This window comes from Chelon labrosus (genome assembly GCF_963514085.1).
Source record: "Chelon labrosus genome assembly, chromosome: 15".
Lineage (NCBI taxonomy): Eukaryota > Metazoa > Chordata > Actinopteri > Mugiliformes > Mugilidae > Chelon > Chelon labrosus.
The window spans coordinates 6430224-6502312 of NC_140348.1; the positions used below are offsets into that span (position 1 = coordinate 6430224).

Genomic DNA, 72089 nt, shown 5'->3' on the forward strand with positions numbered 1-72089 from the left:
TGAACCATGCGAGAAAAAGAGGCAAAGGGGAGAGAGTGAGCGAGACAGAGAGAGAGGGGGAAAGACAGATATGGGTGCAATGAGCGTTAGAAGATTTGATAAAGAAGGAGGTAAAGTAAGGAAGGGAAAGGTGGAGAGAGAAAGACAATTTACAGCTTCATCACACAGTTAACTGAGAGCCAACATGAAAGCATCGCCTCAGTCTGTTTATTATAAAAAAAAACACAGTGTGTGCGTGTGTTTGTGTCTCTGATTGCACTGTTGCATCTCCTGCAAGCTTTTGTTTGTGTGTTTGTGTCTGTCAGTCTGTGTAATTACTCTCATTCCTTTCCACACAACAGCCATAGCTGCAGGTTTTGCCAAGTTGACATTCAAGCGCTTTGTGATAAACAACTCAGTCAGATTTGTTTGGCTTGCTCGGTGCGCCGCGTGCTTCCAGGGAGGGCATTTGAATCCCATGCAGGAAGAAAAAAAACACCAATAAAGAAGAAAAAAACTAGAAAAGGCACAAGGGAGACAGTCCTAGAGCCTGGGCACTAGTTAGCACCGTTTGGCAAGGAGTGATGAGAGGTTGCGTCATCAGAGAGAGAGAGACAGAGAGAGAGAAAGAGAGAGAGAGAGAGGAGATCACCTACTGAAAACATCAAACCATTTTAACCTTGATGCTCTCTGCATCACAGCTGGATGACTAGAAGTCAAAGAATATCACACAGTTTGGTGACCTTGGAAATGAAACCATCTACATTGTAACCTCTTAACACATTTAGCAGACGTTTAAATCCAGAGGGACATGCACCGATCCCAGCAGCACAATGCGGTTCCTAGATAGCTCAAGCGACAATATTTCCGTGCCTGTAGCAAAATGATTAAAAAGAATTAATACATAAATAACAATGCCAGGAAAGCTGAGAGTGGAAGTAACACACAAAAGCATCATGAATACATAAGGAGACCCAGCATATGTTTCAGCTATAGTGTGCATCATGTATTTTAAATAACAAAAACACACGATATATAAATTGTTTTCTCTTTAAATATTAAATGGAATACGGATGTAGAATTCCTCTGAAAAGGCTCCATCTTTAAACCAAAAAGCAGGAGGAATAACAAAAGGATGCGTGCAGAGCATGTTTATTTCTCCCTTTCTGCCTCAGGCACTTCAAACTGAACACATTTTCTGTTGCACTGTGAGTTCATTTGAATTCAGTCATTTGAAAAGATAAAGTCTTTCCCTGTCACTTAAAAAAAAAAGGGAGCTCATTCTTTTCACCTTGTTTGCTGAGCGCTACCCAAAATTCAAACAAGGGAGAATAAAACACATGCCATTTTCACGGTTCCGCATTTTAATGCTGCAGTGTGAGTTGGTTTTCTATTGCCTCATTTCAGAAGTCGAGCATCTCTCCCTTCGCCTGTAAACAAAGTGTTGAGCTGTGCTGCTCGGTGGTGCCACTGTAAGATGTTGCTGGTGTCATGTGAAGGATTCTTAAACAACAGGCTGACAGATTTATTATGAGAAAGCGATCGTCGTCTCACACTCTTAGTATTAAAACCACATTATCAATAAATGCTGTGACAACCTGCTATGGAGGCAATCAGTAAGTTTACATACACAATACCAGTCTACAATTTGGAAAATGACATTGATCAAAATTGATTATTGGGTAAACAGTATATTCTGTTAGGATCCTCTTAAGCAGGCCTTTTAATAATTTTCTGGTTAAGATATCTGGGATAGTGCCTTTGCACTGAAAGGAGCCTGTTGAGGTGGTTTTGGTATTTGGTGAAAGATGCCTCTCGGGCACCTCCCTTCGGGGATGGCCAACTGGGAGGAAACCCTGTGATAGACTTAACACTTTCTGAAGGGATTACATTCCATCTGGCCTGGGAATGCCTCCTGATCCCTCTTGAGGGATGTCTGCAATACCATGCTTTTGCATTTTTGTTGCAGAGCCACTTGCTCTGCAACCTGATTGAAGATAAGTGGATGAAAAAGGATGGATGGAGATTGTGGGATATGCACTAGATCAAGTTGGGAGTAATCAGTTCTTGTCGTTTAACGGCTAACCACTATATCCTCACCCTGCTAGCTACTAGCTAGCTAACAGAAAGGCATAATATACAGTATAACAGTATGCAGAAAATCACAGAGTACCTTTATAATAATGATAAAGGTGGTGTCTCTGAGGTGTCTTGTTAACATTTTTACAGATGTTTCTTTTTATAATGGGGGTCTATAAGGAAAATGGTTGTTTGTCCTGGATGTGACTGTTTGTTGCAGCAGGACAAATCGACAGTAAGGCCAACATTTTCTCCATTAGCCTAAAAGAACAGTTCTCCTCTCTTGTTAGTCATATCTGATTTATTGGCTGTGTTTATGAGTGGGAATCCTGTTAGGGATGGCACCCTAGTACTGTTCTCTCAGTCTTCAACCTTTACATCAACTCATCACTATTTTTGTACACTATGAGCCAATTTACACTTAATTCCAAATGGAATAAATCTGAAGAAAACACGGAGATGCAAAGGAGAGAGACAATGGACAAATTAAGTATAGAAATAAATAAATCCTCCACCTCGAAGCAATAAGGTTCTGGGTTCAAACCCGCTGGCTGGGGCTGGGGTTGAGAGCTTGTGTGTTTCCTCCAGGTGCTTCCTTCCACTGTCCAAAGAAAATGCTTGTTAGGTTAATTGGTGATTCTAGGTTGGTCCTAGGTGTGCATGTGAGTGTGAATGGTTGTTTTTCTTTTTGTGTAAGCCCTGTGTTAGAGTGGACATCTGGAGGACAAGTGGTACTAGATAATGAAACAATGAACAGATAGGGAATGAATTAATAAATAATATAATAACAGCAGTTTTCTAACCTCTTTATTAGCCATCTCAGTGCATGTTGGCATGTATGTGTCAGCTTCAGTATCGCAGGTTTGTCTGTCTGCTTGTATATGATGTGACACGACTGCTTTTAACTGTATCTGCTTCTGTCCATGACTGTGTACATGCTATGTGTGCGCCCCTTTAGTCCTGATATTTTCTCAGTTTTGATGAGAATGAGGAGTGACTGTGTTAAAAGCATTAACATTTTCAAACCCCGAATCACTAATCAGGATGTTGTTGGGGAGGAGAGGCATTCGGCAGACCGCTGCATTATTTAGCATCCACTAGTTAGGATCCTCAAAGAAACACACTCAAACGCCTTCACACACACACATTTGCAAATGTGCTTTTTTTTCTTTTTTCACACTTTTTGATATATGAAATACCGAAATGAGAGCTCAGCAGCACGTTAAACCACACAATCACAAAATCTCTCCATAATGAGGAAGAAACACACACGCACACACACTGATTTCTTCTCACAATGTGCTAAGGTAAACACACATTTTCCTTAACTCAGATCTCAGATATACACACAGAGACACCCTCAGACATCTCGTCATTGATTCAACCTCTGATAGGTTTCGGCCACAGAGCAGAGGGAGTGATGAAAGACAGCAGCAATAAGAGACAGACAGGTGGGAGAGACAAGGAGAGATGGGGGAGTGAAACAAGACGAGGCAGCAGGGAGGAGAGTCTGTTTGGGAGAAATTTGTAGGTCGTTATCTCTGGATTTTAATGGGGGTGCTGCATATAAATTCTTTGTAAGCGTGTGTGCGTTTCCTCCATCCTTCAGCGCCTCCTAACTCGTCTCCCCTCCCCTCCTTCCTCCTTTACCTTTATGTTTTATCTCCAGTGTGGTATGCTGACTGCTTTTAAAAGAACGCTTGAAACAGCATTTACAGTATTTACCTTAACAGAGGACATTATTCACATTTAAGTACTAATTTAAATGTAGTATTTTTAAATGATAAAAAAGAAATTGTGCATCCAAATAAATCCAGCAAATTCTATGACGAATTCTACGGCATGAATAACTTGTACTTTAACCTCTTTTTTTTGGACACTGAACATTGACACATTATCCCCTGATACAACTTACACAGCGAACATGTTAATAAACGGTTGCCCCTTCGCACAGGGAGGAGGCAAGGAGCAACATTATCACTGATTTGGAGTTATGTTTCAGGCCACCCACTGAAAGTCAAATAGTCACTCCTCTATTAGCTGTGGTTTTGGTCTTCAGCGACTCCCGAGGGAAATTATTTCCAGACATTTCCCAGAAATATGTGGGCCTTTATCTTCATCTAACTGCTCCACTATGTTTGCATACATAAAATCATAAAAAGAATCGATCTGAGCAGCTGAGGCGCCCGATGCAACCATGTATCTGTCATTAGTGATTGATTAGGGAAAAATCTAATTGTCTCGTTGTTAGATTGGATGAAGGATTGGAATAGAAATGGGAATATGGGAATATTCATTTTAAACCTTGACAGTAAAATGATCATACTTAAGTAAACATACTTATATATATATATATATATATATATATATATATATAGATAGATAGATATACTGATATACGCCCAAATGTTTTCACTACTGATATCTGTGGCTTGTTGCACCAGAGCGATTCCTGATGAGAACAGAAGCAATGTGAGACAAAAGCTGCAGTCATTTAATCACGGAGGAGGAACACTGAAATATATTGTTACTTACATTATTTGTTTTATACGGCTTCTTTTGTCTCCTCGTCCACCTTTTTTATTACCTCCCTCCCCATTCTGGTTCTCTCTCTATCCGTGTCACCCCGGGGCGGTATTTCACATTACTATGTACATCAGTCACAGGAGCTCTGGATAAATGCGCCTCATACCTCTTTGCAGACACACAAGCATTTATTAGCACATACACACAGGGCATGTAGAGATCAGTCATGCGCTACGACGACAGATCCTAATAGCTGTTACTTGTCTACACACACATGCAGAAAACTCAAATACAGTAGAGGAGCACTTGTGCTTGCACACATACACGCGCATAATTGTGCGCACACACACGGTTTATGGTGGCATGCAGGACTATAAACACACACACACACTGACAAATGCTCACACAGAAACAGAGAGCTCATCCAGAGCCAAGTAATGTTGACAGCGACCCTGCTATTTTTAAAGGGCACACTTCACAAGATATCATCTCCTCGTCATTTGTCCTCAGGGATATATTTAAACAACGCACACACACACAGTAAGCACACACATGTAGGCAAGCATTATACAGTCACACAAAAGCACTCATGCGCACAGCAGGGGTTAATGTCCTAACATACATCTGTCTGGATCCGTGTGTTGTAACAACTCAAGCTGGTGGAAATTGAAACGACGTTCTTTAACTGAGGTCGTCGGAGAGTGAGGCGTTTTTCTTTGTTCGCCATGACTTCATTTTCACAACATTTTCACAGTGCAAATATTCCAAACACGTCTGGCTTTAAATGCAACCTATAGAATATGAAAACTCTTACTGCGGCATAGCAATGGTTTTGATCCAGGTTTTATTTCCAGATCTTGATGCAGCAAAAAAGACCAGATTAATACGAAGAGGCCAAATACTCCACAGTGGAAGATACCTACGCTACAAATAAACAGGTGCTGGATAGAAACAGGAGCAAGAGACTGCAGTTGTTTCTATATTTAAACTGCAATTTGTAAATTCTATAGGCCTATAAATTTCACTCTCTAATCCTCGATTACAGCTTGAAAGAAGAAATCAAGGGCAGGTGCCGAGCTGTAGGGATAGCGCTGACTGACAGCATAAGGGAAAGCTAGATAGTTCTGCTTTTTAGACACAGACACATGATACATCTGCAACTCAGACTGACCTGTTATAAACTGTTTGTTGTGATGAGACAGGACACCCACTGTTTGCCTGAGGCAGCTACACAGAGGCTCCATTTTGGGTTTTGATAGCCTGTACACTACAGATAATTTCTATTTGCGGAAAGCAGATCCTGGGCCATAACACTGTAAAGGCATTTTGTGGATCTTCCACACAGCATCACTGTTGCTGTATGCTGTATTCTGAACAATTTTTGGAAATTGGGAAATCTTCAAAGTTCTTTATGGACTTCACCGTCAAATAGTGATAGACTCACCTGTGGGTTTTGCAAGAAGTCCTCGAAATTAAACCGCAAAATATGTTCCTACACTCCAGAAAAGTCCATACAATAACCTTCCAATATGATGTCCCCATTGCCGAGATGACTTTGTTTGTGTGTGGTTTAAAAAAGCATTACAAACCATGGCTAATAGCTACTGCAGTTCAGTTATGTGACAATGTTATGGTTAGGTTATGGTTTTGGAGCAGATAAGGGAAACATTGCGGTTCAGTTTAGTCGTCTGTCATAGGGGTTTGGGAAACTTTGTGGTTTGGGTGACAATGGCTACTCCTTTGAGTTTTAGGAGAACTTTGATCTCATGGTTGCAATTACAAATGCTTGGTTAAGGCTAGGGAAAGTTTCGTGGTTAAAAGACACCAGCACTGACTGTACAGCATGTTGGAATGGGTAATTAGAGGTTAAAAAGAGTGGCTTGTGGCTCTTTATCTCCTTGAACATAAACATGTTTGTTTTGGGAGCACGTGCCTAAGTGACAGGTCAGACTATAGAATATTGGCATGTAAAAAGCAGCTTGAGAGAGAAGTAGGGACCAAAAAGGAAGTGTCAGATTGATCAGTTTAGCCCTTGTAGTGTATCAGTGCATTGTAGCTTCACGACATTCTGAAAGAAAGAGCACATTGGGAGCCTGCAGTGCTCTTCCGCGAACAAAATGTTTAAGTGAAAGACAGGCTAAATGACAGTCAGCCCATGCTGTCCCCTTTGTGCAACCCATTGCTGTTTACAGCCAGTATCATTGCGATCATGCATGTTGTGAAAGACGACAAGTTATTGGTTGTCGATTAACGTGAAGTCTGCTCTGTTTCTCAGCCAAGCCACGGCAAGAATATGCTTTCTTTACAACCTTTTCAGACAAAAGTTAAAACCGCAAAATATGTTCTTACACAAAAGTTTTCATCACTGACCATTTTTTATCACAACAACAGGACCAAGAAAGAGAACCAGGCAGTGTTATTTAGACTTCTTGGGTATATGTTGAACCAAATGTAACATCTAGTGGGAATCCGTGGTAATTAGTAACAATAGCTTGTTTAATGACATACATAATTCACTGTGTTTGCACAACTGTCCATGTTGCATTTGATACTTAATCCCGGTTTATTTGACCCATTTGCAAGACAGGTAATATAGATGAGGTAAAACTAGAGATATGGAGCTTTTCACCAGGAATGAATGGCACCTCTGATGCAACCACAAATTGAGAAAATCTGTAAAGCCAATGAACCATTTCCATCACTGTGCTGAAATGTACTCACTGCCATTTACATAATGCTTTTCTAACAGCCTTTTTGTGGCGCAGCTGAGGTGATTAACAAATGTGTTGCAGCGTGACTAATGAATCATGACTGAAAATGCACGCTGAATTTATTTAGTGATCAGCTTGTGCAGTAATAAGCTCTGAAACATTGTTCTTCATGGTACAGTACGAGGTGGGTGTATAGCATTCTAAAGTAAAGCTGCCTCTTTCAATTTATGTAAGAGCATAGAATATAGAAAGTCTAATCAACAAATAATGTTGGATGAAATGGATTTTAAGTGCTAACATTTAAAGATGAGAACACTGACAGACCTAACCCTAACCCTAAGCGATTCCGTAAAAGAAATACTTTAACCTTGGATTTATTGAATTCAGTCATTTTTCTCTGTATTTACTCAATAAGAAAAGATTTTCTCCCTTCCTTTTGATTTTTGTAATTAACATTTTTGATTGTTGTCTGTGAAGGTTCTCAGAAACAAGTTGAAACGAGGGCAACTACAAGTTTAGGTGCCCTTGTTTCAGCTTGTTTTTGTGGATTTATTTTTTTTTTTAAATATCCTTCTTAGAACTTAAGGTTGCAGCTGGTGTTAAAGTCTATGCTCCCTTTCTCTTTAGCGTGGGGCTTTGTGTCCAAATGATTCACCAAGGACACATGGAGGATTTCTGTTCCCTTTCTCATCGTTTCAGGAACTACTTCACATTTCTCCAGTCTTATCTCCATGCAGTTTTTTGTCACATTATGACATGCCTTTATACTCCACTACACTTGTCAATACTGTGTATCTTGAAAGAAGGCTACGTTCACAGCCCCTACACCTGATGATGCAAGCACTGGCCAAACGGCAGCAAGAAAGACTCATTTCAACCCCAAGACCTGTAATCGTTCTCTTTACCAGATAAGATTGTGAGATTTTGAAAAGCGGGAGCTAAAGTAAGATTTTAAAACCAGGAAAACTGTAGCGTTTTTGTCCTACAAGTGGATCATCAGATAAAAGATTGAGTTAAGAAATAAAATGATACAAACTCTAAAATGTAATAGTGTATAATGCAATCTTCAGTCAGTTTATGGGAAACTGTAGTCCTTTACTGAAAAGGCTGGTGCGTTCTTTCATGTTTTGTTAAAATGTGATAATTAGGTATTATACCAATAGCACCAATACCAGCAGGACAGATGGTCAGATTTCACAGCTGTGTTTTTTTTGCTCTTTTACATATGTGCAGCCTGGTGCTTGCAGATAACGGTGTGTGCAATGGAATTTGTTGTGACGAAAGGTAGCATGTTGGCGAGTTGTGATGGAAGGTTGAGGAGGATGAAATATAATGCTGGCCTCAGGAGTTGAGGAAAACAAACCAGTCTGAAAATGAAGAAGAAATAAACATCACACTGTAATGGAGCCATAATGCAGCTATTCAAATCAAATGATTATGCCTTCACACCTCAGTATGTAACTTAATTACATTTCATTCCATTGCATAGAGACAAACATTTGACCAACTTGTACATAAATGTCTGTCAGTTGATGTGGGCTTCCTTTAAGCACCAATGGGAGTAAGACACAAGTCCAAGGCTGGACTTATTCTGTTATTTGTGAAGATCAATTTGTTAAATTTCCTAAATATGGGACTATTCCATGCTTACTTTCTACCATTTTATTCACTGGATGTTTAAAGAAAAGGCATGTGGATAGATACACAACTAAACATGAACATATGGTTGAATATGGAGTATTTTGCCATACAGGTTTTTAAGCTTATCCAAAAGACAAGCTGCAACAAGGGCACCTGGACTAGGGTTTCTTGAAGATGCTTCATCCAAGTAGCTTCTTCAGTACTAAAAGACTTGTCAGAAGCTGGGGTTTAAATAGGATCATATGTGGATGTGTTGTCCATCCAAAACTCACTTGGCTAGCCTCTGTGATGACCAGATTCTCATCTAGCAACAAACTGAAAAAGCCAACCACCACACCTATTCACATCTGGCTAAAGGCATTTGATGACATATTGCAGTCTACTGATGGCAGATGAAGCACTTCTCTACTCTTTAGATAGTGGCACAAGCAGTGCACATTCAGTACACACACACTGTCTTAGTAAGAGTAAATGCACTTTAGGTAATTTCAAATCAGCATTAAAACGTAATTAGAAAAACTAACAAAATGTTCACCCACCTACTCTATTTTTACCAGCTAAATAACTTTCAAAACTTCCCAACTGGGCGTGAAACTGCTTGATCTATCAACACTGCCAAAGACATTCTCAGATTGGGAATCCCATTCACACCTTAAGACTGCAGTCCAGTTGCCCTTGTTTCAGCTTGTTTTTGGATATACCATGACCTGGACGACTGAGAACCTTCACAGATGGTTTAAAGCTTTTCAATGTATAGTAATAAACGAAAACACTGAGGGATGCCAAAGTTTTTTGCTAAAACCCAGTTCAAAACAAACAAACTGGGTTGCACAACTGGTCAAATTAAAAAGCCAGTATTCTACAATGAAATAATCACAAGTACCTTCAAAACCTAGCTTGGTCAAAGGTCAGTACTGTTACAGAATGACATTTGAAAACCTCAGGGGGAATATTTTTACAGAAACAGTATTGCTGTCAATGATTATAACCAGTGGTGTTGATAATAAGTAAAAAAAAAAAAAAAAAATCTGTCATATGAATGGATAGACCATCTAAAATTCCTAACAGTGGAAAACCACAAGATAGCCACAAGACATTAACACTAGAGTACACATGTAGAAACCTTGAATTGGAAACTTTATAATCTGCCAATACATAAATATAATCTGCATTTTCAGTGCAAGATGAGACAACTAACATAGGGTCGGTGCTATATGAACCACCTTTGTTTCAGTATTTCCAATCATGATTTGGGTTGCTCACTTTTGCATACTCCCTGAATACGTCTATAGCAAAAGCACTGTAGGTGTTAACGATGAAAGTGGACCTTCTAGGCAGACACTTTTTACAAAGATCCATCATGTCAGACATTTCTCTCTCTCTTTCTCTCTCTTTCCTCATTTTCCACACTCTCAGCCCTCCAGTCCTTGATGTTCGTCTCCCAGTGGTCTGCTTCCAGTCAAAGCACCAGTGGGGGAATATCACCCGTTTCCTTACATGTCATGAATGGAACGAGGATGCAATTTTCAGTGCCAAAGTGTTTTTTAGGAAAGTAGGCCAAGAGCATGAGGATTTTTTTTTTGTTGTTGTTGAAAAGACAGAATGACAGAGAGACACAGAGGGGTAGAAGAAAAAGAAACGTGTAAACAAGAGAGTTTCCGTCATATTTGTGACATTTTGTTCATGAGACAACCGTCACTCTTGTACACGTCGCCTCATTTACTGGTAGAAAACAGACAGCTGACATGAGGACAAACTCTTTTTCTTTTTTGTTTCCGCTTTTGTTCCTTTTCTCCGACTGTCATACATCACTGTCTCTACTCAGTTCAGTTCATTAAATGTAAAGTCCGTTTTAAGGTGATTTAATTTACAGTATTAATATAACTAAATACCAATTGTTAGATTTGAAAAAAAAAAAAAAAAGAAAGAAAGATGCATTTTCAGTCGCTGTCCTTCAGGCTTTTTATTCTTTTCACTCTCTGGTGTGCGACTGTCATCCAAGTCAGTATGTCTCTTATCTGTCGAAAATGTCAGTTTTACACCCACACTCACACATGCACATTCATTCTCAGACAGAGGAGAAGTGAAGAAGGTGAAAGATTCTCCCTGAAGTTAGATGTTACATTTTTATCAGAAACAAGAAGACATTTACAAAAATGTGGTTCGCCGGGGAAACAAAAAGAAATATATTCAGCAGACAAGTGAAGCAGTCTCTCAGATGCAAAGGCAGAGGCGGCATGATGTTTTTATGACAGTGTGAGACCTCTCTGACAGGACTTAACTCAGTAATTGTCCCAGCAGCATTCATTTTGTCCTCTGTCTCGGTGGTGAAGAGGTAAACTGCAGAAATACGTCATTCATGAAAACTGTCAGGAATGTTTGTTCATGTGTTCTGTACTTCACTGGCTGGAGCCATTGAGGGCGACGTTAGTTGCAGGCAGTCCTGCATTTTTGCTGTGGCATCTCCCCACCACTGCGCTTCACACAGTGCTAATGTCAATCTTAACAATAGGGAGAAACCAACAGCAGGATGTGAGTGGCGGCGAAGCTCGCACATGTGCGTCCTCATGCACACAGCAAACTAAATGGCACCTGCTTGTACTACAGGCCTTTAACAAAGAGGGTCCTGGATAAAACAATGTGATATTGATCATTTCTGTAAAGGTCACTGACTGTGTGTAACCGTTTGTAAAGGCGGGGACAAACGATCGGTCTTTTTGTCGGATAGTTTGAAGGACTTGAAACATTTTACGACGCCATAGAAACAGAGAGAGGCAGAGCCAGCTGCTACAATAAAGGAGATTCAAAGTAAATGTTGATGTATGGTGGACGGCAAAACTGCTCCCAGATGTTATGAAAGCATTGTATGCAGAACTGAGCTGAAAACTGCAAATAACAAGAGAGTGAGCAAACAGAGACATGAGAGGAAAAAAAGACAGTGACAGGGAGAGAGGATGAGAGAAAGAGAGAAAGAGAGAGAAATGGAGGGAGAGCTGAGAGTGAAAAAAGAAAGACTGGACTGCTATTGCCACCAGAGAGGTTTCATATTAAAAACACACACAGCAAGCTTTCCTGCCCAGTTCAAGCAAATTACTGACGGACAACTTCCCCCTTGACGAGAAGACGATGGGGGGGGGGGGGGGGGGGGGCTGAGATAGGGAGTGTGTGTCTGTGTTAGTGTGTGCAAGTGTGGCGAGGCGTCCCTCTCATCTCATTTACCAGCTTAGACAAGATCTCTCTGTCAGATACACTCACACACACACTCACACAATCAGCCGCAAGAGTCAGCCCTCTAAAATATTTACTAGCCTCATGTGGGGAAATCTCCAAGGATTATCCCCAATAACCTGTTTAACTTAATCCTTATCTCACACACATGAATAATAAATCTCCCCCCACTCTGCGTCTCTCTCTCTCTCTCTCTCTCTCCCTCTCTCTGAGAAGGACTGAGAAGTAACGCCTCTCTCACCTTACTCTCCATAACCCTCCCTCCCTTCTCCTCCCTCACACACTCACTCCATCTGCTTCATGAACATGAGCCGGCTGCTTTCTCTGCCTCTCCGCGCGTCTTTGAGCTGTTTTGACATATGCGCTCCCTCTCCGCTTCCCTCTGCCTCTTTCTCTTTCCGTCTTTCCACCAATCACACACCTCTCCATACCTCCATCTCTTTCTGTTTCCCCCAGCCAGGACAGGAAAAGGAGCGGTAGCTGGGAGCCCCAGTGAAGAAGACTAACCACAAAAACAGGAAGAGGAAGTGGGCAGTGACCTGTGTGTGTGAGTGTGTGTGTGTGTGTGAGAGAGAGAGAGAGGGAGAGAGAGAGAGAGAGAGAGAGAGAGAGAAAGGAGGTTGCGGTCAGACAGCTGTGGTTCAACACTTTTGGCTGCTGGGTGAGAAAACCACATCAGAGGCGGCACGGAGGAAAAAAAACAAGAGAGCCTTAAACCTGTTGGATTCACACCTGAGGAAAAACCTCAACAACCTGAGGAGGAAAACGGGGCAATAAGGACAGTTTTAGGTAAAAACTCCACAGTTGGAGTGACTTGGAGTTTTTACTGGCTGGGGAAAAAAAGACACCATTGAAATTTCTACTAAAGAGATCTCTGTCACCCTTACCTGCCAAGTGTTTCTGTCAGTTTGCCTACGGAAAGCCATCTCTGGGATACATTCAAGAGGCATCGGCCCGTTTCTCATCATCACAGACTTTCTTTCTTATCCAGCTGACAGTCCAGGAAAAAAGGATTTGTACAGAAAATCAAACTGAGACAGAAATCCCCGCTTGTGCAACAACACCTGCTGCTCTCTTCCTACGTCGGAACAAAGCAGCTGGCAAACAGAAGAGAGAGCAAAACAGAGTTGAAGCCGTGTGCGGTTTTAAACCTCTGTTGATCCTCGCATACCAGCCAATAACTTCTACCAGCTAAATTAATTAACATTTTGAGCGAGCGAGTGAGCACCTTGGAGGATCTGGACTGGACCACCATTTCTGCCTCCCTTGGACTTTCTGTTTGAGTGGTAAGTTTTCGCTTTCTGTCTTAAAGTTGGGAAGAATGAAAGAAATACATACTGTACAGTGTGTTTTTTATGTGTGCATGTACTTAGATAACATGTATGTCTCAAGACGTACAGACAGATACATTCTGAGCTCTCCTGTTCAGCAAATTGAAGTGTGAATATACATTTCCCTCTGATTGAAAAGCAGTGTACGGCAGCGCAGCCAGAAAATGTAACCCAGATCCCTTGAAAACGCTCCAGGCTACTTTCCCATTCACTCCAGGGTGAATAGCTCATGAATACTAGTAGAAAGTGTCTCAAATAAGGTACAGAAATAACTTGAAATGATGGCTATAACCCCTTTCAGGACAGGCTGTCTGCCCATGTCACTGTTCACATATGTTATGCCAATGATCTCGGACAGCTCGGTGTAGATTTGAATGCTGTAATTGAGCGCTGTCCCCTTCCCCAGAGGCTGGACTGTCATTCCTGGAGACAGACGGCTGTGACCATTAAGATGATGATGAACTGTAGACACAGCAGGAAAAAATTAAAAGGAAACTAAAACCACCAGGAGAGTTCTACACTGGGGAAAAAAAAAACAGCGTTTCATCCCAACTGTCAAGTTGATGTCTGGTTGGTTTAGCTATGAAGTATTGATGACACACATCTAATATTAACAGCACAGCGAAGATCTTGCCAGTTGAGTGGTGTCATTTTGTCAGCTGAAGATTTCCATGGCATACATATAGTGTGTTTGAGATCCCATTTATCAACTTTTAATGTCAAACAGTACATGAAAGGAAAGAGAAAATAAACCCTCATTATATGATTTCAGTTTTTTTTGACACACAATTTCTAAAGACGGCATTTGAGAGGAAATTGAGATTCAAATTTCTGAAGCCGTAGTTTGAGGTGTAGTCGTCCTACACAGAAGGGAGAGGTTACTCTGCTGTGGTGGATTTTCTCTGTGAGTCTGGATCCATGGCCCACCGTTATAGAAGTGATTTGATTTGGTTGTTACGTCGAAAGCCGTTGATGCAACTAAACCCAGTGGTCTAATTCCTGGAGAGGGAACTATCAGGGAAAATCCTTTGGGTGCCATCTGGGAGACTTCGACCTCCCAGACACACACACACACACACACACTCGTAGATACACACACTGACACAAGACTCATGATTAGAGCCATTCATTCATTCAGATATATGTCACTTTGGTTGACAAGCTGTCCAGCTGTGGCGATGTTAGCTCGGCTGAAGTCAGTGATTACTACTGAAAGACCCAGTTGAGGTTATTTTTTCAGTGACTGACCTGTATTCTGCGCTTGACATTCAGCAGTATATCATACTTCATCTCCTACTCAGACGTTTATTTGGGGATTTTTCAGTCCCCAAGAAATAGATCAATACATACAATCATCTAAAAAAAGGAATAAAACAGAGGATTACTCTGATTTAGCTCCTACTCCTAGAATTTAAGGCTTTCAAATGCAGCAATCTGATTTTATTGGACATGTTTTAACATTCGTTTCTTGACAAGATTCTGCCAACATTGCCTTCAATTGTGAAGTGAACTGACTCGAGATGACGGCTTTAACAAAAACATGGATTTCAGAGAAATAATTGGCACTAATTGAAACATGACTGTTTGTCACCACAGCTGGCCAGCATCATTCATAAATAACATGCTGGGAAATAAGCGCTGATTTGTCTGATTTGACTCTGTCAAAGTGTCAGTGAGGACACTGTGTGTGATCTGTGTGTGAGGTCCTGGTGTGACTTGCCGGCAGACAGATTGTTAGAAGCTGCTCTGTGATTAAACCTGTTTTAATCTCAACAACAGACACATGCTGCCCTATGCAGCAGGCAAAACATGACAGAATTGAAGATAAGAAATCACTCCCTGCGCCCAAAGCACACAAATAAACAAACTCCTGAATTTAGGGTAGTAAAAGCAGACTAAACAGCAGACGTTTATGCAACACAACTTAAAGACTGAATCTCCTGGAGTGATCCAAGGATATTTCATCAGAAAATACTGGTCAGATATTTTGCTGTTTGTGAAGCTTTATCAATAGAGCAGAACAGTAAATTGTTCTTTATTTTTGATCTTGAGATGACACTGCACATCAAAATTCACCTAATTTGAACAGGTTCTTCCTCTGGGTAATGGTTCATCCTGTCAGGAGAAGGAATGTCAGTTTTCATTATATGTGCAAATTTAATTTAATTATTCTGGTGGATTTTGGCTCGATATCTCACGCTCATAGATGTTCAGGTAATCACAGGGAAGAGCTTTAGGGATCATCCTCTGGGGATGATGAATAAATGTATGAGGTATAATCTGTCCAGTTGTTGTTGAGCTATTTTAGGCAGAAGTGTTGGACAGATGGACAGCCACAGTGACAGTCTCTCCAAGCTGACACTTGTCCAACAGTGGGACACATCTGAACCATTTTCTGTCAAGTTAAAGGAACGTTACAGATATTAGTTTGATCTTTCATTGTCACTCTCAGAGTGACATCTTCAGCGGACACAGCTCCATAGAACAGTTAACCCATTTATTGTTGGTCAAATAATTACATCATTATGTTTTTATGTTTGCTGAAGAGTTTTTCTTACAAACTGTTTAAACGCATCTGTCAGTTACTGGACTGTGAAAATGGTGTCCCTAATCTTTTTAAACTGGGGAAGCAACCGACAGTGAGGTAAACACCAACTTTATTTGTGTCAACAAACTAATGAGAAATGGGGGAATTTCAGATTCATCCCTTATGCACAAATTCTGTGAGGACAGCCCTTCAAATTTCCTGCCTGTTATCACCGTCCATCTCTCGATCAAACGCCACATGTCTAAATAATAAAACAAAACGAAGAAGTAAAGGCCAAGAAGAATCATTCACCCAGATACCTGACAGACGATAGACAGAATGATTTCTTGTCCCTCTAAAGATTTTATCACGGCGTACACAGTCAAATCGTATTTCCGTCTTTAAAACACAGAAACGACGACAAGACTTGGACGTAAACTTCAAATACCCTTCAGCGTCCGCCAGGATTATGAAGTCTTGTTGACTCGTTTCTGTGCTTTAGCCTTTGGTAGACTGAAACTAGGTCAGACCTGTCTGCCAGTCACAAAACATCCCAGAGAATGACAACTGTATCTCTGCGTCTGTCTGTTTCTGCTTCTCTGTCACACTCACGCACACTCTGTAGCCTGCGGACAATGTACAGATGCAATTACAGATATTCCTGGGTGTTATTTATTCTTCATACCTCTGAAAGATGCCTTTGATAAATGATGCTGTAAATAACTTTTTATAATCCTCAAGTGAGATTTGGGTACCTGACACTTGCAGTTTAAAAAGATATTATTATATAAGACTATGAGTGTATATATAGCATGTTCAAGACTCTTACAACTTCCCATACATCAGTCTGCACACTGGAATGGTTTTGAATGTAACAGTAAACGATTTAAAACTTATTAAAACTAGATAACTAAAACTAGACGACAAAATTAATTAAATAAAAAAGTTGTTAAACTGGGGGCACTGGTGATTTCCTCTTTTGCGCCGTGTTATGAGGTGCCAAATATGCCTTCAAGATGAGGCTGAGAGAGCAAGGGGTGGGAAAGAAGAGAGGTGAAAAAGAAAAGGTGAGAAAGGGGAAAAAAGGAGGAATGACAGACAGGAGGCAGAAATAGACTGTGTGAAAAATAAGGTACAGCTCTCACCTTGAGAGATTCAACCAGCCAGAAGTGGAAAATATTGAAAGAGCAAGCAAGAAAAAGAAAGAAAAAGCAGCGGGGATGGAGACAGGGAATAAACATGAATGAGAAAAGTGTTAAACTTGATACAAACACAAACAAAGTTAGAAACTGAGGCAGACATGCAGTCAGCGGCAGCAGTGAATACCAGGAAGGGTGTGTCCGCACACTAATGATGACCCTTCATTAACGGACCCAACGGCATTTCCCAGAAGCCATTGTGTTTACGCTTCCTGTTGCTGATAAAAGAGGAGGAGTAAGACTTTGGCCCCCGGAGGAGGAAATGCTCTTTTAAGAAATGCCCTTTTAGGGAAAAATGCCCCCGGTAGATTTAGCTTGTATGTGTAGTGAGGAACCCAGTCATCGGATGTTCCGGCGTGATTAAGACGTTTTATGTCAAGTAACATTTCGGAAAGCTCGGAGTAAAGCTTCTTTGGTGTCCTATAATGTTCACTGAATGTCCAAATTATCAAAACATCATTTATTATTTAGCTAATAAAAATAAACTCACCATTGCAAATGTTGTTTGACATTCTGGGTTGGGAATGTAGAGACAAGTTCTCATTGCTGACATCAGAATCATTATATTAAATTCGGGTTGGATGAGACCAACGACCATAATGAGCAACAACAGAATTAACATCAAATTGAAGTCAGTCTGATTAAATGGCTGACTAATGCAAAAATAATATCATGACACACCATTAATGTTTGAGTTCTGTGAGACCCTTTTCATCTAACAGCAGCTCTTCCTCACACTTGTATAGTAGTAATAAAGAGCCAAAAACTTATTTGAGTTTTTATGTCCACAATCCTTCTCCATCAAAATCCAACTGAGGCAAAGAGAACATTTTGTTCACCTGCAACGTTCTTCCTTTAATGTTCTTTTCTGTCTTTATATCTGTTTGAGTTCAGTAATGGGATTATTAGATGTTAGATAACATCAATGAGTTACATTTTTATCCACACTATTTAGAATTATGGCATGCTGATTTTAAAACATCCCTTAATTTGTTAAAAAGTGATAAAAAAAAAAATAAAAAATTACAAAAGTGCTCTGTGTGAGCACTTTGTGAGAACATGCATGTACAGCACAAGGTGTGATTGCTTTGTTCAGAACACGTTGAGAGGAAGGATGCTGGCTGACGCACATTAATGCTGAGCAGCGTGAGGAGAAGGACACAGCCAGGAAACCTCTTTGGTAGCCTGTGAATGTGTCAAGATTTAGTTAAGAAGAAGGGAACGCTTGAAGAAACCCAACGCACCCCGACGCATCAGTGCAAGATTAGGAGTTTTATTTATGTGAAAATTAATATTTTAGATTTTTAATGCAAATTCAATGACAGTTAAAAGGAGAGCCCCCCACCCCCCTTTCTTTTTTAAATCTCATGCTGGGTTTATCTCCAGTGGTGGTTGATGGCATAAGGGAGAATTTCTAGTAGGAAACTGCATGGAAACTGGGAGATAAATAATTATTTTTTCGCACACACAGCATTTAAGTCAATCATATATGAGCATACAGACGTGACACACACTTCCTGAGTTTTAAAATGTGGTGCCTCACATGTAGGGGGACGCAGTTCAACCAATAAACTCACGAAAGATCACTTCACAACAGTGAAACCACAAGCAGCAATGGAAGATGGAATGACAGAGCGATGCTAACTGGGTGCAAACATTTGTGTTGAAGTTAATAAGGAGTCATAACGTCAGAGAAAGTTAGCACCAAGTGAGATTAAGGTATTAGGAGGCTAAATTATTTCTCATTGGTATTAAGATTTAATTTAGTGTACAGATCGCATTCTGTTTATTACCTGCCTACGGGGACAGAGATGTGCATGCACAGACAGAAACAAAAAACAGATGTTTATTGGCGCGACACACACACACATGCACTTTCATTGTGAAGTCCACAGTAAATTGCAATAAAAGATGATGCACTTGTGTTTAATTAATTTAGTCCTGAAAGGAAGCTGAACAAAGAAAACACAAGAGGAAAAATAAAACCTAAACAAAAGGACGTGAACTGAAGGCCAGAAAACACTGTTGAGTCTTTGGTTGAGCTGATTTGTGGGGAGCCGTGTGAAGAGGTCAGCGGAGGTCAGCAGAATACGAGATTAGGCCATTAGAGAGAGAAGAGTTTGTGCCAGTATAATCCCCTCATCATAATCTCCCTTTCTCCATCCCTGCTGCTAATGGCTGGGAGACAATAAGATGCACTAATCTGTCTACAGGGATGGCACAGGGCTGCGCTGAGATAGATACTGGAGTACAGAGCACATATAGACTAAAGTGTTTTGAAGATTATTTCCCTGGCATTTCTGCTTTATTAGATAGAGCCCAGTGGGGGGAGACAAGAACGATGGGGGAGGCAGACACGGACAGAGAGGGTGAGGCAGTAAGAAAGGGAGTAAAGGCTGCGGTTTTAACTGCTGTTTGCCTGCCTTATACATTTTCATTATGGTTAAACATTGCTAAATGGCTTGCAGGCAGGAACAAGTGATGCAAGACGGTGAAACGCTTTCCAGTTCTATAATCAGTCAAAGAACATAAATCAGATGAGTTTGGTTTAAATTTTGAAGGTAATCCCACCAAATTTGAACTTCAATAAAAACTATGCTTTAGGACAGTTTAGTCTTATTTTTATTAAAGACTGCTTGTGTCAAAGAAGTGAACATTGCAAATCCTTTGTGTGTCACGCTGAACACCACATCAATGGTTTATGATGTAACACAACAGTGAAGTGTTGAGAAATGGACAGCCTTCACATAGTTCAATAAACAAGCCCTGTTGGTTTGTAAAATAGTCAATGGAAACAATTGTCCAAAGGCACAGATTTACATTTTTTGTGTGTGTGTCACAACAGATCACAGCTTAATGTCTTTCAGCTGGGAGTAATTTTTCGTGCCTGCGTCAAATATGAAAGAAATTATTTTAAATCTAACAGTGATCTTTTGCTTGTCTGTGTTTCCACCTGCTGGTTCTGGACCTTTCTACAAATTGTGGTCGTTAAAAGGAAATTAGTAATTCCTGTCCATGTCCAAATGATGAAACTGTCTGGCTGTTGCATAGATAAAATTAGACACACCAGCAGCGTAGTTAATCACTGTGGTCAAGACTGAACTGTCTTTAAAAATTCACTCCTGTCTCCAGAGGATGAATCCTAATCATGTTTGTATTTACATGACTATTCTTTTGCAGTATTATGTCTCTACCACTGCTGGATTGACTTCTGTTAAATTTGATACAGGCAGTCGTGTACGTTTGATGATCCTCTCTAGTGTCATCATTTTAGTTGATCTACTTTGGTTTATTGCTGTAATAGTTTGCGATGCCGTAATGTTTTTAAATGCTCAGACTGAAAGTAGGCTCAAAAAATGAACAAATAAACAAAAAAGGATATTTTATTATTATTATATATTTTTTAAAAACTAGATATGTTCAAGAACAAGGATTAAACCACAAAGCTCTCACCGTGTTACACCAAAATGCTTTCTTTTGATACACTGCATTAAAAGGAGGAAAAACGAAGCACTGATCACAAATTCAAAATGTCAAAAAGTCCCCATATGGAAAATGGCCTTTCTAATGGCTGATAAAGACAGACATCCTAAGTGGTTTTAATGTCATCTCCTCTCTCTGTCTCTGTCAGTCTCTCCCCTTCTGTTTCTGTTTCTCTCTCACGCTACACCAGCGGGTCAAGACCTAAAATGGGTCACAGGCCTATGTTTAATAGATCCCCATACGACCACGGTAGTGATATGCTTTCAGTCCAGGTCCCATGATGAGAGGCTAAATGTTTCATTTGGGTCCCAGGCTGGAAAGGTTTAAGAGCCCTGGTCCTAAACGATAGCTAGACCTCGAGCTCAGCGATGGGCTGTAAGGGGAGAGCGAGTCCTTGGCCTTCACTCTAAATCTCACCCGGGCACAGTGAAGGGGTCTGTCCACAGCTGATAAGTGGTTTTAATGTGATCTTCTCTCTCTTCCTTTCGGCTCCCTCTCTCCACTCTCATTTCCTCCCCCCTCCATGTTCCTGTATGCATCCCATCTTGTCTTGCCTTCTTCTTTTCTCATCCATATTCCTTCATCCCTTCTTCCTCTTATTCCTCCCTTCTCTCGTTTCTTTCTGTTGTAGATGATGGCTTGGCTCCAGCTGTGGACTATGAGGCTTATGACCACTGTGGCCCTGTCCTTCTTTCTCGTCATCGCTGAAGACTCTGGACTTCCTGAGATGGAACCAGAAAAGCAAGGCCCAGCTGACATTGTGAAGAAGGAGTCCCATGCGGTTCTGTTCAGGCAGAAGAGAGAATGGATCTGGAACTCACTCTATGTGGAAGAGGAGAAAACTCTAAATAGGCCTTTTAAGATTGGACAGGTAGGTTGACAGAAAGACATTGTCCTTAGGTTTCTGGTCTACTTCTTGGGCCTAGGTCCTATAGTTTAGTCAGTGATCTTCTTACCATGTTTGCCTGAAGGGAAGGCAAATTGATATTTTTGTCACATCCGTTCAGTTTGATACTATAGCATGCCAAGAATCTGGGGCACTGACTTGTTCCTTACCAGCTCTTTGATGAATATCTGAGCAATTTGCCAGAATACTTTGTTTATTTGTAGAAACTTTGCTGGGAGGTTGTTGTTTTGTGTCCTCACTCCAACTGGGAAAAAAATGAGTGTTTAAAACAACAATCACAGTATTTATTTATTTTTTTCTTTCACAGCTTAAGTCGAGCAAGAAATTGGAAGTGACGAAATTTTCAATAGAGGGTGAAGGAGCAGACGACATCTTCACGGTGGATGACAAAGGAGATCTGTTTGTCACCAGATCTCTGGACAGAGAACAGAAGAACGCATACCATTTGATCGCTAAGATGTTCGATGGGAACAACCAGCTGATAGAGGATGCCGGAGATTTTGAAGTCCAGGTGACAGATATCAACGACAACGAACCAAAATTCCAGCATGCGTACAATGGCTCCATCGTGGAGAGGTGCCAGACTGGTAAGAAGGGTCAAAAGAATTATTTCAGAACGTTCACCGACTGTTGAAATGAGGTTGAAAAGTTGCTCATACATTTTAAATATTTGTGTATGTGCAAAGTTGATATATTATTGCAGCTCAACTGTCACAATCATTAGTATATCATAATTATATTATGATTTAAACAACAGTTTTGACATTTGATTATAATGTGTTAATCAGTCACACAGCCAAAATGATCAGTAAAAACAAATACCGCAGGTCCATTTCTTTTCATCAAAACACTATTTAACATAATGTCTTATTCATGATGACAATTATTAAGTTCAATTATCTCCTCCACCTAGGAACTAAAATAATTCAAGTGAAGGCAACCGATGCTGATGACCCCACCACTGCTAATGCAGATCTGAGGTACTCTTTGACCCGAGATGGAGAGACGTCTGCCTTTAAAATTGACAGCACCACAGGTAGGCTTGGCTGCAGCGGCGTCCATCATGATTTATATCCTTCAGCAGCAATGTTTTTTTCTTCTTCTTCCAAGTTAATTGAGTGCAGCCGTGGACGTTTGAGCTATTTTTACTTGAATATGAGTCAGAGTTGACCTCACACACAACACCCTCTCTGTCTGTGTCTGTGCAGGTATGATCAGCTGCAACAAAGGTACTCTGGACCGAGAGACCAGGAGTCAGTATGTCTTGGTGGTTAAAGCGCAGGATATGAGAGGATTGCCTACGGGCAGCACAGCCACCACCTCTGTCACCATTACCATCGAAGACATTAACGACAACATGGCTTCTTTTACCAGAAGTAAGGAATTGAGTGCAAAAGTAACACATCAATCTATCCTACGTCAAAGGACACACTATAACATGGCAACAGAGACAAACCGTTTCACATTGACGAATTTACTGTAAATGTTTTACATATGTGGCATTATACGTGATATGTGTTTTCTGTCCACAGACACATACAACCTGCAGGTTCAGGAGGATCGCAAGTTGAACGAGGAGATCGAAACTCTGGTGTTGGAGGACAGAGATGAGCCTCATAACAAACAACCCATCTTCACGATTCTGGGTGACAGCAGCAGAACATTTCATGTTGGTCTCAAAGACGGGGACGGGAGCCTCATGCTCAAACAGGTAGGAGGCTTGTGTGGCAACAAATGAACTGATTAAATCTCAAGGGTAAAAGTTTTTTGTACACCTGATTTTTATTTCATTTTTTAATATTTATTATTGAAGTCATTACCTTGTTAGCTGTCTGCAACTTGTGACAAAGTTGGGCAGTGGATTGTGAACAGTTTTTGCCCTTAAGTGCCGTATCAGAATACCTTTTGCACGCAATCGGATAGTTTTACAATGAATTGGAGCAACAAACAAAAATTACATGGTGTATGCTGATCATTAAATGCCTCACTAGCTGTTACCTGTTCGTCCTTTAAAAGTTAAAAATATTTTACAAAAGACACAATAGTGGAATCTAAACATTTCGCTTCTCTGACGGCAGCTATTTAGTTATTAACAAAATCAACTTAGTGGCTCACCGCTGAAATTACCGTCTAAAATATATGGTTTATGAATTCCAAGCGGTCTGCAGACTAAAATCCCCCAACTAAAATTTAGTGGGCAGGAGAACTTCGGGCTGGCGCCCAAAGCTGGTATCCGATCAAATCAACTATCTTTTGAATATTTACTTTGTATGATGTGATGATTTCATCGCATTATTTTGCAGAAGGGAAACACTGTGTTTGAGCAGATCGTTGGCATACTCAGCATCTTCTCCTGGAACTGTTGTCATTCTTCTTTTAGTTGGTCATATTTGTATTTACACTACCACTGCTTGGATAGCAGTCGGTGAGCATATGATTTTCACAAGCCCTCACCTGTCCGTATAGGACTATAAAACTACTATAATAATATCCACATCTTTTTAACCTCACGCCAGTTTGTTGTCCTATTTGTGTGTTCATTTTCCTCCGAAACTCACATAAATAATTCATGATCAAATCCTCATTTCTATTTTTAATAATCTGTATGCCTATTTTTAATAATCCATGTACCTCTGGCAGCTGCATAAATACCCTTGGTTAGGAATCACTGGAGTAGAAGCCACCCCCCCCAAAAAAAAGAAAAAAACATCACATGGATAGCTCACTTTTATGGCTAATCCAAAAATAATTCAAAGTAGTTTAGGATGTGTGACATCCTCACACTTTAATGTTCAAGGCCCAAAATACTGATGTGAACCTCATACCCTGAACAGCATGAGAGAAACACGGAAATAGATTAACGTTCTGGCACCAACACCAACATATACTAATAAACTGACATAAAAGTGGTTTTCGATGATGCCAACATACATGGCTACTAATTATGCTATGAAACTAAAACAGCAATGGGAAATGTGAGACTTTTTTCATAGGATGACAGTGATGTACAGCGCCGAGCTGAAACCCAAAAGTACCGGCCTCCCTCTGGTTGGCAAAGATATTTATGCTTGCGGGAATTCTAGCAGGTTTACTTCACTGGATTGTGCTCCTCAGATAAAGTATTTAGGACATCACAGAGCCTGAAAATGTATTCTAATGAAATGAGCTCTGTAATAGCTTGCACCCACGCTGGCCTGGAATCGAATCACACCACAATCTTCTCTCTGCTCAACTCGCCCCTCAGCCCTGCAGCCCTTCTCATCTTCCTCACCGGCTGTGTTTACACGTGGAATAAGCCGGCTATCCGCCACACTGCGGTTAAGGTCTTATTCTTGTTAAGCTGTTTACAAATGCCTTTGATTCCCTGCGAATGAGTATCCTTGTTACCGTGAATAATCCGGTTAACAGAATATTCCTGTCTACCTGTGGTATCCCATCCACAGATAAAACATTCCTGTGGAATAAAAAATTTTTACCGAACAGTAGCCTATTTCTAAAGAAATGATAGTCCCAGTAGGGATATGACAGTAAGCATTGCCTGCTGCCATATATTTGGCCTCATAAAAGTGTATCCAAAACACCACGTGAGTCTCTGTTTGTGCAGATATTAAAAAAAGTGAAAGAAAATAAGGTATTTCCATGATGCAGTAACACATTGGGAACGCAGAGGAAAAGGTTTTCATTTGAAGCTTAAATCCAGAGCATGAGCTCAGCCAGGCTGTTTGAGCTGAGTGGTGACATTAACAGCCTTTTTACACCTGGAATCATTGGCTGTCCTCGGTGAACAGATGCAGGTGTAAAATCACTGAGGACAAATGTAAGAGATGCATTGGTGCACATAAAAAAAGAAAAAAGAAAAAAAAGAAAATAGGGTGCAAATGCAAAGTGTCCCCAGTCCATAAAAACAAGATACACGCTTGGGGATGAATCCAAATTTGGAGCAACTTAACTTCAAAAGTGACATGAGGGAGAAACACTTTTAGTAGATAGTATAGCAATGTCTCAAATATATATATATTTTTATTTTGGTGAGAGAACAGAAACATTTAGGATTTCTCAAGAGAACCATTTTAATAGGAGGTTTAAATATAGCCCAACTGCATCAGATCTGGACAGTGTGGATATTGGGTGCATATTAATGAGAAACAGAATTGAGTCTTGCCTTGGTTAGATAAGTAATCTGGTCGCATTCTCCTTGAAAAAAATATCTGAAAAAAAACCCAGTATGGTTTAGGAGGAGCTATGACTCTCTTAAACACAGTTTCAAAATTATTTATTTGAATCTGGGCAGTGTTCAAAATAACTGATAGTATGAATCATGATCCACTGCAATGTGCACTGACTTTTCACTCGTTGTTGACTTAATTCCCTCTCCTCTTTTTCCAGCCTCTCGACTTTGAGACAAAGAACAGCTACACTTTCACTGTCCAGGTGCGAGAAGAGCTGGGGTTAACTCCTGACAACAACAACAATGCAGTCACCAAAGCCACGGTAAACATCACACAGGGCAACTGCAGGATGTTAGCGGCCTGCTTTTCTTTTTTTTTTTTATTAAAAATTGAGTGCAGTGTGGCTCCATCGTTATAAGAAATGCACAGTATTGTATGCGTCAGTGGTCAAAAAGCAGTTCTCAGAACAGTAACAGAATATGTCTTACAAAAAGGCAATCTTAACTGCAGTCTTTTAACTGTAAATTTAACATTGACAGATACATGTCAAGGTATTAGATGTAGACGAGCCGCCTGTCTTCCCCCATTCCACCTACAACTTCACTGTCACAGAAGAAGAGATTGTGAACAACATTGGAAGGGTCACAGCCAGAGATCCAGACGTGGTCAACAACATGATAAGGTGCAATGTGGTACACACTCCCAAAAGAGAACTAATAATCGTATTAGTCCTGCAGAGAAGTTGTTTGACAGACCTTTTGCTCTCTATGTTTAGATACTCCATCTTAGAGAAGGACTGTCCCATCGGTATCCACCCACAGTCAGGTCAGCTGTTCACCCTGAGGAAGCTGGACAGAGAGCTGGAGGCCAAACACATGTTTCAAGTTAGGGCTCAGGAGGGGCAAAATGGTATGTCACACACTCACACATGAGCTGCACGGATTTATTTATTAATCCTGTTTCCTTTAAACAAGAGATCCTCACACAAATAATGGAAACCATGTGTTTTCTCTAACAATGTGTGCATGAAGGGAGTTGCAGTTGAAAGCCCATTGAACACAGTGTTCTCTTGTTGTTCACTGAGCAGCTCCTCTGGATATATTGAAGGACAAGAGTGTAATTTTTTTCATAGATTAACACATTGCATTAACACCTGGTCGACCCACACGGGAAGGAGAGAGTAAGCAGGAAAATCACATTAGCGTGTTTCTTTGTTCACTTGCAGCTTCCAAAGCAAACTCTATATTTTTAGAGCAGCAATGAATGAAATCCAAAGATCTATTTTAGTGGCTTGTCACGATGTTTAAGGAACACAATGGTCCCCTGAGCTTGACAAGGTCCTCGATATAGAGTACATGTACTGAACTAAAGATAGTTTCCAAAAGAGACTTGCACATTTATCAAAAGATGAATACTCAAAAGAACATCAATGTAGAGTAAATGTAAAAGCTACTTTAATGTGACAAAAAGGAAACAGCTCACGAATAGAAGTCCTTTCAGTCACTTGACCTTAATCAGTTCCATCAATGACAGAGACACGCACAGAGATAGGCCTGATCATCATCATCATGTCTGATCACTGTCACATCTATTCATTAAGGTGAATGACATACCAGCTGTATGGTTCAGACTTCCAACACCAACGTAAAAATAAAAGTTTAATGAGCAAAATGCATGTTTGAATGCTGTATTCCATTTCTATAAAGCCTCTTCTGCAGGGGTTTTGAATATATTTTTACTTTGTCCTACAAAATCTGTTTTCAACCTTCCATATTGAATACTACATATCCATGGATTATATTATATCTTAGAGTACAACTTCTGCACCAGTCACCCATTATCCATCAGGCAGTATCCATTGTTAAAGTACACTGTAGTTAATCACGCGTTTCTGTCTCTCTTCTGTAGGTTTGGAGTCATTCGTAACAGTTAACATTAACATTAGAGACATCAATGACAACCCTCCAGAACTGGTAGCGGATGACATCTTCGTATGTGAGAACGACATCACTGACACGGTAAGAAGAGTTTAACGCTTCAATTAAATGAGTTATCCTGCATTTCTCTGTGTTTAGTTGTGGTACAGTGGGTAGCGTTGGTGCCTCACAGCAAGAAAGTCGCTGGTTCGAATCCCCGGGGCGACTAGGGCCTTTCTGTGTGGAGTTTCAGCGTGGGTTTTCTCCGGGCACTCCGGTTTCCTCCCATCATCAAAACATGCTAGGTGTTAGGCACCGGTCAGGTTGGCCCACAGTGGCGGCGCGCGCGAGTGCAGCGGCTCAGGACCAACCCTCCATGTCCTCCATGTCTGACCATGCAATCTCGTTATATGATACTTGTATAATATAATGACAAATAAAGGCTCTTTATCTTTATCTCTTTATTACGTTGTGGACTGTAGATAGTTACAGATCTTGTTGTTGCCTCTATATTTTTTCTTGTAAACATGTTGAAATTCTACTAGTAAGGTGAAATTCTAGAGTAAGGTGATGTCATATAGAGTTTTAGCTACTTGTTTTTGATTTCTAACACATTTAAACAAGCGTTTAACTTATTTGAGATGGTGCGAAATTATTTACATTACACATCAATGAAATACTAGAAGGATTCACTGGATGTGGAGGAAGTCTAAGAAGGACTTATTTTAGTTTTTGCCTCTCCTCAGGTGATTGGAATATTGACAGCCACAGATAAAGACGAGCAGCGAGCTTCCTTCACGTTCAGCCTGGCCAGTGAGAGCTCCAACTTCACCATCCGAGACTACGGCAGTAAGTCCTTGTCCGCCTCGAGTACACTTCCATCTTCACCTTTTTTTTCTTGCTTCTTGCTCTAAACGGTGCTCGGAGGAAGCGCTGTCCTCGGCACTTGTTGCTATGCAACAACTGAAACTCCACTGAAAGCACAGTCCTCTGTTGCTAAAATCTGAAATTATTTTAACTTCTCAAAGCATGCTCGGGCTCTCCCAGCCACACGAGGGATTTGAAGAGCCTGTCTGGGACCATAAGTGTGGTGTAGAATACTCAGCAGCAAATACTGAAAATAATGAGAAGAAGTGTCTGGGTAGACTTGCAGATAACTCTGTATGCATTCTAAACTCATCCTAGCTAGCACTGATAAAGGAACACGCCACACACGCACACACACATACTGCTGCTAAGCTAACAATAAAATCATAAAAAAAAAACAAAAACACCTTTATATGGAAATCTGCACCAAGAGGAAAATGTGTGCAGTGCACGTACACTTTTATTATCTGTAGGGTTCTACATTGTGCCGTTTTGGAAGTTGTTAACACAACTTCAGTCAGTGCACGCCATGGCTTAAATCTAAAAGCTTAATTGACTGGTAACGTAAAACATACTGTGATTGACAGTTCAACGTACTGATTAACTGTACAGGGAGTACTGAAGGCAGCATGCTCGTACAAGCTGAGTTGATTTCAGCTCCGTGTAATGGTTTGTATTTTTAGCACTCAATGGTCTCAGCAGTGGGCACATATGGCTATAAATCCAGGGGAAAACGTAAATCAGTCACTCACCACTCTTTCTGATTAAAGCTATTTGATGTTATAATGCTTCCATTTATATGGTTGAAATCCATCTGATAGTAAATATATATCAGTCTGTCCCTAAAAAAACGTTGTTAAATATTTGAATAATCAGTTGTGTTCTACTGTATGTTAGGAAGAAAAATTTCTCAAAATAATAATAAATTACAAATTGTCAGCTTGAATTAGCAGATGTGACACTGATGATGGAGTGAAACACTACAAGAGACATTTTCTTTTCATCTGCACCTTGATATTAAGTCAAAGGTTGGCGTCTGTTACATCAGATTTCCAAAAGCCTATTTGGGTTATCCAGCTTAGGACACAAAATGGCACAAGTAAAACAGTTTTCATCATTTTTGATCATCGCATGAGGTTATAATACATGAAAGCCCAAGGAGACGTGTTACCAACTGCTGTAGTCAAATATTAAAAGTCTGAATAGATGAAAGCCTTAGGTAGTCAGATGAAAGATTTAGGTGAAGTGTTACTATTTAATTTAAGCGAAACTTGAACCACGCTGAAAGGAAGATAAACAGAGAGGGGGGAAAAAAAGGCACGAACTTGCCTCATCCATTTCCTCTCTGCTCGTGCCTGGAGGGGTTGACACGTTGAACCGATGGGGAGAGAGCGCAAACGGAAAGACACATGAGGTGGAGTGGTGGAGGAAAAGATGAAAGGAGGTGGGAGGAAGAGTTTGGGACGGAGGGAGACAGGGGTAATGTTAAAGTAAGACTATTTAAAGGAAGAGAGAAGGCTGAGGGAGAACGAGTGATATGGAAGGACAAATAGAGTAAAAAAAGAGGCGGTAAAGAAGGGAAAGGAGGAAGGAACTGATATCAGGGCGAAGAAAGGATAAAAGAAGAAAAATGGAAAATCCAAAACAAGACGCAGAATAATGGTAATGAAATGAGATAACAAATGAGGAAGGCGAGAATAACAGAGGCTAGCCAATGTAAGGGAAGGAGCAAAAAGAAGAATGGAATAAAAAAAAGAAATAAGGACAGAAAAGAAAGGAGAGGAGATGAGGACATGTAGGGAGGATGACATCAGAGGCATCACATGTTTAAAAAGGAGAAAAGGAGGAGGGGATAGGAGTTGTTTGATAAGTGCTGGATGTTAGTGCGAACCTATGTTCTCCTCTGGAGACTGTGGACTGTGCTCCCAAAAATCATCTGACAACACCTAACACCACTTAACACGCAACTCAAACACTGCATACACACACACACACACACACACACACACACACACACACGTAACAAGAGCTGCAGAGTGAAGGCTTCTAAAATATTTATCGACTACCAGCTCTTTAAAACTTGTGAAATAACAACCTTCATTACGGAATTCAAAAGACAGACATGCACACACTCCAGTAGTCAGAGTCATGTCACTTGACTGTGCAGCTACACTGTGTTCAGACCAGGCGACTACATGAAGCTCAATGCACTGATATCAGACAAAAACACGAAGGAGGAGGGAAAACAAAGAGAAAATGAGGAGTCTAATGAGTTGCAGGAAGAGAGAGAGAGCTGAAGGAATATGGAGAGGACAGTGGGAAATATCCAGACAGACAGGAATGAGATGAAATCAAACAAAGAAGGAGCAAGAGACGTGAAGGAGAAGAGGGGCAAGATGAAGGGCAGACAGAAGCTGTTTTCATCTTTTATTCAGTCGGGGCTTCATCTGTACCCATGTCCTCCTACACACACCTTCACTGAGCAGATGTTGTCTCATAGACATCACAGTGGAAATCGCCGTAATGTGATTCTATCAACTGACATTTTGAACTTTCAAGAAAAGGTCAGTCTATCCAAAACACAGAAAATCTCTTCTCACTTAAATCGGCTGTCTTGACATGAAAAGAGTTTGGGATTTATTTGCATTTGAACTAGTTTGCCCCATTAGAGACCCAGCTAGCTTTGAGCTAACTGACTAGCGCTAGCCTGTTCACAGCTAGATACCGTGTTAACTGGTGTTTTCTCAATAAAGGAAAACAGAAAATCATTTTGTGCTCTAGAAAATACCATAAACATATCTTTTCAGAAACAGTGTCACATGATAGAATTAAAGGAATACATAGTGATCTGTGTGAATTAACCCGTTAATGCAAACTTTCATCTCCAGAGCTCCTCCAGCTGTGCACATCCCATTCATGCAAAAGCAGCTCTCCTGTTAAACAGAGGTTATTTTTTATTTAGATGTCAATGAAACAGAATTTTCAGAGGGCTTGTAGCTCTGTGTTTTGAAGTGACTGAAACCAGCGAACGTGTGAAAAGATGATTGAAAGGACAAAGAGAAAAAGAGATACATTTTTAACTGCTGCATTTGGCTCCTCAATGAAGGGGCATGTGGATACAAAAGTGATGGGACTGTGATTCACTAAAATTCCACAATAGTCACATTGTAAAACAAAAAGTCCGGCCCAGATCAGAAATGAAAATATCAGGTTCCATGTCATTTGTGTTATTAATGCTGTCACACCCTTACCCTGTACATACCGTCCAGTTTAAATGTCAGCAACGTTCAGGCGGTTTTTATTTAATCTTGCCCTTAAACCAGAGGAGCTGTCTATATTTCGCTGTCTGAGTTCATTCAGAAGGGGCCTTTCCTGCCATTGTGTTCTCTGAAATTCCTCCAGCGGTGGGATATTGTGGAGAAAGGTTCTCCCCATCATCTCAGCAGGAAACCTGTGCCTGCCAGGAATTTGACTAATGACTCTATTGTTGCTCAAGTCTTTAGTAGAGACATCTACGCTGTTCTGCTCAGTGTGTTGCATGACTTTTATTTCAATCTGCATCACATTGTGGCTTTTGATCAAACTGTGCCTTTGGACAGACATTTCCACTCACAACAATGGAGCATGAATTATGTTGATGAACGTATTTGAGCACTTATCGAAGAAAATAATCCACTTTGGCCGGTTTCTGTGTGGTGCCATTATCTATAATCCTAAATTACTGAAGTCCTAAGTGTATCAGTGTGATAATAATCTTCACACTGTCTTATCACACATATAAACAGACTTTATAGACTGAGCAGGTCAACATTAGGCCTACTTTAGTGGCAAGTCAGACAAAGTAGACATCGATTTTGCAGCAAGTAGAGGTAATTTTGTGTAGCAGATAGTTGTAATGGTTTGTATTTATATGGTTTCTTGCACAGACAATTCAGCAGCCATCATGGTGAGACAGGGCCCGTTCAGCATGGATGACCCCAAGGATTACAGCGTGGATGTGCACATCCGGGATGGAGGACAACCCATCCAGACCAGCACCACCAAATTGGCAATCAAGGTCTGTGCGTGCTGTTTGTGTGTGATGCAGTAAACTGCTTGAGGTTCAGCACTAATGATTTGAAATAATTGTGCCAATGAATTGCAAGTTTTATTTTTCTGTCTAGTCTAAACCAGTTTAAATGCAGAAAATCTCAGACTATATAATCACATTCAATGTGTAGCTTACACAGACATTCTTCAAATGCGCACAGTAATTCATTCATTTCAACAATGCGCTGACTGATTAAGTGATTTTTGTGACACCTGTTGTAGTTGTGCCGCTGTGACACCAACCGGATTACTACGCACTGCAAAGCTGGGGCTCGGAGGATGGGAGTCAGTGTTCATGCTCTGATAGCCATCCTGCTTTGCATACTGACCATACTGGGTAAGTATTTTTCCTTGTCTCCTAAAAGTGTCCAAAGATGTACTCTATACTACTTTTTATTAATTATCCAGGTTCCGCATTCCTAAGTAACCGAAGTAGCTTGAGACAAACACTCTGATCTGTGTCTGCCAATTGCGCTTTGTGAGATCGACCATTAGTGTTTGGCTGCAAAAATGCAGATCGGGGCAAACCTAAATATTTTTATTAATGTATGATCACCTATAAACTTGAATAATGATGTTTTCATTAGCTTAGAGTGAGCCACTTGGTCGCAATCAACGAGCTTGCCATTAGATGTCACTAAATCGTACATACTGCAACTTTAAGTAGCTCTTTAAACATATCCTTAAAACATTATTCCATGCTCACTTTGTGGACAGTCGTATTCATATCATGTGTGTGCTTGGAGTTTAAAAACATGCATTTACTCTGAGATCTGACCGTAATTTATTGTTTTGTCGTTGCAAGTAGGAACTGTTTGGATGTAAATAAGTCACAATAGTCATCAAGCAAACGTGAATTCAGGAAACAGGAAAACTAAATGTATCATGCACACAACTGTGGCATTGATTTTTACTTTATAAAACTGATGGGTTTATTTCCTGACAGGCAGGCAGATTCAAAGGAGTGCCTTGAACCCACATTGTTGTTAGTCTCTGAAATAAATTCATGAAGACAGCATCAATGATACGTGCAAAAAGAGAGTGCTGAGTGATTGGGACATGTGCACAGAGTCACTTGCTCTTTGTGATAAATAAGATTTGTGTTTTGTGAAGAACTTTTCCCCTCCTGGTGTTGTTGGTTTTATGAATAATGCAGCGGCGGATGTGGAAATAATGCCTGTGGTTGTGAGCTCAATATTCTCTTTGATACCTTCGCCCCCTGCTCTCTCTTTTTTTTTATGTTGAAAGAGAGACATTTGTCATGTTGGATGAGAGGCACACTAGAGCTAGCTGGCCAAACAAGAGGGATCTGGGATGAGAAGTGCTGGAGAAGAAATGAAAAGAGGAACTTAAAGATGAAGAGGGATGGAGGCGGAGTGACACATGGGAAAAAAAATGTATATCTAGACTTAGACATGGGATGTGAAGAGGGGTGAAACCGGCAGACAGACGAGAGACGAGCAAGACAGAGAAAGTGAGGTGGAATGAGACCAAATGAGTGACAGAGAGAGAGACAGACAGAAAGAGGTTAAAGAAGAGAGACACCGAAGAGGAGAATTGTGGGAAAAGCTGCAGAAGAATAGGAGTGGTAATGAGGAGAGTTTATCAGCTCTTTAGGTGCCGTCTGCTTATCAAACACCACCAAACACTCAACCTATTAACTATTAATACACTCCTCCACTATCGTGCTTCATCCCCTTCATTTTTTCCCTTCATTTCTCTCTTCCTCTTCTTTTTTCCCTCTGGGTGTCTCTGTCTCTCCCTCTCTGCCTCCCCCTTTTCCCCTTTCTATCTCTCTTTCTCTTTATCAAACACCCCCAATGCAAGCTAGATTAACTATTTAATGCACTTGTCATTATCTGTCAGGGCCCAAAGCAATTTAGCGCACTCCCCATTCACACATTTTCTCACATGAAGTCGGGTTTGACACGCGGCTAGAAATTTTTCTCAGTCGTTCACCAAAGAAAGGGCTTCTTCTTCTTTCTTTTTTGGTCTTTTCTTGTCCCTCTAAGTCTGATATCTCCAGAGCTTATTAAACTGCAGAGCATGTGTTGTAAAAGATTAATCTGTTGGTTTCCCATGCAAACTTAAATTAGTCCCGTTCGCCCTCAACTAAAAGGCATGGCTAATGCTGCCCGTCCGCTGAGAGAGAAAGAGGTTCATATCGGGACCGAGGCTTGGGGCCTAATCTAATGCCAAATGCGTCCCTTCTCTCCTCCTCCTCTCCTTTATCCTTCTTCTCCTTGTCTGTCTTCTCCCTAGATTTCCTCACAGCTAAATCTCACGTTTCGTCCCCTTCCTCCTCCCCTACATCCGAGGCTGATTGCCACATATGTTCCTCCTTTCCTTTTGTTTTCATCTCTTCCCTTCTCCCGCTTCCTTGTCCTCATTCAGCATCTTTATAAGGACACTGAAGTGTAAGGCGTGGGCCTTATCCCGCTTATTTATTTGGACTTTTTCTAAATTAATGTAATCATGTAACGTTGAGTTTGAATGATTTGGGATAACTATTGTGATGACTAAAGCATTAAGACTTACCAAACCAAGTTTCTAGTTCCAGCTCTAGTTCAAACCTCTAGCGTCTTGTTTTTGTTGGCAGTGTGGAGATGCTGCTGTTCATTCTCATTACAATTATTTTTTACACATGTCTAACGTCTTTAAGCACCGTGACACACCAAGCTGTCAGAGTGGCGTTTTCCAGTGTCGGGTAGTCGATAAGGATCTGTGGTCCTACTTTTGGGCGCTCTGCACTGTTGACAGCAGCAGACCTCTGTCGGGACTTTTCAGCCAACTCAGTATTTTGAATTGATCTCTCTTTTTGACTGTTCAGCTTTGCAAGCGTATGCATGAGAAGGGGAAAATATGTCTAATCCAACATTCAAATACTGTAGATGAGGTGATCAACACGGTTAAGGAGAGGCCAGTAACGGTTCGTAGATCTTCCTAGAGTCCCAGTTAGTTCTACCCCTTCAGGTTCCCTCTCTAATCTAATTGACAAATACAGACTTCTGCTAACTGCTGGTATGAAGAGTTATTTTCTCTCACGCAGATGCAGAATGCTCACGCTAGCTGGCCATGTGCTGTAGTCTTTGTGGAGTGTTTAAGTGCAACTTTCTGGTCTAGACACAGGTGATGATTGATGTGTCTGTACCTTATGTACTTGGTACCAGATGATACCTACTGTCATGGAATTTATTTGCATTCAATTTTGAATATCACAGAAACAACACGAAAAACATTTGTAATTCAACATGTTCAGTCTTGGTTCGTGAGGGTTTGTTGCTATATTTTGATCCAGAAACAGACAATGAATGTCTGAAGGAAATGGGAAGACCTATCCAGTCACCCCAACCTCCTTGCCCTGTTGACGTCAGGCTACTTCGATCTGCCGTAATCCCTAAGGCGGCTAGAGCTCTTTGTCTCTTTAAACAAACGTCCTTCTTTTCCCCTGGAGATTTTATGTTTTAAAACTCATATTGTACCAGTCTGTTTCCTATCCTCTCTCTTCATCCTCTTTTACTCTTTTCTCAGTTGTTTGTTCCGTCATCATCAGCCACATCCCGCTTCTTTTTCCTTTCTTGCTCACCCCCTCCACTTTGTTTTCTCATACTCATTTCCACTTCTTGTGTTTACTGACTCTTTCTTCCTGTTTTTTTGTGCTCCCCTCTCTGATGTCTTTTTGTGCAGAGCTGGTGTCTGCTCATGTCTGGCTAAAAAGATTCATTTAAGGTTTTCATGCTTGGGGGAAACGTCTCTGATACTTTAAACTATTCTCTCTTCATTTTCTCCCCACATCATAGTCCCATTCCCTGGTTGGTGCTCCACTTTTCCCTTGTTTCATGCCCCCGTTTTTATTCCAGTTCTCTCTCATGATTTAAATTCATACCGTTTCTACTTATTCTACTGGTGTCTTCAATTTTTAGCAATAATTGATAAAAAGTTTTTAAGGATAAGACATGAAGCACAGGGATTTTGCACTTTCCATCTTTTAAATATGGCCTGAATACATAATTTATTTTCCTAGAATTTATCTGCAATGGTGGATTTTTGATTAGATGTACTGGATGTTGGCTGTCAGTCACCGAACACTAACATTGTTATTGCATCTATTGTAGAGTTTTTTGACCTCTGCCTAAACGTTGCTTTGACTTGTGTTTCCGATAATGATGCTTTCAAAGAAGAGTCACACACACAGCAAAGTCTGAAAATGAATATATTGTAAATTCTTCTCTTGTGCTCTTCAGTCATAGTGATCCTGTTTGTGATGAGGAAACGCTACCAGAAGGACTCTCTGGCCAGTATGAAGAACAGCGGAGAGATTCATGAGCAGCTCGTCACATACGATGAGGAGGGAGGCGGAGAGATGGACACTAATGGGTATGTAGTTGAAAAAAGGCACTGCTATGCACTTTAAAACTGACAACCTGGAAATAATTCTACATTTACAATTCATTTTATTTATGGTCTTCTCAGAAATACTGAGACTTTTAACCTTTAAAGGAAAGCAACCAACTATTAAATTATCATCTTAACGTCTACATTTTTAAAATAAAAGTTAACAATAAGATTGCAATAGTTTTCATTAATCTCTCTTTTGTAGTTGAGAGACTAAAGGTGAGAGTAGGCCTACATCATGATATACTCCAATATGGCATAACATTATGACCACTGGTTTAGACTTGGTCATAACTAGGTTGAGTGTTTGAGAGGTGAATAACATTGACCATCTTGTGACAATTCAATGTTCTGCTGGGAAACTTTTGGACCATTCATGTGGATGTTACTTAGACATGAAGCACCCATCTAGACCAATGATGGCAATGACACTCCTTGATGGCAGCAGCCATCCCCAGCAGGATGCAGCCTGACACAGGCACACACACAAAAACGGTTAAGGAACAACTCAAAAAACATGAAGAACAGCACAAGGTGTTGACCTGGCCTCCAAATTCACTAGATCCCATACTGATCAAGTATCTGTGGGATGATCCACAGAGGCCCCTCCCCTCAACCCATAGGACCCAAAGGCCCCCACTAACAACATTCTGTTGCCAGACACCACAGGACACACAAGGGAGAACTACGCAATATTAGGAAGGTGGTCATAATGTTATGCCTGACTGGTGTATGTACGAGATGATAAACTGAATACATTAGTTTTATACTTTTCTTATTGCTATTTCTTTTTATCAGTGTTTATTATTTTTCCACATACATTGACCCAGTTTATTTAAAGAAGTTTATCTAATCTGAGTCTAATCTAAAGAGTACTGGAAGCATACGTAAGCATATATTATCCATGCAACATATGCTGTTAAAGGACATGGTGGCTTAAGTAAAGTAGTGACTATTCAGAAATTGTAGAATGTAAACAGAGTCAAGAATGGATAAGACAAGCAGCAGAGAGTACACTGACATTATGTTGACATTTCTGCTATTGTGCTTTTACATAAAGGCCAAATTGGGGGTTTTGTGGATGACATTTGTGTTTTGAAAAGATAAAATCTTACGTTTCCATTGGTAAAGTAGGATTAAGTGTTATATTCGATAATGTCATAGTGTTATTTCCAGTGGTAGCACTCTTTCACTTTGTGTTTCTCTCAGTCAGACATAGTTGGTAGGATTGCAACTAAAAAGTAAAAAATAAAGCAAAAGTAAAAAAGGTTTGTGACCACAGAAACAGGAATCGGCCTGGTATCATTTAACAGCGTATGAGTCACATGCTAAGTCACATCCCATGTAATCAATATACATTTTGAATTTTTGTTATTTAATGCCGTCTGATCTCTGTGAGGGACTGCCTAACCTAGTGCTCATTCCAAACTCCAACTATCTCAGGTGTGACTGCACTGCATGAAATTACATGCAAAAGCTTAAAATGTACACAATTCCATGATAATACATACAGTAGCAGCAAATATACTCACAGCACTCTTGCTTCTCTCTCCTAGCTACGACGTCTCAATCCTCACCTCTGCTTGCAACGACGGCTCCATGCTCCGCCACCCTGATCGCCACCCCCACCCCTCTCTCTACGCCATGGTCCAGAAACCCCCCTACCAGGCTCAACCCTCTGCATGCAAGGGCGACATGGCGGCAATGATTGAGGAGAAGAAAGACGAAGCTGACCACGACAGAGATGGCATCCCGTACGACACTCTCCACATTTATGGCTACGAGGGACCCGAGTCTTTAGCCGGAAGCCTGAGCTCTCTGGAAAGCTCCTCCACCGGTTCGAACTTGGATTACGACTTCCTTAATGACTGGGGGCCGAGGTTCAGGACCCTGGCTGAGCTGTACGGCGTAGACGGACCCGAATATTACCATCAGTACTGATAGTATTACAAAATGCCAAAATGCACACGCATTGTGCGTCAGTGGTGAAAAGGAGCCATAATAAAAAACACACATTGACCAAAAGCATGCAGAAAAACACAAACACACACACACGCACATATAGATCAACAGTGTTCTCCAGAGACTTTTCCAGCTCTTCAAAACAAAATCAGGGGGCTGTGTTTTTTTCTAGAAACAACAACAACTAACTTCTTTTATCATGTGTAATTCAGTGAACCCATTAGTGTGTTGTGCCTCCCATTTGTTCACCCCCCATCAGTAAGTAGGAGCTTCATCAAAATCCAACAAGCTCCTATAAACTGAATCAAGGATATCTTTTGACACGGCGCCCTTTGTCCATTTTCAGCGAGACGCTGGAAAGATTATTAAAGTAACACAAGGACATGACGCCGTAGGAGAAAGTGATAACTAACTGCTTCGCACATTTACAAGAGGACTGATTGTTGGTGACAGTGCGAGAACCACACCGGGAGGATGCATTTTATTCTGCCGTAGTGTTGTGAGCTTGACATCATAACCGTTGTTTTTATCGTACCTGCAAAGCTCATCCAATCAGTTTTGGTTTATCTTTGATAATAGATGGGGTAATGCGGTCACTGCTGGCCAGCGATGTTGCCCAGTTATTAATATTCTTTAATGTCTTATTGATGTCTCAGCTTTCATATGCAGCATTCATTTGCAGTCTGTTTTTCCAGCAGTGACTGTGCTTAAATGGACAAAGTATTGCAGGTAAAAGATTTTAAACCTTTGAAAATCTGTTCACTAAATGCATTTGTGTTACTATATAAGATTAAACCAAACTCAACAAGCAGTTCCAGATTCCAAATATAATTTTTCAGATTTGTAACTGACTAGTCTAGCGTGGCTTAGTCCTGCTGGGGATTCAAAATGCTGCATGTGAAAGCAACCATTGCTGATTTAATTTTTCCTTTACATTTTATATATTTTTTTTGTCTTACTTTACTCCTGTGGCACTGATAGCCTGAAATCTCTTCGAACTATTGTTTTTATTTTATTTTTTTTATAGTTGACTAAAGTGCCACAAACATGGCGAGAACAAGATGATTTACTTTTGATCTGAAGTTTAGTGTTTGATTTGTAAATATGATCGCTCGAGGGGTTTATTGTACTGGAAAACTTTGCGCATCCACATGAGTTTAAGCTCAAAGGGATTTGAGGTGTTTGATCACAGCAAGATGCCAGTTGTGTTTTCTTCGTCTAAAATACCAGAAAGGGCCGTCTTCAAGGAAAGTTCAAGTCTGAAAAGTTTCCCTCCATCTTGATGTCTTGACATGACATCAGGTGGTCTTTCTCTTTTTGTTTTCCCAAAGCCGACTGTCTGATATGAAAGAGGAGTCATTTTCTAAGCAAGCCACTTTGTCCATTTTCCCAGTTATCTTGTGCTCTGAAGAGAGAACAGACAATAGACACACAGACAGAAAGGAAGCGTCGCCACCGCCGCGCAGACAGAATTACAGTGTGTTCCAAGGTTTTATTTGACAGGACCCATCATCACGGTTATTGTTGAGATGAAAGCCCAATTCTCAGAGGCCCACTAGAACAAAAGTAATTCAGACGACTCAGGAAGCGATGAGTCGCAAAAGCAGCTAGTTGGTCTACCCACGGTGGCTCTGAGGTGGCTCGAATAACTTTAACCTCTCATCCCTGTTGGCTACTGCCAGGTCGCCGTTAAAAAAAAAAGAAAAAAGAAAAAAAAAGAAATCTTAAATGTTTGACAATCTTAAGACAATCTTTTTAACAAAGTAAGTCTCGACTGACACAAACAAAACTCATCTGGAACTAAACTGAACATGTTCTTTAAGTGGACTGGAAGTCTTTTCTAACATGGACAAATAACTGAGCCTCACTGGCTGTGGGGTTTACAACTTCAAATAGGTAACAGAAGGCCATTTGTTGTTAGGCTATTGTTCCATTTATTTGGTTTTTAGATTTTTTTTTTACCCATGGTATGAAAATTTTTCTCTGCTCAGGACCAACAAGACATAACACCCTCCTTGAAGCTACACTGAAGTTCTGACAGTTTTCCAGAGGCCTAGGATTCTTTGGTCGGAAATACAGTCTTAAAATCAAAGACATTCTGTTTATATTGACATGAAACTGAGAAATGTAGCACATGAAGCTTAAAGTAACCGGAAGAAGCAAAATCACTAGTTTCTTGTCAAACCTTTGGTTTAGTATAATTTTTTTTTGTAGACTGACAATTTAATCATTTGACTCATTATTACAGCTCTATCATGGGTCATTTGGGTTACCAGCGGTTAGCTTCCATTTGAACTTTAACCTCTATAGTTTAATGTGTCCTCACTATGTGGCTCTTTAAGTAATCAGGAACAACTGGTCCCAATGGACTGTTTGACCCCTGGCCATCTGGGAGAAGGCGGAAGAGCACCTGGCCAAGAACTATTTATCAGTGACTCAGTAACATTTCAACAATAAGTGCAGACATTTAGACTCATTGTACACAATGAATGCCCGGGAAGTAAATCACTGCAGTTAAAAAGTCATTCATAAGGAGGCACAAACAAGCAGCCATGCATCTTCAGGACAGTTCCTGCGTTTTTTAACTATAAGTTCATTTCAGTTTCAACTATTTCGTTTATTTATTCTGCTGTTTATTCTGTTTTGTTTGGACGTGAACTTGCTTCCTTCAAACTAAGGCCTGCTTGGAATGCCGTTTGATAAACGCTGGATACAATAGCTGGAAGCCCTCTCAGTGCTTTCCTGATGGCTCCATATATACTTAGAGGGGCCAGTTCCTCCGCCGCACTCTCAATCTTGCTCTTTTTGTTTGCCTCACCGTATCTCCTCCACACTGTCTTTCCCTAATCAGCAAAACCAAACAGTGGACTGAGCTTCCTGTCCATCTGTGGGGTTGTGCCCGCCCCTTCCTGCCTGCGATATCTCTCTCATGGGCCAACACATTGTGCTCACTTCCTGTTAGCGCAGCCTGGGAAACAGCCTTAGAAAGGAAAAGGGGAACGAGGCAAGGAGAAACGTGGGATGAGTCTGAGGGGTTAACAAGAAAGAAAGATGAAGAGAACAATGTAGAGCAGTGATGAGTTTTCCAGCTGAGCAGAAACACTTCAGAGCAAAGATGTGTGTGATGAAAGGCTGAGGCTCAGACAGGGATGTAAAAGTGTTCTGACAAAGTTGAATAATTAGCATTCAGAAATCCACATAGATTGCCCACAGTTGAATCAACAATCATCTCCTCACTCTTGTGGCCCCAAAAGGCAGCAAAGGAAATTCATATTAAAAAATGACAAGTACTTTTATCTACAGGTTCTGCGTATTCAAGTCACAAGTAAACTTTTAATCGTCTGATGAAGAAGTTTTCAGAATCTAATCCAAAAGTTTTAATTGGTCACATACGCTGTGGCCACGTCTCCATTCATTGAACAAACAATGGCTTCTGCCATCTTTGTTTGGGTCCAAGAAAGAAAACAAACCTAGTGAACAGAGGTTCAATTTTGCTTCACCGTGTAGGAAATCCTTTTTCGCCTGTTATTTCAAGCCATTTCATCCCTCTAAAGGTAACAGTACAAGTTTTCTTTTTTGGTATCATCACCATTATTGTAATCCTGGGCCGTGAAGTGTATGTGTGAACAAAAAAAAAATCTTTGTTGTTGAAATCAGCCAGCTGTAGCAGACAGAGGTGCTCTATTATCTACTTCCTAACAGCAGTAAGTGTTGGGTGCATTTGAGGTGAGAAAAAAATTTTGAGCAGTAGATGGACAAAAGTACATTTCGAATACAAAAAGAGACATTAATAGACTACATCAATGATGCAATACATTGCAGACACAATTTATGTGGTCAGACCAGGTGATATGTTTTCAAAAAGTGTCATGTGGGATTTGATTTTATGTGTCCCCAACATAATGACTTGGACTTCTTGTTTTGGAACAAAAGTAAAATATGTTCCTTGCAGTACAACATGCAGATTTCAATGGCCATTTTCAGTCTTGTTAGCTTCTCCTGACTGTTGCAGAGCATTACTAATTCCTGTATTCTCAAACACTTTGGAATGATTGCCTAAAAAGTGCCATAACACATTTTAATTTGTTGGCTCTCAGTGTTTGTGTGACACCACTGGTCACCTTTATAAAATAATTCACCTTGGATTCAGCCAATGAAAATAAATCTCTCAGGGTGGCACAAAAATATTGTTCAAATTTATGTCAAGAAAACAAACAATAATAACCCCCTATGTATATGTATGCTGGTTTTAAACAGTGTTTTGTTCTGCAGATTCTTGAGTGCATAGAAAAAAAAATGTGCCTAATGGTGACTTTTCTCTGGCCTCACATTGTTTATTTTTGGCCTAAATTACTGTATTTAAAGGATTTTAAACTTGACATGTTTTATTGCTGTAAAAAGAAAACAACAAGGTTCATTTTAAACAAAAGAAAATACTGCTCTGATGCATGAATGGCTGCCCAAGCGAACACGTGACTTTCTGCTTGTGCGTCCCCTTGTGTGTGTTTGCGTGCTTGTGATTGTGACTGTACCCATGTACATACACAGAAATGAGTGTCAAACAAATAGCAAATAGCAGCCACATGCGATTTTCTTTTCTTGTGTAAATACATTAGGGATCTACAAGGGAGCAACATGTGCCTTTATTCTTTTAAAAAAAAAGAAGAACTGTAATTCATTTTTTGACAGTGAACACAATTTTCTATATTGTTTGTAATGTGTATAGCAACTACTTTTTATTACCTGACATTTTTGTAAGTGTAGAATAAAAAATAAACACTTAAATACGGTTTTGTGTATTTTAATGTATGGCATGTACGACAGATCAGTCTGGGGCCAGCTACTCTGAAGCTGATGAAGAACAATAAGGGCAAATCAAAAAGAGAACATACATGGCAGAGTTATGATATGAAAGCATTTTCAGGGATCTGGGTTTTAAAGTTTGAGAGATGAGATCATCCCATTTTATAGTGAAAAATGGCCCTCAGCCCCATAAAAGGAGACAGTGAAATTTGCTGATATAACCCCCCTCCCTCCCCTGAAACATGTTTTGGGTCAGCTATGTAATTTGTAGCAGATTTTCATTTAAGTGTGGACATGGATGTGAAAAAATAAAAAATGTGCATACGGGTTTGCTCACAGTGTGAGATCAGATCTTTTCCTTTGTTGTAAATTATGTCAAATGTTTTACTTCGTGGGGCCACGCGAGGGAAGCTCTGATCTCCTTCACGCTGATCTTTGACATGAGATCAGATGTGAGTTGAAGGATATCCTGCGTTTTTCTCTTTTTTTAACCGAAGTGTAAATTCACCACAGGTTTGTGTAGTTTTATTATTGTATGGGGGACTATGGATTTGGGGGTGAGGCCTCCATATATGTGATCATGACCATATGAGACTTGGCTGAGTGTACAAGCACATACACTCACACTTTTAAAACTCAAGATGATTTTTTTAATTTTATTTAAATTTTTTATTTATTTTTTTATCAGGGTGAGAAATCATGCTTTAAAATAGGACCAGGTGTGCGTACACCTTCAGGCTTTGTTCATGGTAATGCTACATGCATGTTGAGATATGCACACTAACCAGTAGATAAGAGCAACAAAACAAAACCTAACAAAACCTTTAACAAAAACATGAGAATAGCTTATTTGTCTGACAAAACGATATATATGACTATACCCTCCCTATGTCTCCCTACGTTTATCCTTTGAGGAAGGTCTGTCATTTTTCTGGTAAGAACACTCCATTCCAACTCACATTTTAACCATACAGAGAGCGAGGGCATTTAGAAGGGACTGTAAAATGGGGCAAACTTACAATGAGCCACCATTTCCAACATTCTTCCAATCTGCTGATATTTCCTCTATGATGCCACTCTCTAATACAACCTAATGAGGAACAGGGATGCTTTTAAATAGCTTTCACTGTGACCCGTGTGCTGCACCGACACCAAAAAATCCACTCTGTCATCAGTTATTCAGGCGAGGAGGATAGCTGGGAGATGTGACAGATGTCTGCAAGAAGAGGGGACACTGAAAGGAAAAAAAAAAAAGATGCTGATCAGGAGAAGAGAGTGGCACTTCCATCTCATCTTTACTCCTCGCTCCACCTCAGCTCAACTTTGGTCTACTTGCGGCAAGGACCGGACCGGACTACCCGGCAGCCGCATGCTAAACGTGCTAAACTGCAAAGCTAGACTGTTAAAAGTAAGGCTTTATCCTTGAATACGATTACATGCTGACTGAAAATGTGTAATCCTTTGAAGCCTGATCAAAGAAAGTCTGAATTCTGAAGTGGGCTGCAGTATATGTTTACATGCAAAAGGAGTTGATACGGGTTGCTGTTTACATGACTACAGCATGTAATCCCGTTAGAGAAGACTCTGCGTCTTGTCAGGAGCATTTATGATCGTCTGCTAGCATGAAAGACAGAACAGAATGTGAATATGAGAGTGACCCAGGTACCTGTGCACATTGCATCACATCATTCTGTATGAAGGTATGTTACATGTTCAGGGTTTTCCAGGGATGTCTTCCAAGATTTTCTGCAGAGATTAACATTTTAGGTTTATATCATCCAATAATCATCCACTGCCATACAATATCAGTGTATGTGCCATAAGTTTTAACTCAGAATTGTTAGTGCATGAAGAAACATGAGGCTTTAGCTTTGAAACATTTTGGTTAACAGATGTAGTTCTTCCAAAATAAACCCGGAGGGCAGAAACAGACAGATGTTATCACATATGAGGAAGGGAATAAATTCATGCACTGCTATCATTCCAAAGCCCACAGACCCTTTGGTCATTCATTACAGATGCTAGTATACACCTAAGCATTGTTTGAACCCTCAAAACTGTGATCCCAGGATCTCAAATGAATCATGGGGAAAATAAAGAGAAAATAATCATGAACAAATCACCTTGAATTTTCTCCTTAATGTGATTCTGCAGCCATAACAAAATGATTCACGCTATTTACAGGGAACTTTGAGGGAAACCAAGATCAAAGGGAAGACTTATTATTTTGAACACAGCGGAGAAATGTTACATGAAGAGGGTGAAATGCATGCAAAAACCTAAATGTCTTGTCTTGGATCATTTCATATGGCTCATTACACCTGACGTATGGTATTTGGGTTCTCTGGAAACCCAGCAAATGTTACAGTTACATGAATAAATGTCACTGGGCTTTAACAAGAATCCAGGTTTCCAATACGTAATGGAGGGTTTAAAACCTAAATTCAGCTCAATCAGACGCTCTCCCCGTCCAATTCAACGTGAAGAATGTCTCCCATTGTCACAGACAAACTGATGTTGTTTCTGAAAGCTGCCAATTTGTCTCCTTGCCGACATCTTTCGATAAAATCTCATAAATAAAAAGGTCTGTCTCTATTGTCATAGCAGAAGGAGAAAGCTGTTTTCTTTTGGTTGCCTGCGCAAATATTTCACTGTGGTGTACACAGACTAAACACTGTTGCACAAACAGGTTCTGGCCTTGTGATGTGTGTGCCAGCATTTGCATTTGGGTCACTTTTGGTCCGTAGAGCAGATGTGTCGTTGCCTTTGTCACAGCAAAAACAAAAAAGGGTCTAAGTAGATAGAACATGGCATTGCCAGATTTGCGGGTTCAGTTTCCTGCGTGTATGTCATGGTCGAGCAGGATTACTCAAATGTACAAGTACCCCTCCCATATGGATGCCCACTGGAAACGGGCCTGGTCCTCATTCCCGGTCTAAAAAGCACTGCAGTCAACCATCACAAAAGCAGAGCTGCATCAAACATCCCGCTGACACACTGACAAATAAACCTGAGTTCAAAACACACAAAAGTGGGAGCTGTTGCAGATGTAGACACTGCTCATGTCCAACATCTCATAGCTGCAGAATCCACAGACGTGCTGTGGTTCCTTGTCTGGCTTTAAAAAAAAAAAGAAAGACATACAAATCTGGTGAGTTATCCTCTGGGAGATATTTTTCTCTACAACACTGAATGAATTTTACTCTGTAGCGGTGTAAAGTAGAAGGTATACACGAAGGCTGATTTCAACAATAACTAACGTCCTGTCTGTGAGCAGTAAATACTTCACAATGAGAAAAGGAGGATTTTCCTTTTCCTCATCCTCCCATTCACTCTGTTTGCCCCTCTTTGTTTTTGTCTTACTGATACCCATTTAAAGAATCTTGGACAGTATAGAACCGTTAAAGTCCACAGGAGCCATGCACCTTAACTGAACGCAAAACAACTTATGTGTTGACCCCAATCATGTTTTGAACACAACATTTCTTCAATTTGTTGTGAGGTGTGTTTACTCTCTACTCACTACTGTGGATTTATGCATGTGATCTTATATTAATTAACATTAAATATGTCTTCAATTATGCATCAAATCTAAAATGGCATATACCTAAAAATATTATTTTATCTTGACAAAATGGAAGAAAGGCACTGCAGCACAGTGAAAGGTGAACATTAGATCAAGAGTTTTTTTGTTACAAGTCTGAGAGGAAGTTTTAATATATGGCTTAAAATTCCATTAAAAAAAACAACTCTGAAATGCTTAATCTGTGTGCAAAATGATTAACTAACAGGGAGAAAGAACAGCACAACCAGAACTGGAATCTGGCTCTGTATAAAACACAGTACTCTGTCTCCACACTGTGGTCAAAAGTGTAAAGTACAGTCTCCATCATTTGCATTTGCATGCATTGTGGTTAATTTTATGGCCAATTTAAAAAAACACATTCTTCTTTGCTGATTCATTTTGCTTTTGAACAATAACTAATATAAGATTAAATCATTTATTTAACCTGGCAAACATGTCAAACCAGGAAATGTCTGCTTTTTCATTTCAAATCTTTTGACATAATGAATGTTGCGGGACATCTCAGCACTGTTTGCTCTGCAGCAGTGACTGGGGAGGCACTCATAAACCTCTGGGTTCATTTCACATTTAATTACAAGAAGAAGAAGAAAAAAAAAGTTTTGGTAGTAAAATGAAGTGTGCTCATTTTGAGTTTATTCAGCATAAAAATAACCAAAACAGAAACTTGCTGAAGAACTGAAGAAACTGGATATTGGATAACTCCTCCATCCATTTTCTCTTTGACATTTATGAGAAACAGGAATACATTAGAATATTTGGAAACAGGATTTCACTTTGAAATGTATTGCAGGAAAAGCACTGGATGTCTCTCAAGACTGATATAAAATACCAGTGTATCTTGAAGTGACTTAAGTAACCAAGGCATATAGGAATCTTTAATCCCAAAAGCAAGCAGTGTCACGTCTCAAATTAAAGGACCCAAAAGTATGACACAAAACTTGGCATGTGAAAGCAGAAACTAGTCGAACTCTAAGAAGACTAACTTCTAACTTTCTAACTGGGTTGCAGAAATCACCAATGAAAACAAATAAGAAGGCAAGGGAAAAAGTGATTCATCCCGAGAGGCGGGGTACACCCTGGACAGGTCTCCAGTCTATCTCAGGGCTAACACAGAGAGACAGACAACCATTCACACTCACACCTACGGCCAATTTAGATACAGCAATGAACCTAACCAGCATGTCTTTGGATGGTGGGAGGAAGCTGGAGTACCCGGAGAGAACCCACGTAGACACAGGGAGAACATGCAAACTCCACACAGAAAGGCCCCTGTCAGCCTGGATTTGAACCCAGAACCTTCTTGATGTGAGGCACCAGTGCTAACCACCACTCCACTGTGCCACCCAAGGGAAATATTAAGTTGTCAAAAACAGGATAAACAACGTAATGGAGCAGATCTCAAAGGTAATATGGTACGTGCTGAATGTGCAGATATACTGTGTGTAGGCTTACCACATACATACATACTGTGTGTATGTGGCCTATAATCAGACCTACTGTATAAGTACCTGGGTCTACAGCTGGATCACAAACTGGACTGGTCAGCTAACATATACTTTGTATGACTCTCGGTCCATCATGAATAATGTCCACCACCCCCTACACGACACCATAGACAGGCAGAGAAGCTCATTCAGTCACAAGGTGCTGTCTCTGTCCTGCACCCCGGACGGGTTGAGGAGGTCATTTGTCCAGTGCATAGCCTTAAAAATCTAAAGTGTTTGGTCATTTAAAGAGTTCACCTATAACTACTGACATTAACATGGTGCCACAACTGCCTCTCTTCTAGGAAAACTTTCCACTGGAATTTAAAACCTGGCATTTATCTGCTTAAGTCCAAAACCTCAATCCCCACTGGGGATTGGATGGAGTTTTGGTCAGGTCTTTGCATGGCTTTGTGCAAAAATGTTTGCTGCAAATGCAATCACATGACTAAACTAGACATGCCGTACTTTTATTTATTCAGGATCGTCTTAAAGTCTCTTTTACAGGAAAACCCTTCTTGACATTCACTCCTGGAAGCCCTCCAAAGTCTGACCTGCAGTTGGATCAAGCAGCTTTTCGGCCACCTTCAGGTCACAATCTGTTTGTCAGGGTGTGACTAAACTATTATTCCCCATAATTGGCATGTGCAGAGATTCCTGGCATCATTAACCGATTTAGTATTTGCATTAGATGTTATTGTGTGGTTATATTCTAAAAGATACTTGTAGCTCTGAGGTTATTTCTGCACTTTAAATCTTTTTATTAGCCCAAATGTATCAGAGCATCTCTGCAGAGTGCTTCTGGTGAAGGATTTCCTCGCTGGCAGTCAGACTGTCGGCATATTCCTGCCCTGGATGATGCGCTTCTCTTCCCAGGCATGACACACTTACTGGGCTGCAGAGCCACGGGACAGAGACACGAACACAACAGAGGACAGAGTCGGACGAGGAGGAGGTAGAGGATGCGGACGAGAAAACAACACGAGAGGTAGTCTAATGAAGACTGTGGCGCTATCGACGGAAGAAAGGTCGTAGGGGAAGGAGGGACATAGAGCTCTGCGGGATCGGAGGACGCTGACAGTGTTGATGGTGAGGACGTTTGGGTTTTGAGGACGGAAGGCTGCGCGGAAGGAGGATGCTCGGACGATAGGAGCGCTTGTTTGATCACTGTTCATCGTCGTGCGGGTAAATCTCGGGTATCACAGAGAGTTTAACGAAGCGCTATTCTGAGGAGGTGGGCCAAGTCCCCGGAGAGAGAGACAGACAGAGAGAGAGAGAGAGAGAGAGAGAGAGAGAGAGAGAGGACCCCTCGGACTGGGTGAGGAAACTGGGATGTTGTTGCTGTTGCTGTCAGTGATGAGAGGCGACATTAAGGAGCTGATGGAAGGACTCCTCACACATTTTCTTACATCTTTGCAGGTAAGAAGCTAATCCCTCTGTTTCTCCTCACCCATAAACTCTCCTCCCTCTCGCTCTCTCTCTGATGATCATCCTAAAGAGACTACAACACTACTGTAGACCAGGAAGTCATAGGGAGGTGAGGCTGTGCTGTAGTAAGTTTAGGTTGACCTCCTCTTCCCACTGAATCATACCATGCTATATTCCAGTAAGTGGACAGAAGAGGATGATTTACAACTGCACATTTACTCAACTGAGTTTCTTTTTGAGTCTGTTTGTATTTGAGCGTTTCTATTTTGCCACCCCACGTCATTCCAGTGGCACATTATACTGTATTACACATCCACTTGCCAGTCCATTGGGTACGCTAGTGAAAACGAATGCATTCCAATGTAACAAACCTGCACAAAAGCTTATCTTCATCAGAGTTGCGAGACTCAGAGAGCTGTTGATTCAACTGTGTTTTCATTCTGGTGGCTGTGGTCAGTAGTACTGCTAAATTGTACTGTGTTGTACCTACACATGTTTTTGTTATTTTGAGTAGCTGAAGCATTTTAGTGTGGAATTGACTACAGTTCAATACAGCAGCACAAACAACAAGCTCCAAAATGAACGTACATTAAATGACCACCTTTCTGATGCTACTCTCAACATAAACTGAATATTATTACAATCATGAAGATAAGATGTAGTGCAGGGCTGCTTATATCAAAATACACTGGTCTTCACTGGTGTACCTAATGAACTGGCAAGTGACTGTAAGTGTATTGTATAAGGCAGCCACATAAACGGTATAAGATGAAACACACAACTTGCTTATGATGCATTTTTACAGATACCGAAATAACCTGTATACAATTATCTTTACCCTGACCTTCTACAAAAGGATAATACTGCTTAGTGCATGCTTGGTATTAATTCCATAACTGATTTTTCTGCCTAATAAAGTCCCAAATTACTGATATTTAAAGTACAGTTTGATTATCATACTTTTGCATTTTTACTTTCATACTCGATACGTTTTAATTTCACAAATTTTCCAGTGCAGGGCTTGTTGACTCCTGAATTGTTGCATGACTGATTTTTACCTTGTACAGCATCCCCATTTCTTCTTCTCCCGCTGATTTATTTAAATTAGTTAGAGCAACAACCTGAATAAATCAGTGAGAAAACATGACAAATGCAGACGCTTCCACGGAGGACATGAAGGATCAGAGGATGCTTGGACGTGTGTGAAATAACTCATCAGACGTCCACAGTTTGATTCACCATGTGATGCAAGGAGGAAACAAAAGCACTAAATCAGTATCACTACACAAAATACACAGTGTAGGTGCTAATTAAACATAAGAAGTTTTCCTTCCGACCACCACAAACTCACTGGAGGTCCCTATAGGAGTATTGTAGGCGTGTAACAGAGATTTTTTGGATATGCTCATCTCTCTCTCTCTCTCTCTCTTGATCAGCTCTCCTCCCAGGCTTTCCTCCCACACACTTTAACTCCTCTGTTTCAGCTGTGAAGTACAGTAGCCTTACAACCCTGCACCTACTGTAACAGAGAGGAATGCTGGCCAAATGCTATCACTCACATCACCCTGCATGCAATGCATTAATGAATTATTGTAGATTTATATAGATTTAGGTGAAAATCCACATATGTGCAGAGGCCTTTATAAAACCACATGGGTCAAGATGCAAATAGAACACATGAACTGGATGACAAAAACCAGATAAAACAGCAACAACAAAAAAAAACTGAAATTCCCTTGTTGCAGTGAAAGTGTGTGTTGTCCTCGTGTTAAAAGGCTTAGCTCTAGTTTTAATGCGTGTGACTTTTTCTGTGACCGTGGTTGACGGCTTGATCTGAAGAGCCTCACAGTGTCCGGACTGGATGCAGTTCTTAGCACCGGTTCCCCTGAGGATATTAAAGCCCTGCCATGGGTTATCTAACTGGTGCATCCTTCCACTCAGCTATGAAGGTCAATGCCACTAAAAGCCCTTTGACTTTAGCCTGACACTTACACTGGAACTTTCAATAGCAACGATAAACTGGGATCGTACTGAATACAGTGTGATTCAGAGAAGTTTTTTTGTTTTTTTTTAGCTTGTGAGGCCACAGGTTGGTTTCATTCTGTACTGATCGAGTGTAAATGGTGCATATTGGATCCTGGAGGTTTTGGAAATGCAACAAACCAAGGAATAATTAACACAGAATTACAAGCAATCTCCTAAACACATGATTATCTAATTTGTTCAATCTTTTTTTTTCACCAAAATCATTAGTGAGAATGAAGAATTGGTGTTCTTTAAAATGAATGAAAAGTAAATATAACACAGGCAGCGATGCCTTCCACAAACCATCTAAACGGATTATTTTTTTTTATTAAACTTTGACCATACGTCTGTTGTGCACACAATTTAAATTGAATGGAATTTAAAATAGAAATAGATGAATAAATGATGTAGTTACCATGGCAATTGATTAAAAATGTCATGCTTGTGTTCACCTTGTCTACATCTTAAAGTCAAGACTCCATATGAGCCAAGGTGAAAAGCTCTTCACAATAAACAGGACTTTATTTGAACACAAAAGACACTTAAATACAATCAGAGCACTGATCACAGATTGCCTAAAAACCTTGAGAAGAAGAATGAACACTCTGTTGCACAGGGACAGAACCTCTGATCCTCCCACTGTGGGGTCTACTCTATGACCCAGCCGTCATGGAAACTGAACTCATGGGCATTTAGCGACGGCGCGGACGCTCTAACCACGGGTCCTGCGCGCCCCGGCTACAAACGCGGGTCGCTGCGAGATTGGTGCCGTTGCCAGGACTGACAGGCTGAATGGATGACAGGGCTGTGTGGGCCAAATAGACTGTCAGAGAGAGCGGGGAGGAGATGGATGAGAGGAGGGAGAGAGGGACAGAGAGAGAGCATCAGAGAGAGGGAACACCAGAAAGAGAGATGAAGAAATGATGGAGTGCTGCTGTGGCTACAGGCAAAACCTGATTCCCTCAGTTTCTCTTTCTCTAACCGGTCCTGTCCCTCACTCTCGCTTTTCTTTTCTTTCCCTATCATTGCCTGCTTTGGTCTAATCTTGGGAGTATTACAAGCTGCTCACAGTCTCGAGGTGTTTTGCTACAAGCATGGATGCAACACCTTAGAAATATGTTCTAGGTACTGTCTTGTGACAACTCTCTAAAACATCAGTTCTATTTTCTTTATCATTACAGTTGGGGGACAGTAATTATTCTCATTTCAGTGTCATCTGTTTTTTGACATATGTTGCAGTTGTCTAAGCCATTTTAAAAAGTGCAGTCCTAGAGAAATACTTACATGCATACAGTAACAAAAATCATGTGGTTTCTTATTTTAAATCTGTACTGTATTCCCTAGTTAGCCTGTCCAGTTAGGGTTTTCACGAGCCTTTCATCTCCAACCACCTCTCTCTAAGGACTTTTGGAGAAATTGGCAGTTGTCTTGCATTGGCAGCTATGAGCAGCTCAGCTCTGTAGAGAAATGAATGATATAATTTCCAATTTAAAACTGAAATCAAGTCAATAAAAGCCATATCTGCATTTCTTCTTACTTGCACATTATATTAAATTATCAGTAATTATGCTTTTTTTTATATTAAATTATCATGGATCTTATGTGATGAGCACTTGATTTTGTTTCTTTTTTCTTTTCCTTCCTTGCAGCTAATAGAGACACTCTGATAGCGACACTGATTCAAACTCAGTCTATGATGACACTAATCGGCTTTTAAAGTTAGATTTCCTGAAAGTTTGTCGAAGGCCTGCCGCAAAGTTCATCCTTATGTGTGAAACTGTACTTCAGCTGTACTTGCAGATTTTTTTTTTTTTTCATTTTCAAATAGTTAACACAGAAATGCTCAAATTGCAAAACATATAGGTTATTTCTGCTTTGGTAAACAACCGTCGCATTAAAAAATATATCACAGTCAACTCTAAATGCCAAACGGATAAGAATAGATATGTTTTTGTTTTTGTTTTTGTTTTAAATCATGCTTTGTATTCTCCCAAACTCAGGGTTTTGTTGAAGTCACCAGTTGCCACACAAACTTCAGACTGTAACATTTTGCTGATATTTCGTGTGATTTAGCAACAGCAGCCTGTTGTGCGTTTCCCTCTTTCACTCACTCCTCTTACTGTAGCGATTTCTCCGTTGCATCGGCTGTTGGGTTGGAGTTGACACAAATCCTGTGAATTCTGTTCTCTCTCGCACACACACACAATGACACACACGCACATGAGCGCATAATAGTACAAGACTGGGGTGAGAACATCCCCATTTGTGTGTGTGTGTGTGTGAGGGAGAGAAGAGGAGAGAGTGTAGCTGCCAGAGCGTGTTGTCTGTAATATCTGTCTGTGTGAGCGAGGACAGTTACGTAACACCGATGCAGAATGGATCGTAGGTTCATGAGTCACAAATGCGCACGCACTCTTGCTCCTGTACACACTCACTGTCTGTGGACCGGAAGTGAAGGATCACAATCACCTGTTTGTGCAATGATGTAACACAATTAGAGGAAATGCTGTGATGCATCTCATCGCTTTGACTTGACAGTGACGATGTGTTTCACAAGTTGGAAGGCGTTCATCCAATTCAAGCCTGTACTATATACAAGATGCTGTATGCAGCATGTTAGCAGGCGTTTAAAACCTACATCTGTTGCTTGCAGACACTTTGAGACAACAGAGATGCTCATTAGAAGACATGATTAAACGATAAAAATGCACCTTAGAGCTTTAAAATCCTCCAAGATAAGAGAGTCTGCCCCTAGTAAACTCTGAACAGTTTTAATAATTGTTTCAGCATTGTCTGGTGGCGTCAGAGGAGCAACATCATATGCAGAGGGAGGGCAGGGTGTAAAGAAAGATGGAGGAGGTCCAAGCACTGATTAATGCTAGACTTTGGCCTGAAGTCAGTGTAAATCCTGCATTGCGTAATCTATAAGACGAACTGTGGTTAGAAAAACAACAAAAACAACAAGAACATGAGAATCAGAATTTCCTGACACCATTTTAGAGTGTGTTGCAGATAAAAGGGAGCAGCAATAGATGGCTTTATTCCCAGAGAACTTGGAAAAGTAAGAATGAAGAAAGAAAGAAATGCTGGTTTAAAATACTACTAAATAGTACTAAATTGATCAGTTGAGTCTTATTTACACATTAAGTTTGTTTATAATTTAATATATCTTCATATTAAAACTGTATTAAAGTAGTAGTATTTGCGTGTAAGTATTTGAGGGTGTGTGTGCGTGTGTTTGGTCCACGTATTGATTGGAACATTTCAACCCTGTGGCCATGTTCCGGAAAGAGCAATGAACATGCACATAGAAACACACACACACACACGTATATACACTCACAGGTTGACGTGGGCAGCCGCTTGACTGCCTCACACACACACAAACACACCTGCACACACGTATACACACACTGCCCGGGGCTTTATAAACAGCCGGGCTTGGAGGTTGTGACTCGTACATCAGTCTCTGCTCCCTCCCTCCTTCTCTCCCTCTCTCTCCCTGTAAAAGAACACAGCTTCTCTCACTTTCTTTCATTTGTTTCTCTCGTTCGCCATCCACCCGCCTACTGTTTGTTTTCTCTCGCGGCTCTCCTTCGGCCTGTGCCACATTTCTTCTCACTAATATGCCGTCTTTCTCTCTCTCCCCGTCTTTGTAGTTGCATATATAGCAGCGCTGTGCGGTAGAAAGCAGTTGAAGTTGGCTTCCTGCCTGTTGAGATGTGCCAGTAGGAAACACAGTGAACAGGGGTTCATGCTGATGAAATTGATCTGCTCAGGTAAGGAACACGTCTCTTCCTCCTTTTTAACATTTTGTTTTTGTGCTCCAATTTGTCTCCTGGCATCAAGTGATATTTGTTGTGCAGATACTGGGAGTGTGTTGTTCTTGAACGACAATAATTGTGATTCCTTTATTGCAATGTGACGAATATTCATCTGGGAATCATGCTCGAGACAACAAAATAGTCCTTTAATATTACATGGAATATGTTTAATATCTTCAGTATTTCACAACTACAAGCAAAAAGCTCCACATTTATTCATTTGCTAATGAGTATTTTTTTTTTTAAGTAAAAATTGTTAAATCAAATTATATGTTAAAAGATTACAGGGATATACACTCACTTGCCAGTTTATTAGGCACACTAGTGAAAACGAATGGATTCTAATGTAACAGTCCTGCACTACGCTCTTAGCTTCATGAAGGTTATGGTATTCAGCATCTGTTTTAAATATGTGAGTTTTCATTTTAAAGGCTGCAGTCTGAAGTACAATTAAATGGTATTGTGTTGTTTCTATTATTTTGACAACCCCATTTTAGTCAGTAGGCTAGGCTAAATAATCCTTTTTTTTTTTTTTAATTCAACTGAGTTTAACAGCAACACAAACCTCCTAAATGATCATACAGTTGAATTAACACCTTTATGATGCTGTTTCAACATGTAGATAACAGTCATGAATGCATTTTGTTTTCACTGGTGTACCTAATGTTTTGGCAAGTGAGTGTATATGTGAAATTTAAAGCAAATGTACTTATATTTCTGTGGAGTTTAAGTATAGTTATACTAAATGCCACATAGTGATACACCTCTGTGTTTACTATAAGCTGGATAACATTTTTTATTACATAGTACAACTTTATATTATAACAAATTGAAGTACTAAAGTAAAAAGTACTTTTTTTAAAGGAGGGTTGTATGCAGGCACAAAAAAAGTGATTTCAAACACAGAAATAATAAATGACTGCCTTGTAGCCATCCTTATAAAACATATGAAATACATAACGCACATTAAATGTCGGTCAGTCTTTTAAAAGTGCATAAAGCCTGCACTTATAAATATAGATTAGTATTAGTATTACTGTATTAGCATATAGTATTGCATTGTTCCTGAAAATGTAAATATATAGAGGTAATTAAAATCTTCAGGCCCGGTACACATGTATGGACATATTAAAATATCTATACGTACATAAAGTAGGAGATAAATACTACTAATCTTAAACCAGTGTACATTATAATTAATTATAAAACCCTCCCTTGTAAATCAGTTCTAAGAAAACTGAAGTGGAGCCCTGTGTGCTTGTACAGTACATTTGACTTGTTGTTGTTGTTGTTATTGTGGGGATCCTTTGGTTATTTTTAGCTGGATCACAGGTTGAGCTTTGAAACTCCAGAGAACAAGGTAGACTTATTTATAGAAGCCTCCCCATCTCAATAAAAGATGAATCGCTGTCTTATGCAACAGCTCCTGACCACACTGCAGGCAGGAAAGGAGATGGAAAGAGGGAGGAACAGATGGATAGATGGATGGATGAGCAGATAGGTGGACACATACATGCACGACTCTTACAGATGTGTGTTTTCCTGTCACTCTTGCCCTTCAAGAAAATTATCTATCCCTCCTTCCTCTTTCACACTCCCATGAATCTCTCTGGCTTCCTCTCTATCTGACGCCGTCCTTTTGATGCCTCCTTTATACCTGTTCCTTTCTCTCTATTCACCTCTCTTTCTCTCCCACGCTTAATGTCTCCCCCATTCTCTCCCCGTGACTCTTTCCCACTTTCTCTTTCCCCTTTCTGATCTATTATTCACATCCCTCGCTGACTCTTCCCCTCTCTCCCCTGACACCTGAAATCTCTCCATCCCCTTCAGGGCATTTAGACCTCCACCAACAGTGCTTCCCTCCTAGGAAAAGAAATAGAATGATGAATAAAAGAACAGAGTGAGGAGACAGATAAAAAGCTTTGGGACGGGGGGGTTCTATAGATATGCCAAGATATTTCTTCATGTGGCGTATTGTATAAGCTGACATTTTACACAGTCCTGTGTAATTTTACACAAAGACTGGTTCCTGAGCACAACCACATCCGAGTTAGTCAAGAGACTTTAAACTAAAAATACTTTACTTCAACCCTCAGATCACTGTCTCACTTCCACAGTATTATTTTAAGCTTACTCTTTAACTTATTGTTGGACAACAGGATCCCGTGTTTCAAAGGTTATTATCCAATTAAGTGCTGCTTTTTGACTTGTCTCGTGCCCTGCTTTCTTCTAACTTAAACATCAGAAGTGGCAGCTGATACCAAGACTGGACCATTCAGACAGAGCGCAAGAGTCTTGTGGCTTTAATTTCTGCTCATTTCATATTCTGCCTCATGGTTTACAGCATGATTATGTGTCTAACATTTGTGCATACTGTGTATTTGCAGTGATCTCGGCACTGTCAGCTAATTTCAGACTTCTTCCAGTGATTATGTTCTCACACCAACATGTGAGAACAGTTAATCTGAGTTTTGCTGAATTACTGTCAACCTTTCCTGGATTATTTAGGGTTCAAAAAACTTCAACCACAGGGAAGAATATAATTCCAAAATATCTTCATACTCAAGGAAATTTGAGTTTTTTCGACAACATACAGGGATTTGGAAAAAGAAATGCTGCACATTGAGAAAATTAAATCAAATGCATAATTGTTCAAACTACAGAAACTGCTGCCAGTACCACAGACTACGATGGAAAAGTTTGCAATGGACGCTCAGAGTGATGCTTAAACACTTGATTTCAGATATTTGTTTTGAATTGCAGTGGTTGATTATCTGCTTGTATTGATTTGCACTTTGATAACTTGCTGTGCCATGTGGGGATTTGTCCTTATAAAGTTTCTGGAAAAACAGCAGTCGGCGTCAAAACAGTTCTTGGCAAGTGACTGGAGGAACCGTTTGTCTACAGATCAACAAACCACATCACGGAGTGGGAGAGCAGTGAATAGGAAACACAACAAGCCACAGTCTGAGGAGATTTGAAAGCTAGTTAGTTTGTTCTTTCCATCGGCATTTGCGCATAAAAGACACTTTACACCTAAAACTTCAAGTAACTGCCAGTTATTCCTGTCAGGACACTGACTGGTTGAACCACTGTGGTTTGGCCTCAGGTACAAAACTTGAAGCCCTCTTAGAAGAATCAAGCTTCCTCACGAGGTAGTCATTTTGCAACATCCTTTCGAAACATGTGAAACGGGTGAACATGTTTTCTCACTGAGCTCTCAGGGTCACTGTGTTTGGGTGCTTTTGCAGTGTGTAAAGGAGGCTGACATGCACCACATGGCAGCAGTTTGTGCCTCAGGGTTTCGGCTGCCATGCCCCAGAGAAGGGCATGCTGTCCCCAGCTGCCAGCAAAAACATCCACATCTGTCCTCTTTTTTGGAAGGGGAGGACATGCAGTCACTAAAAAATCTTCACAAAACCTTAACTTGCTTAAACTGTGTCCTCTCCTGTTTTGTTCAGATGCATACATAAAAGAAAATAAGCCGTTAGTTGTTGTTAGCTGCAAACTTACAAACAAAACTGTTATCATGAGAGATATAGATGAGGCAATATATGATAAGAGATACACATTATTTAAACAAATGTGTGGATTTGTGTGCATGCCATGTATCAGTTATCACATGTGTTGTTGTGTAAGTGTTAACTAAATGGACCTGTGGGTGGTGGTGTGTGGCACGTTTGTTTGTGGGCATTTGTGTGTTTGTGTGTGTGTGTGTGCGCCCCACCTCACGTATCGCTGCAAAAGATAAAGGATAAACACAATCTGCATATTAGAGCACTGGCATGCGTGTGCATCAGATGAGGGCAGATCTGAAATGGAATCTCCTTCTGTTCCCCCTCGCTGCACGCATCATCTATCCATCTATCAACGCTGCACAATGCCTTGCCTTCCCATCGCCAAGCCATCAATCATCACATTCCTGTGCTTTATGGAAATAGGAGGAAAAAAACTGCATTTAACGGCATTTTACCTTCTATCTCATCCACCTTTCCACCCATCTCACACTTTCTGTCTATCCATCTATCCATCCATCCATCCATCCATCCGTCCATCTGTCTGTCTGTACTCGCATCCAATCTAGTCACAGTGTAAGGTCGTTTATTTAAATCTATTTAAATGGATATGAGGCGCGTGCATATGCGGGGAGATTTCACGGCCCGGCAGGTCAGCAAATACCAAAGCGGTTCCACCTCACTAACCCCCGATCAGAGCCCGTAGACAATTAATACACACCACAGGTGGTCAAGTTTGTGCACACAAGTGTGTGTGTATGTGAAAGAGAGATCTATCTATCTAACTATCTAGGAGAAGAGGGTGATGAATCATGGGTGAAATAAAAGGAAACCAGTTACAGGAGCAAAGGTACAGTGTAGGGAGTGAAATGAGGGGGGGGGGTGTCATGTGTGTCAGTGTCATTCTCGAGGGGAAGTGGGGAAAGGAAAGAGTGAAAAGAGAAATTGAGGGAGGTGGCTTGGAACGGCTGAAAGAATAAGGAGAAAGGGGGACGGTGTGAGGGAGGCGAGAGGAAGGAGAAGTGAAGGGTAAACGTCTTTGCTAATGTCTTTGGTGCCAATATTGACTAACGCAGGCTCCCTTTGACTTGCAGTACACTCGCTGCATCCTTCTCCTCAGTTCATTAGCTCTGTCATTTGAAAATGGAAATATTGGCTCAGCTGTTCAATGTCACCATGCTGGATGGAGAGATGGATCGAGAGATGGATGGATATGTAGAATAGAGACTATTTAAGGAACAATTTTATTGTACCACTATTGTACCACTTCTATATAGTATTAACATGATTTTCCAAATCTCACAACAGTTGGTCTATATAGCTTGATACTGTGTTTTATTCTTTCTAGGCTTTGATTTATGCCAGTGTGGAAAGAGTATAAAGGAAAGAGTATCTGTATGTGTCTGTTCGAGACTTTTCTAGACTACAATTCATCCAGTCTACTTCACACTTGGCAGATTCATTCCTGGGGATCAAAGTAAGCACAGTGTCGAGTTAAAGTAGTTCAGCAGTTTTCCTCTGCTATGTCAGTTACCGTAATATCTCAAATAAAGCCCATAAGTCTGTTTCAAAAAGGCACAGTGTGAACTTGCACTGCATTAGTGAAATTAACCTGTTTTCATACATGTAGCACCTCTTTCCTTAACATATTGTGAAAGTGACAATAAACACAACTTGAATCTTGAACAATGAAAAAAAAAGTATGATTATCTCGGTATAAAAAAAATGTAACTAAAGCTTTTTTTTGTCTTGTCAAAGTTACTCATCATACCATCCTGTACTGGTCTCTGAGGTTACAGGTCAGCTGCCAATAAGTTTTGCAACCTACTTTATTGTACTTAGATTAAACCTTAAATTACTGTAAATGATTTTAAAATTGTTACATTGTTCTTTTCAAAAATGCCATAAAAATAGCATATGTTAATATTCTTTCTTTTTTTTTTTTTTTACATAAATATTTTAATCAACTTCAGTCCTATTCATAAATACCAAATATTTGATTCATTTTTTTACCCTTTATATACCAGTGTTTGTCAATGTCAGTGATTAGTAGCAACACTGTTTTTTTTTTTTTTTGTTTTTTTTTGTAGTGATTTAAAAAACAACTCTCATTAAAACCCATTAAAACTGCAATTGCAAGCTGCACTTGATTCACTCACATTCACTCTGATTCATGTGTCTTTGAAGTAACAGAACAAAAGGTAAACCCTCAATTACACACACACACACAGACACACACAGGTCAATGCAGAGATCACTGTGAACCCACTTGTCCCCATGACCTAATAACATCATCTGAGCTGCAAATCACAGCAGGGCAATGTAACAATTTTATTTTTGGCAAACAATGTTTCAAAGTGTGCGCACATATATGCATGTGTAGTACATACATGTGTGTGTGTGAGTTCAGTTCACTCCCATGCACAGGAACTGATTTTGTTTTACAGCATCCTGCAGAGGGATGTGTGAACTTTGCAAATAAACTTTCCACACTTGCAGCAGGTATTGTTAGCCTTCCTCCATTGACCAGTGCAGTGCATGCACAGTCAACTTTTGTGGGATTTGGAGGTCCCTGGGTACCCACTGATACAGCCACTGTCCTACCCTTGCTGGGGCCCTCGTGCCCTCTTCCACCTTGGTGCGCGGGGGCATCATTGCATTTACGAGTGATCAATGCCATTCCCACACCCACCAGAAAAATTCGGTGCTTGTACAATTTGCTCTGGTTCCAGGTTGAAAACACAGCCATCCACAGCACAAAAGAGTTGAAAGCAAAGACCGGGATGTCGTAAAACAAAATCAGTGGCCAACAGCAGGTCTTTCAGTGAAAGCTATAGGCACCTACACACTGCAAAAAAAAGAAAAAAAAGAAAGAAAAGAAATTCATAAATTAAATAGGCTATTCTCCCTCATCACACCTAAATATATAATTTGTTATTTAAATAAATGAAAGAATCTCGGACAAGAACATAAATCCTGTAAAGATAAAACATGTGCATAATTGATGCACAATTTCTCATACCTTATCCAGGTTGTCCTCACCACCTTTGCAGGATTATTTTGGGCTTTTGGTGGGCCTCATCACTAATGGCCGGCTCCTTGTGTTCAATGCTGAGAAACAGCACGTTCTCCCACACTTTGGGATGTAGGAGACGGCTGTGTGGGTCTTGCAAAGTAGAAGAGGGGGGAGTGGATGGTTCTAGGCCATGTTTACTTGTTGCTGTGCTGTGGTTTGCAGCTCCCAAGTTTGTTAGAATGCCGAGGTGATGTTATAGTGTTCATAGTTATCTCTGTATCTGTTAAATCTGTATAAAACACTTGATGTTACGCAAATTAATGAAAATATGATGGATAGATCAGAAAGGTTTTTAAGATGTGGATGATCTGATTCTGTTTCTTCAAACTGCCAGTTGGCGGTGAGGATGAATGGACCGATGAATTGGCAATTCACAAAACTACATTTCCAATCATTTCCAGACACACCATCATGTTATGCAACACCTACACAAAAGTGCATGCTTGTGTCCAGAGGGGGAAAGGCTACAAAGTGAGGTGTGTGCAGGAGCCGTATTAACATGATTAAGCATCGCCTCTTCCTCCCATCTACTCAGCTGTTTCATCATCTCCTCGGCTTCACCTCCCCATCGGGAGAGCCAGCATTATCCCCTCCACATCTCTTCTGAGAAACAGGGAGATAAATAAAGACTTAAAAGCGCAACAACCACACAGGGATTCAAACAATGAAAGACAAAAAGAGAGCGGGGCGACAAGGGTCAGGGAGAGAAAGAGATCAGTCTTCCAATTCAAAAGGGACATGTCTGTCTGAGATGGGTTTCTGTGATATGATGTTGTGACTATTTTGGCTTTTATTTATGTGAATGTTCAGTTTCTTTTCTGCCACCAGCACTTTGTGGACTGGGTGAAATCATACTTCAGCTACTAGACAGAAAAACAGATAGAAGCACTTTGACTGGAGAATGACTTATATGTTAAACAGAAACAGACATTTTCAGCACATCAGCCAGACGCAGCACTTAGGGGATCCTGCTAATTCAAAAGACTATTATATACTGTATTTAATAGTTATAGGAGCAAAACACGAAGACAAACATAAAAATACAGAAATGTCTTTTGCCATTTGTCATCACCATTCCCAAAGCTGTTGCAAGCTGAATTTTCCCCAAGCCATGAAGTATGTTATTTGTCAGAGGTTAAAATTGCCCAGCTGGACATGTAACTGCCTGTCTAACTCTCAGCGGACACGTCTGCTTTCTTTTTATAACATGTCAAAACAATTTCGCAGCTTTTATGTGTTTGGTCAGACCATAAAGCTGATAATATTGTGAGAGAGATTATTGTGTAACAGGATAATCATCAGAAAACTGTCAAAAGGTCATTTTTAAAGGAGTGTTTTTGTGTAGTTCAATCAACTAGTTTCCTTGGAATTACTTTTATTTATAGTTCATTTGTAACAAGAAATATTATTTGGGAAATAATGCAAAGTGGACTTTGGTTAAACAGACACTCTGGAACCCCAAACTCCAGGCTTCCCATGTACTTTTTGCCATCTCGTCAGTTGTCTGGAGCAGCAGTGTGGAGCCAGGGGGGAACAGACGTGGGGCAAGAAAGTTCACTGCAGAGCTGAGTGAGATAGGATGAGACACCTGCCAATCAAACAAAAACACCCCAGTGAAAAAATAACCGGTTCAAGTGAGGTGTTAAACGTGAAACAGTGCTTTAAAACGTAAAAAGGAAAAATATTGCAGTCTCAAACTTTATTTTTCTCAACATCTGCGTGGTTTGTTACGAGGGCAGGGGCATTTTGAAACATTCAAAATACTAGTTTTATTAGATTGAAAAAAGGAAATAATCATATCCACCTTCCACTTTTCAGTGAGGTGAAAAGGAGGAGAAGAGCAAAGGAGGACAGCAGTCGTGTTGTGACTTGTAGGGTGAGATGGCAACAGGGAATTTGTCTTCATCCAATCTGAGATGGCACTCTCTAGAGGAAAAAAAACTGTTGATTTACTGAATTGTACCTGTGAAAATGGTCAAATTTGTACTTGTATGGGAACACTGATCCCACCTCAAGGTGAGTATGTGTGAGGATAGATCAAAGATGCCATTTTCTCCAGTCCTGATTAACCAATCATAGCTGAATTCTTGTGGCTCATTCTCCAATCAGTACTGGCTTTATCATGATCACTGACCAATCACAACTTTATCTGCGTTTATCTGTCTGAGTTTATGAATCAATCAAAGCTGGATTTACGGAAAGGGCCGGCCAATCACAGAAGGATATACTGCAGCCATTGGCAGGATTTATTTTCAGTTTGGTTCACACCTCAGAGATGCCAGAGTCGTACTGGGTTTGTGTGACTCATATTTGCATTCTCCAAAATAGAAACGCGTTTTTAGGCATCGTTTATCTTCACAGAGTTTTTCCAAAATGTCTGCGCATTGACACAACCAGACCACGGGACATCCAGTAAACCTCTAAGGCCTCCAGTGCACCTGCTTATTAAAACATGGCCCTTCCTTCTTCCTGTCAAACACACACAAGCAACAGCTGCAAGTACTTATTACTATGAACCAACTACCTGCTGCATGAATCAGTCTGAAAACAAGTGAAGGGTTTTGGTTGGGGTAAAAATCTTTGACATGATTAGTTTATCTTAGCAGAAACACTGAAAGCCAAATGGTATACTGTATTTCTGTGAGACCAAGACATGTGTGTTGTAACCTGTGCTTATTAACCTGAATGTGTAATGCATGCGCCACAAGAAAATCAGACATTTCACTTTAAAGGTTGTGCGTAGAATTTTGTAGTTTCTAGCTGAGCTCATGTAGCAGAATAACCCCTGACTCTCCCTCTCCTTCTAAATATGTAGGAGAAGCTGATGCGGCTGATATAAATGCGTGGCCTCCGTGAAAGAGGACCTTCTCCCTCTGCAGATATGAAAGGCTCATTCTAATCGAACAAAAACACAACAGTTCAGATGATTATACGCTACAGAAAACATAATTATGAATATTCTATTTCTGTATTGTCTGTCCTAGGCTGACCCTCTAAATCCAACGCACTGGACCCTTTACAAAGAGTTAACATGATTCTGTGCTGAAGCCTCTTACTGATAAACATCTTGCCAGTGGAGACAAAGAGAGTGATATTGATCCTCCTGCTTTTACTTCTAGTAAATTTTATTCGGGATTCTGTCCAGGATGTGATCACTCACACCCATGATGCGAATGTGTGAGCTTTTCAGGAAACGTTTAGCAACTGTCCATATAAGTTACAGCACTCCAAGGTGTCTTCCTATTTTTTCCTGATAAAATGACTTTATAGGAGTTCCCTTTCCAAGGAGAGTCTAAGGTTACTCTATTCTGTAGAAGCTGCTATGTCACTTGAAGCAAATTTGTGATCCGTTTTGACTCTTTTAGTCTAGTTTCCTTCGCAGATAAAACTGTAGTACATATAAGTATAAGATGGAATCCCATAATTACGATGCCAACTCAGGTCCTGTTCATGCCATACCCTAATGTGAGTGATCTGATCACAAGTGGACACCTCTAACTAGGGTTAGGGTGAAGTGTGAATGCACCCAAGATGCACGGAAGACACACACATTTTCACTTCAGACAGGTGAGCCGTCACAAAGCCACATTTATCAACTACAGTTAAATCATTAGTTCTAGTTTGTGTTGGCTACGCAACTTTCAACAGGAACGTCCTGAGATCCATCATTGGTGTAGCCAGTTATTTCACTGTCAATAACTTTTACAACAGACTTGATATCGGACTCTAAGCAGCTCACTTTTCCTCTGGCAGCCATTAAGTTCTAAAATAATTCGACCCATTGCACTCAGATGATCAGTATGGCTATATAGCTGTTTCTCTTCTGTCCACCATAAAGCCTGTCCCAGTTATTTGATTGGCCCTGCATTTTATTTTTGCGGAGGGGTTCCAGACCAACTTTCCACCACAAGAATATTGTTAGGTTTTGAAGTTTGTCTGACTTCCAGGCTAACATAGCTGCTTACTAAAGTCAAAATACTCTTCCTGTCATGTCAAGTTTTTATTGCAGACATCTTTGAGTTTCACATTCTCACAGCAGTCTGTTCGCAACACTGACATAATAAGCATTAAAGCACAAAGGTCTAGTGACTCGAGTCTCTAATTTTAGGTGTGAACAGGGCCTCAGATGCCAGGCGCAAACCTCAACCCGCCAGTGTTGTAACAGCCTGATATAAACAAAGATTTCCTTGTTATATCTTGGTATCTACAATTTATTCATGTGTCGTTCCTGTATAGTTGCTAGCAGAGCAGATATAAAATAATACTTGGACACTACACTGCACTGAAATCATAAATCATCGGAATAATTTTTCCCACAATAATACCACGCCATCAGCATTAGGTCTGATTAGCACGTCAGCAGTTGTTGCTGGAGATAAACGATCCAAATAAGAGATCACAACAACAACAACAGCAGGAGACAGTAGGAGATGAACGAATTAGGAAAGGGGTGGATGATTAAACAAGGGGATGGCAAGAATGTGGGCCAGCAGGGTGTGATAATCTGTCTCTCTGCCATATATCCCACATGGGAGGGAGGGAGAGAGAAAGGGAGAGATTAAGGGGATGTATGATGTATTCTGACCCATATTCATACACACGGTAATGTTTTGTGACCCACATACCACCTCATCTAAATACACATTCTAATTTAATACTTAACGTGTGTGAGGGAGTGGCCTGTGTGTGCATTGCATTAAGAATGAACGCTCTTAGAATACCATTGAAATATGATGATTGTAGATCTGGTTAAACTACATCGTAGGTGGAGGACAGTGTGCTTTGGGGTTTTTGTTTCCAGGAAATCCTGACAGCTCACTGGATGATGGTGAATGCCAGTTTACTTTTTACATTCATCAGTTTCATTCAGACACAGCTCTGGAGGTATAGTTTAGATTCTTGACAATCGCACATTAACATCAGGAAGGAATCAGATCTGTGCTAAATTATTATGCAGTATCATAATGAATAAAAAATGTGTTGAAACTCAAGTTTAAAGTCTTGGTTGTAGCAATAATAACTGCACTTTTATTGTGTTTATTTAGTATAATATTGTAAATAAGTGTTACATAATATTAATGTTAACTGTAATGGACAGAAGGTCCTTACCACTCCTACTTGTAGCAGAAGCAAGACACCTCTTTGTGTCCTTTCTCTATCTCCTAGTTGTCATTTTACATCTCTTTATAGTTGTTTTGCGTCTTTGCTGTCGTCAGCAAAGTGCGCGGCTTGTCTCGTCCTCTTAATCGTCACTCGATCCACACCACTGGACCTGTCAGTCAACTCGAGGAGCTGCCAACCTTGAAAAAGCATCGGGCCGATGAGTGTGAGCCTCTCACAGGCCTCGAAGAAAGAAACACTGACCCCGTGTGCTTTTGAAGAACTAAAATGTCTTTGTATCATCTGTCCTAAGTTGACTTTGCCAAAGGCACGTTTGTTTCTTTTCCCCCTCTGATGTTGCTGGCCTCAGCTGGATGCAGGCAGAATCAGCTGACTACTATAAATGAGCCTATACACATGGGATACTAAGAAAAAATACAAATAGTTTCCTTGTTTTAATTGAGTATTATCTTAGTGCACTTCTTTCTTAAGTATACACTGTGAGCCAGAGGGACAGCTGCCCTTGCTTCTAACAGTCAATATTAGAATACATTTTCTCAGTTACATAATTCCTGTAAAATTATGCTAAATATTTTATTAAGTTGGAGAGTACAACAAGCACAAAATAGGATCTGTTAAGGTGGGTATCTGGTTTTACTCACACACTGCACTGATTTAAATCTATCATAATCAAAGCTATGCACTGTATATAATGAAGTGAGATCGAGTTGTTTCATGCCTTACTTCATGGCGCATTTACATGTTAGCGTTAAATTAAGTTTGCAGCGTTTAGCCAGCAGCCTCTTTTACCTCTGAAATTCTGTGCTTGTGCTACTCCAATGGCTTAACATCTCGCCTTGGTGGACTGAGGTGCTTTAAAGTGGCCTACAGCACACAAATTCTTTTGTTGCTCTTCCTAATGTAGCATTCACCTAGTCTAACTTGGAGAGGAGGCTTTTACTGTTGTATTCACAGATGAGATCAGATTCTCTTCCTTTTCTTCTCCATGCTCCATCCCCACTTTCCTGCTCCAGCAGTAATGCAACATGATGGATTAATGGCCAATGTTCTCCCTCCTCCAACACGAAAGCCCTCCTGGCATTCGCTCAATACAACAACAGGAAGAATCAGAGACAGGAAAGCAAGGAGAACAGCAAGACAGCAGTGAAAGACAGAAGGAAAGCCAGACAGGAGGATGTGCGTGCGACACAGAGATGTTCCCTTTGTGCCTCATGTCGTCCCTTGACCTGGCTGCAGGAAAGTTCAGGCTTTTCCAGCACACTGCACAAGTGAAGCGATAACATCTGTCGTTTCATGTCACAGCAACAACCACCTCTTCAGTAGAAAAACCTCTGCTGTTTGAAAAAGTCCTATTGCCATCAGGCCTCAGTGTCTGTCAGACAATGTTTTTACCAGTGGTAAATGAATAGTTTTATTAACTTGCTTGAGGTTGAAAACCGCTAGCTATTCTGTTCATTCCATTCAGTGCAGTAAGGTCCTGCTTTGCGTATTTACAAATACACTTTTCTCCCTCGTGCGTATTCGGGAGAAAAAGTCATGTTTTACCTGAGCCATTCTGAAAAGGGTATTTTTAGAGTTAAGATGGCTCACATGTCAGAAATGGAGGGAAGCAGTGTTTCTGCAAGCAGAAGAATATCTCTGACATCCCGAGAGCGTCAGAGAGTGGTAGTCATCCTTCAGCACATGATGCTGAACACACACTCTGCAAACCATGCACTGAGAAAAAGCAATGTTTATTCTCATCAACTGAAGTTGGCAGTTTACTACATTAATTCTTTCTTTTTTGCTAAGCTGCCATTAAAATTCTCAGAAATAGCTTCGATGGCAACGATCTAAAAATCCCACAGCAAAGGGAAGAGAGACACATTTCACCCTGGAGGCTCACGTCATCTCTTCCAAGAAGAATGTGAAATAAATCACTTTTTTTTCGGTGGAAATAAAGTAAGAATGATATTGTAATGGAACAATAACATCACCAGCTGAGAGGTTAATTAGTGCCTATGCTAATAGATGCAAATTCAGCATGGGTCAGGTGCAGTCACAGTGTGAGGGGCTTTTCGGTCTGTGATGGAAAACAGGGAGAAAACTACAGTCATGATTCAGGAGAGAGATGAGCCAAAACCCAGCAGTCTGTTTATGGAGCTGGATGCGAAAACTCTGCAGTAGAGTGCACATTTAATCATCTCAACTCTCAAACAATGAACAATATTTGGAAGACCTAAAAATGGGAGTGCCAGCTTGTACTCAAATGCAGAGAAAAATTTGCTCCTCACAGCAATGTTTTTGATTTATAGCCATGTGCCCTGTTTATTGTGATTGGGAGTAAGGTTTTTGGCACCTTATCAGAGTCAGCTACTACAGGTCAATTAGGCACAACTATTTTAAGAATTGATTTAACAGCATTTGGACATGCACCTTTACCAAAAGCAAGCCAACCTATCTCAAAATGTCAAAATGTTCCATCTTGATAAAGACATTTACTAGAATTAGACAAGTACAGCGTGTTAGGGAAGGCCACTGTTTGGAGCCAAGAAGGAAAAAGCTAATAGAACATGATGTGTATTAAGTATTATGGTCTCAGTTTAATAGTGTCCTGCTGAATGCTATTTTATATATATATTAAACAGCTATGCTACCACTCTTTTAGGGCACTTGACTAAACCTGCAACCCTATCAACAATTGAGCATATTATTAGAACTACTTGATCAGTAAATGATAAAAGAAATTGTGCACCCATAACACCATAACATACTGAAACAAACCAAATGTAATCCTAACTCAAGTTCCGATCCACAACATTATGACCACTGACAGGAGAAGTGAATAATAATCACCATCTCGTGACAATCCAGTGTTCTGCTGGGAAACTTTTGGACTTCGCATTCAGACCAGACCAGGCACCCCCACCCCATAGCAATGACACTCCTTGATGGCAACAGCCACCCCCAGCAGGATGCAGCCTGACAAAACATGAAGAACAGCACAAGGTGTTGACCTGGCCTCCAAATTCACTAGATCCCAAACTGATCAAGTATCTGTGGGATGATCCACAGAGGCCCCTCCCCTCAACCCATAGGACCCAAAGGCCCCCACTAACAACATTCTGTTGCCAGACACCAGAGGACACCCTCAGAAGGACCATGTCCATTCTGTGATGAGTCACAACTGTTTTGAGGCACAAGGAAGACCTACACAATATTAGGAAGGTGGTCATAATGTTACGCCTGATCAGTGTAAGGCCTATTAAAACACAGAAATGAAAGACAGGTAGCACAGCAACAGAAGAACAAGTGGCATCAGGTGAACTCATGCACCTGCTGCAGTATGTTACTTACAAATAGAGATGGAAGAAGATTAAATGTGGAGACACTAATTAATTGTTTTAACATTGCAGCCCTCTGACGTTAAAACAATAAAAAGACCAAGTTCATTATGTAGTTAGATTAGAAGATGCGTAATTGTAAATCTATCCTTAATAGTGCTGTTATTTAAATATATATAGTTTTCAAATGGTTTTATTCCTTGACTGCGTGTTGGGAAATGACTGCTTGCTGCTACATTAGAAATGTTTTCAATATCACTTAGGCTGATTGGCTTAAAGATCCATGTGTGGTTAGACACCAGCAATGATGTTAATGCACCCTAACGAGCATCCTGGTCTAACTGCATCAATACTGATTTGTTATGTCTAACTGGCTTAATTGCCCTTCAGCATCAGATGTGGTAAATGTTGTCCATTAGCTAATTAGTGTTAAGGATTGGGGTGGGTTCAGTTTAAACAAGTTTTATAAATGCATAGAGAACTCAAAAAAATGTCACTTTTACTTTCAATAAGGCAAGCTGAAAAATGTCAACTGGACTTGTAGAGTCTTTTATGCAAGTAGCTTCTCCAGTTCTAAAATACAAGAGAGCTGGGGTTTATACAAGAACATCTGTTGGTATTACCCATCAGAAACTCACATGACTAGGGTCTGTTAATGACCAGCTACTGACATGTAATCGAAGGAAACTATTTTCTGTCCATAATGAATGATACTCTCCAGCAGACACTCCTGTCTACAGGTGTGAACAGAGGAGAAACTTTTTAGGGAAAGATCTTAAGACTGTTGAAAATACATGGCAGGTTATATTTCAGTACACCTCCTCTGTTCAGAGAGGGCTTTGACATAGATGGCTTCCTTTTTCCCCTATTTTAAACCGCCTCTCTTATCTGTCTT

At 40.4% G+C, this 72089-nt stretch overlaps 2 protein-coding genes across 2 annotated transcripts in view; both read left to right on the top strand.

Annotated features, from left to right (window-relative positions):
• The first annotated feature begins 13238 nt into the window (after positions 1 to 13238).
• On the top strand, positions 13239 to 39779 carry cdh5 (cadherin 5). The gene is made up of 15 exons (XM_084561624.1): positions 13239 to 13450; positions 21336 to 21575; positions 21919 to 22198; positions 22525 to 22647; positions 22820 to 22987; positions 23144 to 23322; positions 25998 to 26102; positions 26320 to 26462; positions 26556 to 26689; positions 27689 to 27798; positions 28443 to 28545; positions 32490 to 32620; positions 32875 to 32989; positions 36897 to 37029; positions 38604 to 39779. Exons 2-15 carry the CDS (start codon positions 21336 to 21338, stop codon positions 38986 to 38988), a joined length of 2349 nt encoding a protein of 782 aa, XP_084417750.1. The 5' UTR covers positions 13239 to 13450; the 3' UTR covers positions 38989 to 39779.
• A 15824-nt stretch (positions 39780 to 55603) lies between these two features.
• The window catches only part of bean1 (brain expressed, associated with NEDD4, 1), a 32268-nt gene continuing 15782 nt past the window's right edge, over positions 55604 to 72089 (top strand). The window contains exon 1 of the mRNA XM_084561499.1: positions 55604 to 56114. Coding sequence (XP_084417625.1) covers positions 56090 to 56114 — 25 coding nt within the window. The 5' untranslated portion in view covers positions 55604 to 56089. The remainder of the gene's footprint in view (positions 56115 to 72089) is intronic.

Excerpts from the sequence above, each read along its gene's own strand:
- cdh5 (XM_084561624.1), top strand. The coding sequence starts at position 21,336 with ATGATGGCTTGGCTCCAGCTGTGGACTATGAGGCTTATGACCACTGTG. Across the intron at positions 22,648-22,819 it reads TAAAATTGACAGCACCACAG|GTATGATCAGCTGCAACAAA; the intron begins GTAGGCTTGGCT and ends GTGTCTGTGCAG. Across the intron at positions 23,323-25,997 it reads GGAGCCTCATGCTCAAACAG|CCTCTCGACTTTGAGACAAA; the intron begins GTAGGAGGCTTG and ends CTCTTTTTCCAG.